At 46.1% G+C, this 66,492-nt stretch overlaps 1 protein-coding gene across 1 annotated transcript; it reads right to left on the minus strand.

Annotated features, from left to right (window-relative positions):
• Positions 1–7,596: 7,596 nt before the first annotated feature.
• On the minus strand, positions 7,597–59,978 carry INSR (insulin receptor). The gene is given in 23 exon segments (XM_082495211.1): positions 7,597–9,561; positions 11,184–11,318; positions 11,557–11,686; positions 12,515–12,674; positions 12,753–12,863; positions 13,184–13,413; positions 13,628–13,695; positions 13,958–14,057; positions 14,384–14,543; positions 15,228–15,370; positions 15,947–16,218; positions 20,857–21,058; positions 21,756–21,923; positions 22,321–22,571; positions 23,198–23,324; positions 25,677–25,891; positions 26,140–26,284; positions 26,584–26,729; positions 28,293–28,608; positions 51,765–52,316; positions 59,493–59,598; positions 59,601–59,705; positions 59,707–59,978. Coding segments are annotated over 23 exon segments (4,287 nt in total). The 5' UTR covers positions 59,797–59,978; the 3' UTR covers positions 7,597–9,206.
• Positions 59,979–66,492: the final 6,514 nt, after the last annotated feature.

Raw genomic sequence — 66,492 nt, forward strand, 5'->3', positions numbered from 1 at the left:
GGGGAGGCTGAACAGAGCCCAGAACTTGGACTTTTGCCTTCAAGACAAACTGCTTCCTCACAAGGCTTTGAGGAAGATGAGTGACAACCCCGTTGTTGTGGGATGGAGCTCGTGTGGAGAGCAACTTACCCGAGGGCTGGTGGCATCTCTCTGGCAGGTTCCCCGTGGACGCTTGCACCTGGCAGCCCCGGCTTCTTCTCCAGCCGCTGGTGCAAAGCAAGAAGCGGAGACTCACCGGGGAAGCAGCAGCAGCTGTGCAGCCGGTTTGCTCACGGGGCCCTCTGGCTCAACCATCTCACCGCTTCCCCTTTCTGATGGCACAAACAAACCCTCCTCTCCCATGCTGCAGTTCCTTCGACGGCCACCCCGGTGCTGCCCCGACACTCACTCCCACCCTCGCGGGGGTCGGGGCTCTGGAGGGGTCCAGCAGAATCAGCCGGGGAGGTCGTGCACCCCAAAGCGCCCGGTGCAGAGGCCTGGAGAGCTGCTGAACCAGCGATGGTTGCGAGGACAGCAATTGCCGCAAACTGTTTCCTGTTCCGTTCAGAGAAAAACCACTTGGTGTGTGCCGTGAGAGCCTGGCACACATGGGCTGTGCCTGCGGGCTCGTTGCACCATCGCTCGTTAGCCTCCTGCCAGGGGCAGCAAGGCCTTGCACAGGGCTCCTGTTAACGAATCCTTCATCTTTGCTGTCATGGGTTGACCTTGGGCAGCACCAGAGACCCCGAAGCCCAGCAGGTCTCAGTCTTACGATAGCAAAGCAGAGAAACGCCTGCGCTGGCCACAGTCACCTGTGCAGGTGAGAGATGGACACTTCAGCTCCCAAAGCAAGCGGGGTGAGGGCCGAGACAACGATCCCTCGCCCTCTCCGCCTGCGGTCTGGCAGGCAGACCCCCCAGCACGGCCATTTGCTCCGTCCCAAGAAGCCCCGTGGGCTGCCGAGCGCATGCTCCTCTTCCCACTGCCCCGAGCACACGCCAGCCCCAGCCAAGCCCTAATCAGAACAAGATCCGCTCACACTCCAATTACTCAGAGACCGCAGCTTTGGCAGCGCTTGGAATAGCAATTACCCCGTGCTCCAGGAAACCGCAAGAGCAAAGAGGAATTAAGGTTTAATTTCTCTGAAGTCCACAAGAGCTCGATTAGTATCAGAGATCAGGGCTGCTCCTAAATACCAGGCAGCTGCTCCAGCTGACGGGATGGTGAGTTGTCCTCAGCCTGAACGAGGATGAGTTCTTCTCCTCCTGCCCAGTTTCTGACATGGTTTGGGGGTTACTGAAGCGGAGCCGTGGAGGCAGCCTGGAAGAGCGATGAGGGATAACGGCACAAGAGCTGGCCGAGCCTCGGTGGCTTCCCTACAGCATCCCAGAGAGCCCAGCAGGCAGCAAACCTCCCATGAGAGCACCTTCAAGTTTTGTGACTTTGCTTAATTTTGTGTTGTAGGATCCCCAGAGAACAAGCCTGTACCAGAAGATGCAACTCCAAAACATCTTAAAATACCGGGTTGTTTCTCCTCTCTTCCACAGTGAGAGAGCTCCAGACGGGTTTGGCAAAGGGCTGAAGTCCCACTGAGCTCCTCAGTGTCCCCGAAAGCGGTGTGGGGCGGCGGGCAGGGCAGGGCCGGCTCTGGTTGTCTCCTCCGGTCCCACCTTCGGAGGCACTAGGTGGCATCAGCACCGCGCGGTTCGTGTCCGACCAACACCACCATCTCCCTCCCGTCCCACCGCTGCCCCGGCCCGAGGAGACGGTGAGTGGCATTTGTCGGGGAGAGGGGCGCAGGGAGGATTCGCCTCCATCCCTCCGGAAAAGCAGAACTTTCAGTAAAAAGAAAATCACGCTACTCACTTTTATACCAATTCAGTGCTTGAGTGTCAAACGACATCCCTGGGTCCTGCCGAGGGGCAGGCGGGGTGCGGTGGAGAGCAGAGCTCCACGCGTGGCCGGGGCAGCCCCAAACCCCATATCAGGTCGGGCAGGGAAAGACCTTGTCCAGGGCCGAGGCGTGAAGAGCCGGGGCGACGGCGTGGGCAGCCAGCCAGGGAGCCGGGCAAACCCTGCCGCGGCTGGACAGAGCCATGGGAAGGAAATATTAAGCCAAAACTATTAATTCCACCAGCTGTGTTGCTGCAGCAGCATCTGTCCCGGCCATCAGCCCCACGAGGAGCCTACATGGGCAGCTCCCGCTCCTGCAGAGCCGCGCGATGGTAACCCCAGGGCTGTGAGGAACAACCCAACGCTGGAGGGATCTGCCGAGGGGAAGGAAAGCAGGATATCGTAACCCAGAGGCTAAATACAGCGAGAAGAAAAATAGCACCGGTAAGTCCCCCACCTCGTTGGCGCAGCTGATGAGGAAGAAAATCTCACCTCTGCTGAAACAAACCCAGTTAGAAAGATTTGACACTTCCAGAGCGCCCTGCTGCAGAACAGGAGGGGAGACGGTTCCCGGTGCAAACCCCGGTACAGCTGCTCAGCCGCAGGACAGGAATGAAGCAGATCATCAGACTTTAAATTTTTCTTAAAAATCACCCACGGGGAGGGGAGCGCGGGTCTGTGCATGTGGGAATAACAGAATGACATTACGGAGAAGCAGCTCTCGCTGTTTCAGGCAGAAGGAATCCCTTCACCAGTGTTTACCCGATGGCATCGGGCTGCCCAGAACCCCGCGGTGAGGCCACGGCCCAGCGCCCAGCGCCTCAGCCATCGGGCGCAGGACTCAAACTGGCTTCAGACCACAAGCCTATAATTAGCAGATCGGTATTTTCTTTTTCTTAACACCATTCATTTTGCAACTGAAAGTATTGCTTATTCCAAGATACGAGTTTAGTGCTTTCTCTGTGGTAAAGCAGCATTCAGTGCTGCACAGACAGCAGACACAAAATGAACAAAGTTATTCTTGGATAATTTATTCAGAATTTTAATATAAACAGTTAATTGTTCAATATTCTGACACACAGCGAGATTTTTTTTTCTTAATACTCAAAGATATTTTCTGTACACGTCACTGCTTGGCTCTTATATAGGAAAACATTGAAAAAATAAATCAAGGGAAAAAGGTTTTGCTTTTTTTTTTTTCCTTCCTTTTAAAAAAAATCATGGCACATTTGATCCTTTATTTCAAACAAGAGGTATCTGCAATACCATTTGTATTCTGGAACCTTAGATATGCAGAGAGAAAAGTGGGAGCAGCAAGATTAAACAGGAAAAAAAAAAGCCTTCACAGAACACCACCTGACATGTAACTGAAACTCTCTGTAGTTGATTTAAGCACACGCAGAAAGCATTTGCTTTTGGCTGTGTTTGATGGAGTAGACGTCCTGTACCCCCATCCGTGCAGGTCCTCAAACACAAACCAGTTTTGATACTGCAAGAATAAAATCATTCCCCAAATTGAAGCAAAAGGAAACACTTTTCTTTTTTAAATAAAATTCTATCTTTTCACATTTAGAAGTGGCCTTTCTAAAATTCTCCAGCAGCCAGTTTTCACGGGACTCAGTTACGGGAGAAGTATTCGGGCACTGAGGTGGTGGAAGCGTTGCTGGACGCTGCTGGGAAAATCCGAATTAACAGAAGAGCTCTGGCATCCCGTCCAACCGGAGCCCGCTCCCGCCAGCACCTTCCGGGCTGAGAAAAAGAAACCGCTTAGTACCTTCAGTTGGAACACTGGAGTCAGAACAAAATGACTACCAGAAACATCATTTCTTGCCAACTGCAAATGTGTTGGCAAAAAAATAACAACGCTGTAGGAGTTAATACTAACTTTATTATACAATATTTAAAAAGTCATTTCTCTACCTGTCCCCTTATAGCTTGCATTGTGCCGCAGTTAATTTGCTGAAACTGCAAGAATAAGTGCTTACTTTCGAGAAGGACAAGCAATTTCATTTTTAAAAAGAAATACACATTTAACGACAGCACATTTGGTGAAAAGGGTAGCTTTAGAATTGCTTTTGAACAATCAGGTTCCTCCAAAAGTCAATTGTACGATTGGCTTCACCCTTGTGATGCTCGTGACAAGGTAAGCCGCGACAGAACAGGCTGAACACGTTAATGCTCTTCCACCAACAGCTGCATACAGAATCCAAGTGGAGTTAACACAGAGCCAAGCAGAAAGTAATAAAAAGGCCAAATTCAATTAAGTTCATACAAACACCAAACTCATCTTATGTTGAATTTCATGTATTTCAGAACTAACTATTTCTCGATTCCAACCCATTCAGCAGCTCCTTGCCCTGGACCACGCGCACAGGAAACTACAAGGGGCAGCGGCTGTTCCGCAGAGGGGAAGGGGCTCCTGCCGCGGCCGTGCCACCGGCTCTGCCGGGCAGTTTCGAGGGAGGCTGGGACACAGCCCGAGGATCAGAAGGTTTATCTGCAGTTTCTCGCTCACTCCAGGCTCTGGACCGATCTCACATGGATCACAGGAGCACCTAGCACAGCCTTGAGAGTAAGTTTTTTTTTTTTATGGCACAAAGATATTTTACTTTCTGGCTTGTAAAACAAGGTTCCAGTCTTGGTATCAGGAATCACTGCTCGCAGTGAAGGGCCCAGAGCGCCTCAGGGTCCGTCTTCATATCACAGTGACGTTAAGAGGGCACTCAATTGCCTCTCGCCCTCCCCTAAGGCAGAGGCTCAAGAATAACCGACACAGCACCTGTCTTGCTCCTGTCCTTTCCTATCCGCCTTCATCCCAGGCAGGTCAATACACAGAAAGCGACTTAGAGATTTTTCCAAAGAGATACCAATGTTATACGCAACGTACTAAAATGAAGCAGAGTGTCCCATCGCTATAATACAAATTGAGGAGGAAAGAGATACACTACCCATAAATTAAGAGTACCCTTTAGCAACCAAAGAGCAGCCTCTTCCACACCAACACAGCTGCTTTGCAATCAACAGCAAATATCCTCCTTGCAGCGTGATCTAGTTCCCATCACCTTTCCTGGCACAGAGTTTATGTTATCAGCTCTTCTATTTTACAACACAATAGAGTATGTACAAGCAGCCAATAAAGCCACGTTTCTAACCTAGCAGCCAAGCTCTGCAACGCTGCGCTGTACTGCAAGAGAAGTACCAGATTTGCAAGAGGTGTTCGGGAAGTGGCAATTGAATTTAACGTGCAAACGTTTCTGAGAAACCTCTCCCGTCTCACGCTTCGAACATCTGCTCAGTGAAAACACAGCAGAGCACAGAAAGCTGTTTCGTGTACCTCCTGCTTCACCAGCTTTAGAGACAGTGAAGTTCTGGCTACTTGTTGGTGCCCTCTGTCCCCCACCCGCGTGTGGGGAGGCTCCAGCGGCTCCTGGACAGGTTGATGAGCCCGTCCTGCTGCCCTGCGCTGCGAGAGGGACGCTCTCTGCCCACAACGGGCAGGATCCGACCCTTCAACAAATGCTACCTCAAGAAAAGAGCGAGCTTCCCACCTGCCAGTTACGGCCGCCCTCCTCCAGCCATTCTCCCCACTCCCCTGCGCTGTCGCTCGGGCTCCTCCTCATCACTCCGCAGCAGCGAGTGCTCCTGCTTCTGCTGCAGCTGTGGCGTTCTCGCCCTGACGGGGATCTTGCCGGAGCAAAGCGCAGCAGCTCCCCTGACGAAGGCACGGCACACCTCCCTGGTGCGCATAGAGAACACCCCGCATAGAGGTTTCGTCTTGCACGTGCGATCTCAACCTGTATGCAACCCCAGTGCCTCTGAACAGGTACTGGCCAGATCCCAGTGGGGGATTTTGGCATCCCCGGAGTGAGGATCTGCCAACAACAGGAGACCAAAGTGTCTGCGGGCTGAGAGCAGAGGATTTTCCAGAAGTGAGAGTTGGGCTTTACAAGTGATGTTCATTTATTCTTCCTAATTCCTAGTTCAGCGAGTGTAATCTTTAACAGCCACAAGCGGCAACCGCGAATGTTATTTTGTTGTTTCTAAAAAGGGGAAACCGCTATCCTCACGCTGGTACCATACGCCTTTCCTCCCCCTTGGCACAACGTCAAAAGGACGACTGGAATAATCTTTAGGCGCAGCACCGGGTAGAAACAACTGCTCTGTGTGGTGCAGAGTGAAGATGACAGTAAGAGCCACGTGCGTGGACTGCCTGTCCACAAAGCAAAGCACGTCATTCCCTTGTTCGGTGATCCGAGTGTTGCAAATCCCATGTACTCAGAGGCCAACCAATATCAACTCAGGTTCCAAGCCGGACCCAATACGAGGTTCCAATGTTTGTTTATAGAAAAGATCTTCCATTCCCACAGTTATGATCACTGCCATTTAAAATGTTATCAAAACAAGGCCATGCCGGGAACAGGTTTGTTTCAGGAGGTGACATCCCACCGGCAGGACTGGGCATCACCTGAGAGCGAGAAGGGCAGTGACCGAGACGCCCCGACCCAACTCCGGCGACGGGGGCCGCTCACAGGCGCTGCTCCGGAAGGAAGCGGTCTGCTCCCTTTAGGCATTAGTTCACTAAAGCCCCAACATTTAAATGGCTCTTTTGTTCTTTTTTTTTTCTTTCTTTCTTTTATCACAACAGAACTAAGAGGATGGTATCAAAATATCAGATCCAAATTGGTAAATGGGTTCCTTTGGTCACTACCGCTCAGGTTAGCGATAGACAGTGACGAGCCGTTCTCCTACCCATTCCCTTCGGCGAATGGTCCCCAGTATTGGAATCAGCTGATATTGATTTTCCCTGATCCACAATAGGTCCAGACCAGAATATTTTAACAGGTTTAGAGGTGCGTAGTATTAAAAATATCCTTAAGAAACACTGAGGTAGACTGCACCAGAACAGGACAAAAATAATCCCACCACATCCACCTGCCAAGATTTTTACGGATACAAATTTACATGTTCTGCGTGTTTAAGAAAACAAATTGTTTGTTGTTTTTTTTTTTACAGTGTTTTATATATTAAAATAAATTAAAAAATTCTAATAAGAAAAACTTCTCTTCCTTAGAAAAGTGTGAGAATATGTCTTCGTTCCTGCAGTGTAGTATAGAGCTGCTGAACAGTTACTACTTCGTAAAGCAGAAGAAATGTAAACGAGGCCTTTTGAAATCAGAGGTTCTTACCCATGTCTGGACTATCCATTTGCCACCTAACTCTGCGAGCAACCTGCACCCTCCACCTTTGTCCCAACACACCAGGTTCAACCAGCGCAAAGGCCCGACAGCTCCGGGGGGTGCACAGAGTCCGTCGTCCGCCCCTGCTGTCACACCGACCGCTTTACCCACGGCGTGGCTGAGCGGAGTGGGCTCGGCGAGGCGCTCCCCCGCCAGCTCCAGCCCCTCTCCTCTGGCTACAGGGAGAAATCGGCAGCACCACCTGGGCTGGAATAAAAAGCCACGCACCAGTTTGGCGTCCCCACTCTCACCGCGTTGGGAGAGACTCGTTTGCTCCTGGCAGAGAGCACAAACTGCCTCTCGGACTTCTCCAGGAGGAGAAGCGGGGGACCGAGCATCCCACTCCCCTTTCAAAACCACCTCCCGTTTGACACGGGTCTGCCACATCCATCATCTTCATTTCTTGCTTTAGCACTTCTCCCTGCCAGCACGCTCCCTCACCACCACGAGATACGTTTAGTTTCACAATTATTTGCTAACATCGTACGCTAATCGGCTCTGTCTTTTATGCAAACAGCAGCAAAATAAAGCACAGTCCAGAAGACGAAAGTTGACATCCCAAAGAGCTGAAAGCAGTGGCTAACGCATGTGTCCCGGGAAGTCCGCAGGACGCAGCGCGGGTATCTCAGGGAAAACGTAGCCATCCTGCAGGCAGCACGAGGCCAGACGCCTGAGCAGCAGCAGCAGACAGGCAGCGGGTACGAACCACAGTCACGTTCAGCTTCTGCTTCACGTGCAGAGCCAGGAGCCTCGTGCTCTGCCCCTTCCGCTCGGCTTTAGTGTCTCTTCTTTCCGTTAGAGTTCTTGCTCGTCCCCTCTCGCCGGCTGCTCCTGCGGCACAGCGCACGCAGAAGGCAAAGCAGGGGATGCAGGGGCACAGGAGCAGCAGGACCGGGGACCGGGATGTCCTTCAGCCCGTAACAACCAAGTGAAGTCCCAACTACTTTTAACTCAGGGCTTCGACCGGAGGCAGCTGACTGCATCGTATAAATCATGAAACTGTGTTAGAAAGCCTCGTCAAGTACAGACTCAACATGTGCTTCGTAGCTCCTAAAAGGGCAATCGGCTAAAATGAGTTCATTCTGAAATCTTTGGACCACTTTAAGACCAAACAATCCCCCGAATTCTCCCCTCCCCGAAAGGATCATAAACAGTCAATAATTTATATGAAGTTAAAATTTAAACTAAAGACACTTTTAAATATGTTACAACAAACAATATATATACTCAAGGCTGTAAGGACAGAAAACTCCGTATCTCAGGTCAGGGGACTCCTACTTCGTTTGGTCTTGAAAGTACCCACAAATCTCAGATTTCTGCTCCTTTGGCTCCCAGCACGTTTTCCTCATTTGTTAATGAGAGAAAACCTACTCCCAAGAGTCCTTAGTATAAAAATAATCTGTTTGGGATTCAGTCACTCCAGGGAAATGGGAAAAAAGAGAAGTACACACTTCCAAGAAGAGGAAAGCTTCGGTGAGAACATACAAAACTTATGTACAAAAAAAAAAGAAGCGTATATTTTGCTATACATATACACCCCACATATATATACTGCAGACACACATACACACACACACACACACGCACCCCTGGTGTTTAACCCATTTAAAAAGTATGAAAGCAGCAGCTATTGGTCAATCTGAGGATCTGGCGTGTCCGACCGATGTGTTGAATCCTTCAGCTGTAGTGAAGAGTATGCCCGAAAGCCTGGAATTCTACTGGAAATGCTTTTGTCCTGCAGAAGGTTTGTTCCGCACCGTTACGCTGTAGCTCAGATACCAGCAAATTTCACGTCTTTTGTTGGCAAACATGGATGCTCCTCCTCTGGTTTAACTTACACGGTCGCTTCCTGTTTTGAAACCATGGTTACAGAAGGGACAGCAGCCATGGAAACCTCTTCCATTTATGTTCACAGATAAGTCCACTGACAACCAGTCAACTTGGCAAAAAAAAAAAAAAAAGTATTAATCATAAGATGATTAAAAATCTGAAGAGTCTGTAGATCTGTGTCATACACTGTGGCAGCAATAACGAGAGTCCTGAGATTTGTGGAGGGGGGAGAAAAGCAGACGCAACCCTTGGGCCAAACAGGAAGCGTTAGGAAGGACTTGACCTGGGCATGGAGAGAATCCGCCCGTTTTTCTTGCCACCGTTCATGTGAGTGTAAGGTATGTGCTCTTCATAGTTCCCCTTGAGGGCCATGGAGGGTCCATTGTCCCGCCCCAGGACTTTGTCCCTCTGCGAGTAGGAGGAGGGATCGAGGGGAATGCTTTCCATGTTCTCAAAGTCCATCTCGTACTCCTCTGTTTCCAGAGGTTTGTTCTCCTCACTGTAGAAGAACGAGACCTCGTGGAAGCTGGGATGCAAGTCCTCCTTCAGCATCTCGATGATCTCGATGAAGGTGGGGCGCATTTTAGGGTTGTACTGCCAGCACATCTGCATCAGGCTGTGCCTACAACAGGAGAAATGAGAGTCAGGGGTAGGAAGAAAGAGTTTCACGTAGGCAGGGCTGGCGCAGACCAAGACCGTATCCATGTCAGACCACCCACCCCACGCGCAGCTCCTCTGGCACTCCGACCGAGTTGTTTGTTCTCTTTCCAGTCTCCGTATTTGCCTGTAGATCCTGACACTCCTTTTTCTCTATTTCTGTCTAGATCAAAAATTCCTTCCAATTCCTTCAATTGTTCTTAACTCCGCTTCCGAAGGAAACAGGGCTGCAGTTCACACACTCTGTGTATGTGCGCACCCACTTACAGCCAGGTCACAATTTTTTAATTCATTTGATTTTAATTTTAACTCAGCCTGAAAGATAACGAAGCTCCTACAACTTCAAGGAAAATAGGAGGCTGTGCCGAGGACAGAGATCCTGTAAACATCCCACCCAAAAGAAAGGCTGCGGCAAGAGGTCATATGTTATCAGACACCATGGAGAAAGAACTTACAAGTACAAATAAAGTTTCAAACTGGAGTTTGTAACTGGCCATGGGAGACAAACGTCCAAGAGAGCAGGCTTTTTTTTCATAAGGATACTCACAAAACATGTTTATTTTTTGACTCTGGAAGTGCTGTTTCGGCCAGATGTGGGCTGGGGTAAGAGGTTACCAGGTTGCCCCTCACCGCCGCGTGCTGCTTCAGCAGTGGCGCTGTACACCCTTCTGTCAACACGCCCTCGCTCAGGTTAAACAGTTAGTAACGGGATTTTTTTAATTACTCTGACAGGAGCAGCTCAGGGAGCACCTGGGCGTGCAGCCGTGCTGGCAGACCGGGGGACGCAGCAACCTCCAGACAGTAACGTCACAAGCAGTGCAGAGAATAACCCTTCCCCCGGCGCAGGAGACTGTCTGGCTGCAGGCTGCGGTCCCTGCGAGGTGTTTTTCACTGTCTTTACACAGTGCCCTTTTCTCCCCAACCTCGCAGCAGCCCAGCCCCGGGCTGTAAGTGGGGCAATGAGTCTGCAGCAGAAACGAAAAGGCCTCAGACATGATAAACAGCTCTCGGCTCAGCACAGCATTCTCCTGCCTCTCCCTCCTCATTAGCCATAAATTGGATTTCTGAAAATCAGCGGTAAAAAGTCACTGTAATTTTCGAGACTATTTATGTAGTACAGAGAGATGGATTGCAGAAAACCTCAGCAGCCCTGGGGTTAACAAGCTGCTCTCCAGCCCCGGTAGCCACATGGATGCACACAGTAGCCAGGCTTTGCCACTTGACATAAGCCAACTGCCATCCACTAGTCAGGAGCGGAGGAAAAAACATTCTGTTTGGGCAATTGAAACAGTGCTTATTTGTATCTTAAGCTTTCCCCATGCTTTGTCCTTCCCTCTCTTGAATCTGTACTCATGATGTAGGGACCACGTTGGTTTAATTTCCCTGCCAGGCTGGCCCATGTCTTTAATTCCTGCGTCACCGAGGATGTGTTGGTTGAATTTCTGTGAGAGGTGACTCACTAAAATCTGTTTCGTTCCGCCCCAAGAGAGAAGGGGTTAAGAGGTGCCACATGTCGGGCCACCTTTGTTAGCCACACTTTAGCCAAAGAGTGCAGCTTGGTCTACTGCCCCCTGCTTCACTACTTACAGCCTCTCCGGGCAGTTGTCCGGCTGATCCAGGTATCCTCCATCCATTACAAACTTTAGCACCTGTTCGTTGGAGAGTCCCTGGTACGGCTGCTCTGCCAAACTGCTTATTTCCCAGAGGACAACACCAAATGACCTAAGAGAGAGACAGAAGACTCCTGGTGAGAATAAAACAGCCTGGAGATCTACAAGCGAAAGCTTTATTTTAGAGAACACGTACTTTAAAAGAGCACGACTATTTTTAAGAGGGTTGCAAAAAGAAGTTTTTGTTGTCTGTACTCCGCGGAAGTCAGCAACTCACGATTTAAACCATGTGTGTTAAAATAGTGATCTCTTGAGCTAGAATCCACCTGGGACTGCAGAGTACAACTTACCACACATCGGAACAAGCAGTGAAAACACCATCCTTTAACGATTCGGGGGCCATCCACCGCACAGGCAGCAGTCCTTTGCCTCCTTTACGGTAATAATCCGTCTCGTAGATATCTCTGGTCATGCCAAAGTCTGAGAAAAGCAATTGGGATGTGTTAAATGTCTCTCCTTCCATACTACTTTTACCGTGCGACACCTCCAGACGAATGTTTCCTTCCTCTGACGCCAGGCTATTCCCATACACCCAGAAAGCCTCTCATGGCCCAACGCCCAGTCATTTGTCACCTGGTGATTAACATCCAAAACATTTTCCTTTTCCCTGCATTTTTGATACAGAGCTGTGATAGAGACTCCAGAGTTAAAATTTTTAGTGACAGCTACTATTCTAAACATGATTTTTATTTGTCCCCTTTAAATAAAAGAGCTCTCTCTGCCCTGAAACCCCACTGCTTTGGCTTTATGTCCAAAGACGTCTGAAAAAACACCACGCTGGGGAGTTTTGGTATATTTTTAAATCTTATATTTACTTATTTCTAAAAGAGTTTGGGTTAAAAACTGGTTCTTCTGGAAGATAAATGACTTTTAAAAGGCACCTGACCTAATGATAGGATTATCAAGACTTGGTTTGTTGTACCCACCACCTTCTTTGTCGTAATTCTCATGAAAGCCAAGAACAGCGAGATAACCCTGGGCACTTTAGGCTGGAAAGGCAATAAACTTTTTGGGTAGAGGTTTGAGAATGGAGAAGGTGAGAAAACTGCTCTGGCTTAAAGGGAGATGATTCTCTTACTACAGTCCGGACAATTCTTTCACAGGGAAGAAAAAAAGGAAAGTTTGCTGCATTTCCAAAGGGAGCCAGTGAAAATCACCTGTGTTTGCCACGTTGGTCTTGGGTTTCATGTCTTTGCCTCTACAACAAATATGACACCCAGAATTATCTTCTGATCACACACGACATACCTCCAATTTTTACAGTGAAGTCTTCTGCCACCATACAGTTACGCGCCGCAAGATCTCTGTGAACAAATTTTTTGGCATTCAGATAGGCCATGCCATCGGCAATCTCTGCAGCCATCTGGATCATTTCTCTCAGTGTTGGTGGCGGACGACCAGGGTTATTCTACAATAAGTAAAGAAGTATTAAAAACCAAATCCAGTTAGTCTGTTGCACAACAGACTTCCTCTCTCCTGTCTTTACCTCAGCATCAGGTCTCAAAGAGCGAAGGTAACTTTTCAAATCTCCATGTGCCATTAACTCCATGACCACCAGCGTCGGTTGCCCTTTTGAGACCACCCCGAGGAGGCGAACCTGGAAAATAAGTGAGAAATTCCCTCAAGGTTGTGCCCAAACGCTCTGGGCAGAGCCCCGCTATCAAAAGAGGGGGATATAGCAAAGCCAACACCCCCTGAACAAGAGCTCGGAACAGCACCACAAAGTCCTGTCACGACAAGACGTTTCGAAAGATGCATTTTATAAAATACGACATGGAAAGATCCCAACTCTTTTTGATCAGCCGCCTCTGCAGAAGGGCTGCTCTCGCAAGCTGAACGTCAAACTTTGAGAGCACCAAAGAACTATTCGTTATGGGATGGGATTGCTCATCATCCGAGGCACCCAGTGATGCTTACCACATGATGGCAGCTGAACCCTTTCATCACAGAAGCTTCATTTAAGAACTCGATGCGCTCGCGGAGGCTGGCTGATTCGTTAACGGTTTTCACAGCTACGCGAGTCTCCAGCTCTCCCTTCACTATGTCCTTGGCGATTCCTTCGTACACCATGCCGAAGGAGCCCTGTCCCAGCTCGCGCAGGAGAGTGATCTTGTCTCGTGGCACCTCCCATTCGTCGGGGACATAGACTGTTGAGCAGAGAGAAACGTTTCTGAATTGAGCGAGTATTTTTTAAAAGGCATTTCTGCAGCAGCCTTGTGTAGCGCTGCCGCAGGATACGACGGGTATAAATTTTAAAAGAGGAGGAAAACTCCATAAAGACAATGCCAATCCCATACTGCCGCACTGCCGGAATGAGCACACAAAGCATAAGGTACTGAAGAAAGCCCTCACTGCCCTCACCGTCACTGGCGCTGATATATTCAGGGTTAGAGGAGGCATAGAGTGGTCCAGTTGGTCCTTCGGTTTGTCTGGAAGAGAGACACAAATTCTTCAGCACATTTGCAGCCTTTGACACATTAGAACCGAAGGCAGTTTGATTAATTCCCAAAGCATGCAGCAAATACAAACTGTCCCCATTTCCAAAGGCACAAAATATTTCCTAAACTAAATTAATGTTGCAATCGTTATCTAAATTAGACAATAAACACAGAGTTACTTCCAACAAACAAACAAAATCTTTGGATGCAAGTCTTGCTCATTCTGGTGGAAACAACATAAAATTGCACTCACCTCTTTTTCACAAGCACATAAGCAGCTCCAATAATTCCAGCAATTATTATGGCAAAAATAATCGGAACAATTATAACAGCAATATTAGGCTGAGCGTTCACTAAGAGAGAAAGAGAGAGTTGGAGGTATTATACAGGTCCAAAATCCAAATCTTTTCCTCAATAAAATCTCCCCCTTGAATAAACTGGAACAAATACAGAACGAGAGGCTATTTCAGATACAGCAGGCAGGGCTGCTCAGAATGAGAACTCACGAAGAAGAGTCACGCGTTTCTAAGCAATTTCAGTTTCTTGAAAGTAGATGTATTGGTAAATATTTAATGACCCACTACAGTTCCCTGTGCACTGCTTGCTAACCCCCCATCTTCCAAAAGTAACCTGGGTTTCTATCAGAAATTAGATGTTAAAAAACCCCCAATGAACTCACAATAATCGGCCACGTAAAAGTAGGTAGGTTCTGTCCATGAGCCATTTCCAGCCAGCGACGTAGCGCGTATACGGACACTGTAGTTTCCAGGCTGGAGTCCACGGAGTTTACAGCCCTGCTCGCTGGCAAAATGCTTACGGGAAACGCAGTAGTGTGCTTCCTGCGGGAGGAGGGAAGAGGGCGGCTGCATTACGCTACCTCCGCAACAACCCAGAGCTCGGTACCAGCACGCTACGACTCCTACCTCACCTCCTTCTCTGGCAAACGTACACAAATAGGGCTTTCACATGCTCAGGTCTCTTCCAATATAGTGGTTTGTCCTGGATTTGCATTTTACAGTTTAGCAGTTCAGATTACAGAGCGCATACGCCAGTTGCTGTACGAGACCTCAGCCCTGAAACCTGACCTGGGCTGGCAAACCCTCCTGCCCACACGGCACCGGCACGCTGCACGGCCAGCAGGGCTGCCCACAACCTCGCCGGCTGCTCGACGCTTGCTTAATTTCTCTAGGCAACTTCAATTTAGATGTATGTTTTCTATCCTTCTGTGAAATAAAATTCCTAAAAAGGACCCCATGCAGAAAGTTGGCAAATTAGATACGTTGATTTGGCAAAGAGGCACCATAGAGACAGATTTTTATTTCTTGATGTCGCCACAGACAGATTTCCAGAGGATACAAATTCACTAGTAAAGTTTTATGTCATACTGGTTCATGCACAAGGAAACCAGACAAGACAGAACACCATTTGCACGAGGGCTACTAAAGATTAAACAGCGCTGGACTCCCAGTCGGAGCTACTTCTCTCCAAACATGCTGCATTAAGGCACAAGCAGAAATTCTCACCTCTGTCTCCCCAAGACGTCCATAGTTCACCTCATACAGCACAATAAGACCATTTGGCTCCTTTGGCTCCTGCCACTTCAAATGCACGGTATTTTTTTCAACCAGTTCATGGGTAACTGGACCGACGATGTCATCAGCCTTAGCTAGAAGCAAGGTCATGATTAATAATAGCTTTATTTCGTGTCCGGCAAAATTCAAAACTGCCAATACTTGGGGAAACCTTAGAGCCCCTTCCAGTGCCTAAAGGGGCTCCAGTAGAGCTGGGGAGGGACTCTGGGTCAGGGAGGGGAGCCATGGGATGAGGGGTGATGGTTTTAAACTGAAAGAGGGAGATTTAGATGAGATATGAGGAAGAAATTCTTTGCTGTGCGGGTGGTGAGCCCCCGGCGCAGGGTGCCCCGAGAAGCTTTGGCTGTCCCATCCCTGGAGGTGGTCAAGGCCAGGTTGGACGGGGCTGGGAGCACCCTGGGCTGGGGGGAGGTGTCCCTGCCTGGGGCAGGGGGTGGAAACTGGATGTTCCTTAAGGTCCCTTCCAACCCAAACCATTCGTGATTCTATGATAATACTTCATCCATCATCCTTTCCTATCAGGACACTAAGAGAGCACCAGTCCTGCACGATGTTTCTGTGATGTTTCTGTATTGCAGCTGGCTCCCACAGGAAAAGCAGGATTTTGGAAACAGCCATCAACCCAAAGCAAAGCTCAGGAAGATAATTACCTTCTGGCATGGTCCTGGCACTGACATAAGCTGCAACACTGCATCGGGATTCCTGAGCGTCATGGTTACACGCGTGGAGCTCAATGCGATACCCGGTGAAATGCCGTAGGCCTGAGATAACCAAAGACTCCTTAGACTTAACTTTTTCAAAAGGCTTCTGTTCCTCTGCATTCTCAGATGCTGCCGCAGAATTGTTTAAAGAGGATGCGATGGTGGGTATCACCACAGTGGCATTTGCCACAGAGCCAAGGTCTCTTCGTTTTCTTGATGGCCTATTAAATAATACAGATTACAATTTTATTTGTTATATTCAATGTAAACACATTCATCTGAAAAGGAAGAGTTAAAATGGGAGGGCTCAGAGTGCCACTGAAAACTCAAATTCAAGCCTCATTATTTGCAATGCAACAGAGAAATTCAGGACTTTTTTTTTTTTTAAAAAAACAAGCAATGCGTCTCACCCCCTGTAATGCACATAGCTTTTTAAAATTACGTATCCCTGAGACTCTTTCTCACAACTTCATACAGGGGGAAAAAAACACAACACAACAAACCAACAAGTCTAAAGTATTTGCTTGGGAGTTGAAGTTCTTTTAGATCCTCCCAGCTGAATACAACTTTACCCGGTTGCCTCAGGGATGCCTTGTGCAGTGTTGCGATGCTTTGGAGTTCATCTCCACGCGTTCTCGCTTCGAGCAAATGAGGTCATATCACAGCCCCCAACTCTGGTGACCTTACATGTGCCACATATTCCAAGTGTCACAAACTTGCATCTATAAGGCATAAGACCAGTTTCACAGCTCTCCGGAATACATCTGCCACTCTGAGCCCTGGGGCAGAATCTAGATAAATAGATAATTTTAACCTTTTCCTGAGAGACCAAATCTGGTATGTTCTTTTCAACAGATGCACTTAAACCTCACAGGTTCAGGTTACATATTAGCTGTGCGGTTTCGTTAACCAAATATTGCCTCTCAAATTATTGCGCTTCAGCCTGAAAATCAGTTTTGCGCAGTTGTAAGAACAGAACCGGCAGCGTGATCCCGTCAACTGCCCTGTCTGCAAGCGAGTGCTCCCAGCCAACTGCAATGTTAGGTTTTGTCAGCAAATAAACAGGATCAATTAAACGGAATTAAGAACTATTCACAAATTTAATATTCTTGAGAAAAAAAAAAAAAAAAGGATAAGTACCAAGCCCAAACTCCTCATTCTAACGCTTGTCCTGCCACACATTCGCCACGAGGAATTCCAGGTTGGGAACTAACCAACGTGGTGAATCAGTAATAGTATTTAGTTACACAAAAGGAATTAATACCATTTGAAAACCAGACCATGTATTTTAAGAGGATGATGATCTTTTTTTGTGCGTGCATGTGTGCGCAGCTATTAAAGGGTACAAAGAGTGACCTGAACTGAACCCACACTGAGACTCCTGTCTCTAAAAATGTAACAAGCTGTTGAAGCAAATCTCTGCTGCTGAAGTGAACTTTCCACTGCCAACCTCTGACTACCGGGCAAATCATTGGCCAGCCACAGCTCCGGCGGGGCCAGGGCTCTGTCTGCAGCCCCCAGCCCCGTTCCCAGGCGCTATTTCTCCTCAACCGGTGAATGCAACCAGCCAGAAAGTAGATTTTTAAGGTTTCCTCAAACTAAACCTCCGTGTTGTACACAACAACGTAAGCATATTCATCCACCTGATGAAAAAATGGAAAGCCAAACGGCAGGTTCAGCAGAGCACATTCCAGTTTTTAGTTTTTCTCTAATTACTAATTAACTCATTTTGGGGCCGCTGTTATCTCAGCTCGTGCATTGTTCTGAACAGTGTCTCCTGACAATGGGGCAGAGTTCAGAGACCCGGGTCTGGGTCACGCCACCTCCCTCCTTTGGAAGGAACCTTGATGGTCAACCAGAACCTCGCTTGGACTTAGAAGCAAAGCTCCATGCCACTGTTTATAAAGTGTGGATTCAGCTGTTCCTCATGTTTAAGAGAATTTTGTTTTTCACAAGTAAAACAGTAATTTGACCACTGATGCAACACAGACTAAAACGCAAGAATAACTTCTTATTTCTCAAGTAACAGAAAGCAAGAAAAACTTTTGAAGCTGTAAAGCCCAACCTTCCCACATTTATTATCCTGGATTTGCAGCGATTTTCTTGCCAAATTCTCTGTGTTTTCAAACATCTGATGTCTTCCCATAGCTGTTCAAGTGCAATTTTCATTACGGCCATTTCAGTAGCTCCAATGACCCTTCCTGTGAAACACTCAGATTCAGCTCCCTCTGCTCCTACTGTCGGAGACTATCAGTGGGCGATGGCTCTGGGTTCACGGAAGGATGGAAGTGACAACTTATCACATGCAATGGCCCGTGCTGGGGGATTTTAAAAATGCATTAGCTAGCTTAAGCCGAGTTTTCCTACACACCTGAAGCTCGCAGAGGACCAGCTGGCCTGTCTTCCCCCTTGTGCCAGTAAAAGCATTTATATATTTGTCTGTACAATTAAATGGATTGAACTGGGAAAGCCAGAAAAAAAAGTTACTTTTAATGTGAGCAGATCTTGTTCGCTCTGTAACCCACTAATATTTGTAATGGCACAAGTGCATGTGACACAGAGAGAGAGGATAGAGACAGAGAGAAGAGTAAGACTGCTGCTTCTGCAGTAGTGATGGTGGAGAGTATACATCAAATTACATCCTGAATAGCAGCCATTGAGTTCCCCTCTGCCTCTCAGGACTTTTATTACTTTTGAAATCTTTCCACGCTTTCCACAGAATCACGGAGTGGTTGAATTTAGAAGGCACCTCTGGAGATTGTCTAATCCACCCTCTGCTCAAAGCAGGGGCAGCCAGAGCAGGTTGCTCAGGACCACAGCCGGTCAGGTTTTGAATATCTCCAAGGATGGAGACTCCACAACCTCCCCAGGCAACCTGTTCCAGAGTGCAATCACCTATTTGCTCCAATCTGTGCAAAACTTGTTCCAATATAAGAGCAAATAACACAGGAAAGAAGAAACAAAGCATCAGCTTCTGACGGCCACTTTGTTCAGCTACAAAGGGAGGGTACAAAACACGTGGTGTAAAGACACCCGCGAGCTCGGACTGGGAAGGTGGGTATGTCAAGAAGCATCTAGAAACTTTTAGTTTGCCTTGCCAGTGCCAGAGCAAATTAACCCATGAGACTCATGATGGCATCTCCTAGAGTAATCAACCATGCAGATGGGGAAGGAACAGCTTTTGTGATTTCCAGGGGCGTTCTCAGCAAGTCAGGTGAGATCAGACCTGCACTAAGGCAGAGCACGGCAGATCTGCAGCACAGCCTCGTACGGACTGGGTACTGCACAGGGGCCGGAGAGCTGGGAACAGGACAGGAGGAGAAAAACGGAAAACAAGGAGATGTAGGAGGAATAACTTCTCAACTGCACCCCTGCCATCTCGTGTTGCCTCATATTCTCAGCTGTGAGGTTCCTCCCCGTGACTGGCAGAAGGGTTCTTATCTCGAGAGAGGTCAATAAACTATCAGGAGCTACATAAAAAGCACCTGAAGCAAAACACACTTCATGTTCAGTTGCCAGGCTCTGGACAGGCGGCCCTATGAGCAGGCAATAGGCACAGTATTCACAGGAGAATTAGTTCTAATTTACATTGCCACAGCCTGGAGCCTGTCAGGAAAGACACGCAGGAAGCACGCCAGCAGGAAGGTATCTTTACTGCTGACTTATAACAGCAAAAGCGGTTTGTATTAAAAGGATTAGTTTGCCCAGGGGAAGTGGAGATTTCTTTCTTAGCAGGCTGACAAGGTGGCACATCCTGGTGATTGGTTTCTTCCTAAAATACATACCCCAGAAACTGGCCTGAGAAGCATCCTGGGCTGGCTGCGCAACAAAATTGGGGGGAAAAAAAAAAAAAAAAGAAGAAAAAGAAAAGAAAAGAAAAGAAAAAGAAATCAGATAGTCAGAATTGTCTGCCTGCATCAAGGGGAGTTTGGCTTTTGTACATGGCTTGGTTCTCCTTTGCTTTTGAATATGCTGTGTCCTGGCATCATTTTGCACGCTGAAATTTGTCCTTCTGATCAGCACTAACAGCAAAGAAGTAGCAAAAGAAGTGACTCTGCACAAGCTTCCAGGTGACAACTGCAGCATCAAACCAGGCTCGCGAGACACTGTCTACTAACGCACTCAATAGTAAAAACGTTCAGTGCAGTTAACGCAGCTTTTGTCAAGCAGCTGAAAATAAATGTTTATTAGCTAAGAGGGGTAAGCAGAGAATAAATTTAGAGCACGAAACGCATGATGGTGAAGAGGGTAAATCACTACAGACTCTAACCTGACTCCCAGAGCTTCCTCTGTAAGTTGCATATGAAGTGTGAAGACATTCAACACCACTTAATGTGACACTGTGTGTGCCATTCAAAACAGGACATTCACCACCCACAGCAGTTGCATTCCTCATGGTATTGGAGGTATTTCCCAGACTAAGTGCAAGGAAGACCACAAATACCACGCTAAAGGACAAGGCTGTGGCATGGTAAACTTCCCTTTTTCTTTTCCTTTCTTTTCAACTGGATGAAACACTAGACCACAAAACTTGAGGGCAGAAAAAAATAGCTATTTTTGGCACCATGCAAGTTCAACTGTGCTGCAGGCGTTTAGCTGTTTGTTAGGGATTCTCACTTTATTCTCAAGCTGAGGAGAATTCAGAGACAGGAAATAAGAGCAGAATCTTCCAAATGACATCAGTCGGAGGTGCTCAGCTCTCACCAGTCTCCAACACACACACTCAGCTGGACTAGAGAGCCTCGTAGAAGCCCAGAGAGACTGGCAATATGGCCACGGCCGGCCCAATATTTTTGTTTAATAATCAATTACATTTCCCTACCCCTGACCATCTGGGCAATGTTGTTTGATATTTGTACCTGGGGACAAAAACCTCATTGTGAAGATAGTTCTCAAACGTCTTGCGGAAAGCAGACTCTTCCAGCTCCTTTTGTATCTGAGAGTCTGTTTTAGGACAGGAACAACATTCTCCACTGACATCCTCATTTTCACTTTGATTATACTTCTGAGGGTCTTCGGATTCAAAAGGAGGAGACCACGTCCTTGAGGGCAGTTTTAATCCTGCAGACAAAACAATTTCAGTATCATTCATGCTTGACATGGCAGAAGCAAAGCTTTGATCCTACAAAGATGCGAAACTAGCGTACACGAGATTCATGGCACCTTTGGGCATCCTGAGCTTTCACACCCAGGGCCGGGCAGCTTTCCCTCTCTCATGACAGGCCTTTGATTCAAAACTGTGCCATTTCTGAAATGGAGCTCAGACACTGCTGTAGTCAGAGTTCTACCCCAGTTCATCTCAGTTCAGGTAACACAGGGCAGCAGGTAAGATTCTGGGAGTCCTCAGTGAAACTCTATCTGGAAAGAATTCCAAAACAGGCACAGGATGCCTTCAAAAATTAACTTGGCCACTAATCTCCAGAAGCACTGAAATTTTTTCCCTTACTATCTCCACAGCTGTTATTAAACCTGCTACTCAGTTTAAAAGGAACAAGTGCAGAAGAGAGATCCCTAAGGAAAAAATATCTGATTACTTTGTAAAAAAAAATTTTTGGAGAGCTTTTGCACATAACTTGGCAATAGCACCTAATGTATAATGTAACTGAACAGTGGGAGAACACAGCTGCATCTCAGCCTGTTTCGTGAACAACAAACAGCAAAACGAGGCATCCAGAGCACCTCCAAAGCGTGCAAAAAATCTCCAGACAATTCTGAGAGAGCTTGAAAGAAAGGCACAGAGGGAGAAAGAGACACTCACCTTTTAGGCAGTAATCAAGTTCATAAAGCTCACTATCTTCTGCCTGCTGCTGCCAGAACACCAGGTAGTGCGTGATGTTTCCATTGGGCTCCGAGGGTGGCTTCCACTTCAGAATGATTTGGGATGAAGAGTTGGAAACGGATATCGGATCTAACGGCACTGATGGAACTGCGGGGGTGGGAAAAGAGACAGGGGTCATTTCCACTGCTCTGCGAGAGCTTGACAGAACAAGGGACAAACACAGGCAAGTTTCCATTTCCATGGGAATAAACAGCGTTCTCCATAGTAGGTCCACTGCTACCCAGGAGTCCTGTGGCGGGAGACACCAGCGTGCACAAAGCCTCTCACACGGGGCCACACCAGCCTGATGGAAGAAGTGCACGTTGGCAACATCTCCCCATGCACGGAAGCATATTTGTTTAGGAACGCCTTTCTACCACAGTAGAGCAGCAATGGCAGTGGAAAGTCTCATGGATGTGGGACTATCACGACTACCAGGCAGAAGACTATTTAGGTCTATTTTTCTTTTTCACTTGCAAGGCAACGTTAATTTAATGACACTGACCAGTAGCGTTGGTCTGGACGTAGATGATTTCACTCTTTGCACCATATGTTCTTCGTTCATCTGAGAAGGTGACCAGAGTTTTAACAAAGACGGCATACTGCGTCCATGGCTTCAAGCCCCTCAGAAGCCAGCCTGGCTGGGCCTGCGCTTTCGGCTCATTCGACCGTGGGGGTGGGTCAACATCCACAACTGTCCAGCTATTTGACCCACAAGCGTCTTGGCCATCAAACTCCGTCACATTTTGGTACGGCCTTTAGAAAAAAAAGAAAAGCCTCAAATTAACAGAATCCTAATTTGAGCTTTAAAAAACATTTCTACAGACATCACTGAAAGTTATAATCCTTTACCCTTTGGAGTATAATTCTCTCACTGTACGTATTCTGAAAATGAAGCACAGGGAGCTTTGCAACCCAGTCTCCGAACAGCATCACAGACCAGGTACTGTTCCACAGATGATCCCAACAACTAAATCCAGGCTAATTATTTTCAGCTTTACGAAAATCAGCTGGTAACCTTGATTCTAAAAGAATGTTTCCCACCTCAGAGGGAATAAATACCTCAACATTCCATGGAGATAGCGGGGAGATGATAAACGCCATGGTTAGAGTATGTATGTCTAGAATAGTTGGAACAACTAATGTTTGGATTGCTCTTAAACAAGGAATTTTGACTGTACACAACTAAGGTAAGTCAGGGATCTTAATGAACACTTTTATATAAGGGTAACATTGGAAACTGAAGTGTAGTGACTTCAGTCACTTCACAGTGACTAAACAGCTATGCCCACAGCAGGTTTAATATCTACTCTTCAATGCCAACTGCCGTTGCGGAAGCCCAGCACGGGTATTGTTTTGTAACCTAATGGTGGATCACTTACGCTTCTTTGTAAAAAAGCATAAATCCCAGGAGATCACGGAAATCAGGAGGCCAGTACGGCTCCCACTTCAACAGGATCTTGTCATGAGATGTTCTGATGGAAGAAAATTTCAGCAATTCATTTTCACCTGTAACAAAAGAGAAGCCACAATAATTCCGTTAATGCTAAAAACTAAAGGTTTCTATTTTTACTTACCTTAGGAGTTTATTTTCTTCACAGATAAATATGAGAATGTTGGCATTGAGAAGAGCTGCTCCTTAAAACCTATCTCACTTCGACACTATTCCTGCCTTAAGCCAGGGGTTGGAATAGATGACCTCCTAAGGTTCCTGCCAGCTTAAATTTTTCACTGATTTTATGAAAATGAGCCTGTAGAAGAGATGAACTAAATTCTAATAAGTGGGAAATCTAGAGGCAACATATTTTAAAATTCTTTATGACCTGTGTAGATGAACCCCAATAGTATGGTTTGCAAAGCTTTCGTAGCCTTTGCCTTCGAACTGCGTGGGCTCCCAGCCTTGCCCGGGAGTAGCACGGTCCCTTGGCAAACAGGAGGGACGGACAACAAACCGTTGCAGGAGGGTGGAGTTTTGAGGCTCAAGGGACACATTACGATATGGTATGTCCAAGCAGCCCAAGAAGGACAAACTGTAGCTCTGATTGGATTTGCCATTCCTGCAGTAGCTGCACAAGGGAGGAAGAACATTCATTTCACTGGCACAACATCCAGAACAAACAAGGACTTTTTTTTTTTTCCTTTTTTTTGTTTTTGGTAAACAGGATGCTGCCCATGTGAAAACGACTTGAAATGTAAAAACAAACAAAAAGCCAAACACACTGACTGGCAACCTGTGGTTTGAGGTGGGGGGCGGCACAGCGAACAGCTCAGCAGAGCGGAGTTAAAGCTGGCAACGAGAAATGCAACTGTCTCCTCCAGCTGCCTTTAAACAAACCAACCCGCCAGCCTGCGAGCTGCCCACAACCACACGACAGAGCTGGGTTTGAACCCCAAATCCAGTCTCATTCCCAAATGTGGGAAGAGCTTGTTAGTGTCTCCTGGGAGGAGATGACCTTTACAGGCAGCTAATTCCTTCTACCTCCTTCACTCTGCCCGAACTAGAGCTGTGATATCCCCAAGAGGACAGCTCTACGTATGTTTTTTCACTGGTACTGCCAGTTTTTAGGTAGGCAGTCATTACATTCCCTTCTCCCCACGGTGCTGGCATGGCCTCATGTGTTGACATGTGGCAAACCAGATCAGGAAACTGATTCAGCTGCAAGATCTTCACGTTTTAAGTCTGTTCACAAACAGCTACATCAGCGTAACAAGGGCAGAATTGGGGAAGGGGCGGTTTAAGCAGTGCTATCACCAAACGCAGAGAAACAGTGCAGCCACAGGATGATCTAACCTGCACTGCAAGCTGTGAAAAGAGCAAGGAACTGAAAGGCAAGGGACTGAAATCATAGTTTAATTAACGCTGAGAGTACTGGTGGCGATACCTCCTTAAGAATCTAATGTGTCAAACCTGTGTGCGCGCTCCTGTTCCTGCCTGCGCGTAAAACTGTGTGGGGCTAGAGAATAAACCAGAGCAGAGAGATGACACAACCCAAGAACAACACAGCAGAAATGGCTTGCTAATTTTTAGCCCATATTACTTCAACAGTCTGGTTCAACATGTGGCCCCCTAAGAGTTTTACTGGCACAAACAGGGAAAGACAATCGTGTGTGGCATAGAATGGGAACAAGGAGCAGGGTTGGGGGTGCAAAAGGGATGCACTTATAGCAGTACTGCTGCCTAAACAAGTGCCCGCAAAACAACATCTTCAGTAGCACAACTTCAGTTAGAGCATAAAGCAACACTGTGTGTTTGCTCCTCAGTCGTGCTGACACAGGCATTGTCTTATCATTGTTTTTGAAGAAAGCTGTTAGCTTAAAAACCTCTGAGAAGCCTAACAAAAATGTTGGAAGAATTTCTCTGACTGTTGTCATAGCAACTTGCTCACATGGCTCCAGAGATGGGTGGAAATCCTGTTTCTCTACTGTGTTTATTCTGTGTGCGTACTGTCACCTCATGACATGGGAAAAGAAGATTATGACTATTAATTGGGTACTCAGCAGTAACATGAAGTCCCAGTCTGGACTGGGGTTACGTTGTGCTAAACTCTTCAAAAAGACACAACAATACACTCAAGCCTGAAAAACTCGCAGCTGAGCACACACGGAACAAGCTTCTGAAGCCCAAAGCTGGCAAGGTAGGCTCCCGGCCAGACGGAGAACCCATAAGCACTTTTACTCATGGCATATGGACAGTGTCGCTGCAGCACACAAGCAAGTGGCAAGTGGCGCTTTACCAAAAGGACAAGGACAGTCCCTGGAAAAACATCTTGGGCTAAGCTGGGAGGGATAAGAGTGTGAGGTTAGCAAGGCAGAGGGAAAGGAAAACGACGCAAGTCTCGCTGCATTCTGAGACTTTCTTACATGAGGCTTGATCACCGTTCGTCTTCAGGGCTATGTCGTTCCTTTCCTGACGCCCCTTAGTCCCAGAGATCTCCTCCATCTTGTGGATTTCCGACAAACACAGTTTTGGATTATAATGGAAGAAGAGTTTGCCTCGAGCAATAGTGAGGTTGTGTTTACTCCAGTCCCAGAGTTGGCGAAGATTCTGGTTATCCAAAGCATAAAATGAATAATTCCTGAAAGCAGAGAATGAAAATGTGGATTAGGGGGCAATCCACTGAAAACTCTTTTTTTTTTCTCATGCACTAATCCAGACACCAAAGAAAAATGAATGCAAACGATCTTCCCTGGTAGGCCACAAGCCATAGGCAGTGGAACATTTAAAAATATCTTAGGAATTGTTTACCAATACAAATCACCCTGATAGCACTGGCACTCCTTATACTTCAAAGCATTAAAATAAATATCTTTTGAAAGAACTCACCCAGCTTCTAGTGTTTCTCCTCTAATCAGATGTAGTTTACGAAAAAAAGAAAGAGAAACCAAGGCATAAGACCGGCGAATTTTTAGGTAACCTGAGATTTCTTCTATCAAGCCAAGATTCGCTTCTAGTTCAGCTGCTATGTTATCTACGGAGAGGAAAACATCGGTTTTAGTTTTCTGATATCACAGAGAAAAACACTGATATCGGAGCCCAAACATATTAAATAGAACTGCTTTACATTAATTCCCAAGACCTTACAAAAATCAGTTAGCAAAAAGCCCCAAAAGACCATCACAAGAGCCTTTGCCTTGCGGTTATTTTTCTGAATGACTCTTAAGATTCAGAGTGGTCAAAGCAAAAGAGAAGAGCCCCGGCTCCTGCACAGTGTCGTATGCGCTGATCTGACATCAGCGCTCCCTACCCCCTTACTCATGTAGAACTTACTTCCTCCACGGATATTTATAACTAAGCTTCCATTAACAACTGTGCAGCCACGGAGCTCCTGTGCCGATGTCACCGAGTCGATCGTCTTCTCTTTCCCGTAGTCGCAAACCTTTGGGCAGGGCCCGGCGCAGGGTGTACAGTGCAAGCTGAAAAACAGGAGAGTTGGGAATGTAGAGGCGATGCTTTTGCAGAACGTCATCTGGGGCGTCCCCAGCAGTTCTCAAAAGCAGAGTCATCAACTCAAAGCGACAGTGTGCTGACAATACGGCAGGGGATTCGCTTGCAGTGCACAGTACATGGCTCTTAGGAACCCCAAATAACTGCTGATAATTCTGTAAATTGTCATTTCCACCTTTTGAACACTAATCACTCTGTCCCTTCCAACATAACAGAAACCAGAACAAAGTGATTTTGACTATTTTGAATGCCCCCTCCGCCAGGATGCTGCTCAGTGCTATACATACCAGGGGTTCCAAGACAGAGAAAACCCAGGCCCAGTCTCCATCCCAAAATCATTAACCAAACATGTAATTGATGAGCGGAGAGCTGGCCGTTCATCTGGGAACCCTCTGATTAAGACTGTACATCAAGTTGCTTTAAAAAAAAGGCAAGCAAGCATGTGCTTTGTGCTCTGGGGAAATAATTCTTAAAGGCAGCAAGATGATTGCTCGCCCTGGTCGTAACACCACAAGAATGTGTTACCAACTAGTTCAGAGAAATAAACGCTCCAGGAAAAGCACGGAGAAGCGTTGTGAGCTACTACTGACAGCAGCCTGTCTGGAACAGGCAGAGGAGAGAGGCGACGGCTGCTGTTACACAAGCAGCGTATCTACTTTGGAGGCTGCTAGTTCATTCTTTTGAAAAGCAAAACAGGAAACAGAATAAAAAGTCCTGTTAAGAGTGAATTCCCTGAAATTATTACGGCAGGAGCAAATACATGCGAGCACAAAGCTACCAATATTCATAGGAAATCTGACTCATCACAATATATAATGTTATTGTGGGACAAACAACAAAGTTTTCAGTGATAAACAACTCAGCAAAATAAATTATTTAACTCCTTTGTCGAAAAACCCTGGGAATAGACAGAATGGCCGTTCCCTGCTTTGATTCATGCTTGGCTTGTTTGTTACATTGTCCATTTGTGCCTGGCACAGCTTGAACCTGCTCAATGAAAGTAATTACAGGGACGAGGGACGGATATTCTGAGAATGAGCCACTCAAAATATGCTACGCTCTTTTCATTAGATATGACTTTTCCCTGTTCTGCTTAATAGCAAGGCTTTCTAGGCTGAGGTCTGCTTCGGAGGAGAAGGGAAGCAGGGCTACTAAAGCCTCTCCAGTGCCCGTCTCCCTCGTCCCACTTGATTGCAGAAAGACCCTTCCAACTTGACGATGCTCCTCTTCCTTGTCTTCTCCCTCGATCTCCCTTTCCCACTTTTTCCAAACTTGAGAGGAAACAAGGGAAGCCAAGGGAAGAATAAACTACCGGCACATGGTAGGTAGACCTGTCCGCTTTTAATAGCTTGAATTAGCAAGGTATTAGTTTGCAAATCATATTAAAGTAGACCAGGTAATTGTCACAGACACTCCGACGCCAGAAATTTTCTTGGTCCTGACACAGAACACAAAGCCGCTGCCCAAGCGAGAGAAAAGCGCAGTACAAAACCTACAGCATGGTTTCTCTACCTGCAGACGCTTGTACTTACTTGCTGGAATTCATGATGTACCCTGACGGGCATTCGTGAACGCATTCGTTATTGTGGATAACGTGACAGCCCGACTCCCTGGCATTTTTGCATTTGTTGTGCAGTTCCTGGCAGAAGCTGAAGGTCACACAACGCCACCCCTCGAAGCGATAGTAACCGGGTGGGCAGGTGTCCACACATTTGCCTTCAAGGTAGAAGTTGCGGCAAGCCACGCATTTTTCAGGGTTGTTTGGCTCCGTGCAGTCCCCAAGACATTCGCTGTGACAGCACTGACCGTCGGAGGTGCAGCCCTGGGACTTGCAGGCGGCTGGACAAACTGTGAAGAGAAAAAATTAAAGGCAACTGAGTACCACAGGACAACCCCACGATGTGTGACTGTGAGAGACTTACGAGCAACACCACTTCATCTTGCTTGAACTTTCTTTGAAACGAGGCACCCACGAAGAGCAGGTGTCCGCCTCATCTCCACTTTTCAGTGTAAATGCCAAATTTTAATAACATTTTTGAAGAGTGTTATCATTCACCCTCACAATTCATTAATGCTCATCTTCAAAAAGAGAAAACTGAGTTTTTTCTCTTCTCTTGGTCCAGTACTACAAGACTCACAGGAGAGCTTTGGTGACTCCAACATGATTTCTGAAGCTTGGGAGTGATGAGACTCTACAGCGAGAGTTTCCCAGCCTGGGATAGCCAGTTTCAGCCAGAAGATTCTCATTTTTTAGTTTGAGAAACTAAGTATCCCACAGTAATGCTGCAAATAACACATATCTAATAAAACTTTTACATAACCCTTCAGCTTTATCAGGATTTGCCTCCTATCTGTCTACCAACCTGGCACCGGCCTCCCTGGAGGGGAGTCCTACCTGTCTACCTCCCTGGCAGCCGACACAAGCTCTTCGGTGACTCTCTCGGCAAGTCCAAAAAGAAGGGCACCCACAAGTATTATTCCTTGAGGTTTTTATGGTTTACTTTTTAATTACCCATTACTTAGCGCCTCACAATACTTTTAATGAGCGGTTGGGGCTTTGAAATAGAAACCAAGCGGCGTAGCTCCGAGCAAACACCATGACTAACGCTGAGCGAGGAGCTGGAGGGGAGGCTGCGCACACCCCGGGGAGCTCCCGAGGGAAGGGCAGTCCTGCCCCTCAGCACCTTCCCGCTCAGTCTTCGCGATTCAAACGAGGATGAACCAATTAAATCCAACTGCTTAATCCAGAACACGCCGCAGAACTTCACGTCAGAAAAGATATAATAAAGCCGAAATCACCACTACAGGAGCAAGGACCGAAGCCAAGCTCGGCTTTGACGCAGCCATTTAAACAGCAGGAGGAAGAGCTTTAGATGAGGGATGGGGGACGTGGGATTGGATTTATCTGCACAGTGACACGCAGCCTTTGGGCTACAGCTGTGAACTGCCAAGACGCAGATCAAGACATCACCTTCTTCTCAGCAAAGAGGAGGGTTTTGTCTGTGGGCACATCCGAATGGCTTCCGATGTCCTGCCCAAGCGCCCTCGGTGAAGGAAGACAGAAAAGTCCTCCTGTGACCTGCGCTGGCCACACCAAGTAACCTCACGCTGAATTAACACCATCTGCCTCAAAATTTCCCAAGCTGTGTCCAATATTCAGTGTTGAAGCAGAGGGGCTTCATTTGGGGAGGTCCCAGACACACCAATGTTCAGGGGCTAAAATATCATTTTTAATTTCCGGCTAACGTGCGTGAGCAGACCAATAGCGGGACGTGGTCTCGTTTTATTCAGCTAAATGAGCAGCACGTAGGATCCATAGCACAGTGTCCGATGATCTAATCCCCAGCTGTGGTTAGGAAGAAAATCCCCCTCCGCCGCACTCTGCCCCACGTTAAAGGATTGCAGAACTAAGTGTGTTAAAGCGGTTAATGCCATTCTTGGAATAAGTAGCTGCAGTGGGCGGGATAGTAAAGATGAGCAACCTCTGGTTTGTTCCAGCCTGATAAATTCTTTAAGAAACATGAAATGGATGAGGCTGAAATTCTATCACAAGGTCAATTTAATCTCAAATATCTGACCATGTCAGTCATTCCCTGCAGGTATTTTCTCTGTGCATCCCCTAAGATTCACCCATCAGCAAGAAACACAGGAGTGTATTTCAAATTCATTTGCTTTTATACTGACTAATTTTTTGCCCTTTTCTAGCAATAGGTCTTATTTTGTGAACCTGTCACAAATAGTAACTGATTGAAATGCAACAGCCAAAGAGAACCAACTTGCAGATGATACCTTCTATTAGACTGATCATATCTTCTATTAGACTAAATATAAAATGAGAAGCTTGTTTTAAAAGCATGGTTATACATTCTTTACCAGGCCACAGATGGAGCACAGTCTGGCAACAGATGTCATGGCTGCAGTTTATTAGAAATTTTGGCAACAGAAAAACACAAGACAGAAAATTCCAGAATTTAGTCCAAAACATTATCAAACCTACTAATTGCAGTCTAAAATATCAAGGTTTATGGCGGGGGTGGGGAAGTGTCTGGGCTATTTCCCACACACCTCCCCATGTTCCTAAGTGAGCACTGACACACCGCTGTCTCGCAAGGACTTCTACGCTCGCTGGTAGCAGCGCTCGCTGCGGCTCACGCCTGCCTGAAGCGGGGTTAGACCCAGCTGGGCGGTAAACTGCGACGGCGAAGGCACACAGCGACGGTCTGCGCGAGCTGGAGGGTGAGTGCTGGCAGTGCAAATCACAGCCTTCATCTTACACCCTTCCTGCACAAGGGTATTTTCCCGGGTCTGTTTCATACTTAGGAACTACAAAGTTTAAAATATTCAAAAGACAACATTTGTTTCTCAAGGAGTCAGTGGGAGCAGACGGGTAATTTGGAAAAGTTCGCCCTCATGCAAAACACCCGGTGACACACGGCACCTATTTAACATTATGCCACACAATTATTTTTTTTTTTAATTTGTTATGGAAACTAATCTTCAAAGTCCTATGCTTATTTACACATTTTGAACTCAGCTGCAAATATTCACAGGGCGGAAACTGTTTAAATTCTCAACTCTAAAGGTTTTTAGAAGATATGATTCAACTATTTTTAAACGTTCTTAACGTTTCTCTTTTTCCTGTTCTACGAGCTTTTGATGTCTAAAAGACAGCTTGAAGAAAGCAAAGCAGCCAAGGCAACATTTTTTTTTCCATCAAGCTACTCAAGACTAGAAATTGTCAATCACTATTTTGTGCAAATCCTCATTACAGCAGATCCTGAAGAGACGTTGTCTTGACATTATCCAAGCCTGCATGCTAGGAAGCACCCGAAAGTTGTGTAGAAACCTCTCCAGCATATCTTCGCCACTGCTTCTTATAACTATTACTACAGCATCCGGGTTATGTGACTCTGGATGGCTCACATGGGGTTTGGGGGGTTGGGGTTTTTTGTGCTGCCATGTTATGCTTTCACTGCAGGACAACACCAAATAGGTTTGCGGTGACCAATGCACTTCATTACCCCTTCCTCATCAAGGTTTGCAGACTCCAATAATTGCCACTTCGCAATGAGATCGCGCTTTCGGGAGCTGCGGCAGGGTCCGGTACAAGCCGAGGAGGCACAGGGTACGCTTAGACACGGCACCTGCGCAGCACCGGCCTCTGGTTAATGCTGCACGACTTCTGGACAACGCGGTGCCCCCCTCTCGGCATAGGGATAAAAGTTATTTCTCTTCATTCCTCACAGGAGAGGAGAAAGTCAAAAGGGAACTTCATAAATCCTAGCTAAAGACAGGGGAGCTGTTATTTTGGGGCAGGGGCAGAAGCCGCCACACTGTACTGTAAAAGCCGCTGCAGGAAAAAGTGCTTCAGCACCAGAAAAAGCTGTTCACCGCAGCCTGAAAGCTCTTCATCAGAGCTTTAAGAACAGGACTTTTAAAATCCCTGTCCCAAAGATGACAAAAAACATAACGCTTAACTAACCCGCCCTGGATGGGGGAGAAACGGAGCCGACACAGAAGTTCAAACCTGTTGTTCCAGGGGTGAATAAATATTTAACTAGCTAGGTAGAGTGGCTCCAAAGACTGAGGAAACAATGCATTTTACAAACCTTTCCGATTACAGATTCAAACTGACATTTCTTCATGCTGCGGAGGCCCAGCTGGGGGGGACAAAAGGCAGCAGAGTCAGCGCAAAGGAATTTCTACCTCTGTGGATCGCTCCCGTCGTTTCGCCACTTCCCTGTGCTTCAGGTGGAAACAAAACACACTGATACTGTAAACACACTCCTGAGCCAACCCAGGTAACCAGGAGATCCACATTTAACAGGCACGTCAATTAAGCATTAAGCTGTTCAGCTAATAAACACAGTTTGCCTGAATATTGAAGTATGTTTAAAAACGTTTGCATTAGGTCTTGTTTCTTTCTTTCTGCTAACAAAACAGTAGCAGTGAATTGTCAGAAAAAGAGGGGAAAAAACAAGATAAAAATCACTCAGGGTATGTTTTGCTGTTTCTTTGGGATCCTCTGCCACTGGGTGGGTTTAAATAGCAAAGTCCTGGGCGAGCTGAACCGAGTCTTCAAACGGACGGTGGTTTGGGTATGATGAGAGATACACAGTTCATTAAGAAGAAATTCTAAACCACATGTATGAACGGCAAAACGCTGCATATATCCTGTACAGGGACAGATGTTCCCACATGGTTTTGGGATGGATCTGCTGTGAATCGACTCGATCTTTCTACCGTGCAATAGCAAGCCCTGTCCATGTGAACGTGGGTCAGCAGAGGCAGCCGGGGCCACCACGGCCCTCTCGGCCAGCCGGGGCCACCAGCCGTGTCCCGTGCAAGCCACTCCTCTTGGCCACCGGACGAGCCAGCGGCAAGGAGCAAACTCGCCTTGCACCGTCGGGTCCTTTTCCATGAATTACACAAGCTGTGTTTTGATTAGAGACAAGGCAATTAGGGAGGCTCCAGATCCAACGAAGTCCAGGACAGAAAACAACTGCGGCAGGAGAACCGCCCTCAACCTCAGCCAATGCATGTGCTGCCTGCGCAGGGAGGCATCCAACGCTCCGCTATCTGCACAAGGCAAACACGCCTTAACCCCTTGCCAGCCGCCCCAAACAGGGCTCCCCAAAAAAGCCCTCGCCTCCCGCCGCCGGCACGGCAGCCCACGCCACCCTCCGCGCCGCAAAACTCGTTAGGCTAATGCAATTTAACCGGCTATCGCAGGGTTTTTGCCCCGCGGTGAGCGTTTTGCTCCAGAGGCGTATTTACAACCAGGAGAAAAACGCAGGAGGAAGCCAGTACGAACCCGGCATCGACACCGCTTAAAATGGCTTGTTTTGGCCGCGATACGTATCGCTCGGTGCCAGAGCTTAGGTTAGTGTAATGTTATATGACGTACACACGCGTCTAATTCAAAGCCAGAGTCCCACAGAAACAGTATCAGAGGGCTCTGCATTTCCCCCTGGGGTTTTTTTCTGTTGCTGTAAATGGCTGCAATATCTGTCATATAAATTTACCCGTGAGTACTCTTGCACACACACACACACACACACACACACACGCACACACACACATAATCATCCTTGAGTTACAGTTGCAGTGGGAACTGTAATTTAATTTCCTAACTGTATAGTCGCAATAATGACCTCTGTAGAAATGGGTTCTTGTGGTTCTAAACTAAAACAAAACCAACAAGGAAAAAAAATAATAAAGGAAACCCAAAGACTAATCGCCCAGGGCAGTAACTCCTCTGAGTATGTGTTGCAAGCATGTGATCTTAATTTAGCACTACAGAGTTTGTGCTTCTTTCCTGAACTTCTGCAAGTGCTGAGCTGCACCGCTGCTACTGAAATCCGTATCAATCTTACCTCCTTATAAAATTACCTACTAAAGCATGTTATATGTACCTAGCATTTTTTGCTAGGTACGCTATTTGATCGCTTTTCCTCAGGATTAAATCATTATCTCCATTAACTCCAAATTCAGTAAGTCATTATGTAGTGTTTGTTACAGAGTTCTATAACATAATTTTTATCTGTAAAACAATCTTTAATATTTTTTTTACTTATGGATCACCTATTTTCTTGTGAGCATTTATTTGATCTGAATACATCAAGACTACACCTAATCCCAGTGCACTAATGTATCATGAGGTTGAAAAGAGCTCTTCAAATTTATATAAAACTGTGTCCAGCGAAGACTAGGTATAAACCTGAAATTCCATAGCGGAGTGGGTTGGCAGGGGGTTGCTGCAAGAAAAACAGTGTGCTGCCAACCCCTCTGCACTGGGGCTTATGGCCTTCCATTATTTCTTCATGTCACCGAGATGAGTGAGGCAGAAATCTAAACCCAAACCCCACCAGCGGCAGCTCTCGTGCTGTGCATGGCAAACTGCTCCCGGGGCGTTACGACAGCAGTAACCGGCCTGGGAAGAACACGGTTATAGAGGTCCACCGGACTGTAAAGAGCACAAAGACTCGCGATTACCTCGGTGACTTAACAACAGCAACTCCCCCAGACCTTCCTAAATCTACAAAATAAATGGGGAAACTAGAATGGAATAAAAAAAAAAAAAAATAAGATAAGAGCTTAACACGCTTCTACAAAAAACTACCAGCAATGCCTGACACTGGCCGTAGCTATCAAGCAAAATTCAGGAAATACCACAAGACATTCAAGCAAACTTTATGTCACTTATTCACAGTGCTCAACTGCTCTAACAACATTTATCCCTCCCTTTTCCCCAATGCCAGAGACGTCCAAGGAACAACCCTCCCAAAACACATCGACTCAAACGCTGTTATCCACACGCAGGACTTCAGTTCTTAGCACCAACTCGGGAAGGAGAAAGCGCCAAACGAATTCAAGGTTTATACAATCAGCACTAAAATTAAAGTGTTATTTATAAAATAAGATATTGCAGTACATAATGCCACGACCCCACTGAATTGCAAGTTGGGAACGTTAGGAGGTCCGTATTTACACAGGAACAGATAAAATTAACTGCAGGTGCCTCCCTTCCCATAGACAGTGAATTCCAAAAACAACACACTGTTACTAAAACGTCAAGGAAGCTCTTCCCATTGACATTTCTCAGGACAACGTTTCAACTCTTATCTCATCTATCAGCAAGGATAAGAAAAGACTTGTTTCGCCTCCCAACCCTTTCACAAGTTACGTGCTTATTTGGAGCTACGGGGAATGTTTCAAATATTCCAAAACGGGACCGGTGCCATTTGCAAACCCCATGTATTCGGCTGCTTCCCGCAAGGCATCCTCCCAGCCAAGAACAGCCGGCACGGCTAAAACCAACGGAGATGCTGGTACTGTTGCCTGGACCTGTTAGGATCAGCAAACGTGAGTTTAGAAAAGATAAAAGGGTTTGGAGTTGTGTGCCACCTTGTCCAGTCGCGATAATGGAGGATACGGAGGTCTGTGAAAGGAGTTGTTGAATGGAGATAAGGGGGAAAGGTTTGGCCCTGTTGTTGATAGAGGAAAAGAATGGATAACGGGAGATCTCTCCAGAAACGCAGTCTCTTCCATGCCAACCTTCTGCTGTTTAGACTGCGGAGTAATCAATTATCTTCTGCTCTACAACTGCTGGTGGAGTATTTCTCCAGAAATAGAGACATTTACTCATATCCCAATTATGCCAAGGAATACAGAAAACACTGAGATGAACTCATACACATATGCACACATATGTATACACACCCATACTTTTATTTATGTGATCTATTAAAATATATTTATATAGAAATCTTCTTAATACGATGAAGCCCGGAGGGAGTCATCAACTGCAATGGGTCCACAATGCCTTTGGTCACCCGCTCTTTATCTTCTTCGGAAGTTATAACCTTTGCAAACGAGCTTCTCCAGCTGCCCCCCACCAAGGACACAACGCAGCACTTGCGCCCAGGCCTGCAAAGCCCCGCGTAACTTCAGATTCCATGGCTCGCCTCCGAGGCTGGAGTTAGTAAGACAGTACAACGATCATCTCTTATTTTCGAGGACAGGATCTTCTTGGGCTGCAAACCTCAGCCATGAACATCCCTCACCTCTTCCCAATAAACCTTCAGGATCTGCTCTCATTTCACAGACCTTTCCGTTTCTCTCCCTTGACGTTTTTCACTCCTCTGTCACCCCAACTATTTACACGGAGAAGTGGACGCCTCCTACTCAGGTATGCCTAAAAGTGCCCAGACAGAACAGAGAGTAAAGAAGCATTTTCCTTTCGTGCATTTTAAGCGGTGCACGTGGTGTTCACACCGTGGCAGCAAGCCCCTTATGAACTGAACTTACAGCACAAAGCATCCCTCTCTGATGAGCGCTAGGGGACAAAACTGGAAGCAAAAAAAAAAAAAAGATTAAAACTCAGAACTAGGTCTGTTTTCATTCTCCTAGTACCCTTCAGTCAATCTGATTCCCCAAGCAGGTAAAAACCACTCTCGGAAATCTGGCTGAACTGTTGGTAATCAAGCTCAGAATATCAAAACAGGGAGTATGATTTGAAAACACAGCAGCACTGTTAAAGGCGGAACAAGTGTCACAAAGTGCACACAAGGATAGCGACGAGGAGTTGTAAATACTTCACCTAGTGCCTACAACACTGCTGTTGTGCCCTTCTCTGGCAAGCAGATCAAGCCTGCTCCTTGTACTTTGTGTTCAAAATTACATGGGAGCTTAGCGCAGCATAAGGGATCAGAAAAAAACACCAACCTTGTTTTTCTTTAACATGCAAACCCCAAAACCGACACTACATCTTCAGGCAAAACCCGGAGTCCCCAGCCAGTCATCACTAAATACGATGTCCCCATGCAAATCGATACCAACTCCGGGCTTTGCTACTGTCAGTGCCTTCGATGGCTTATAAATGAAGAAGAATAAGGAGCCACTACATCCCCCCCTACCCCTCAGGTACCGGAGCACTGGGAGGCCAGAAGGTTCCGAGCTTCAGTCCTGCTGACAGCAATTTGCTAAAGAGGCACTAAGTGAAATCTGTTTCTCCCTATAAAAAGGGGGAGAAACATTCAGCGTACCAAACCTCTGGTGAACACAGAGATTTGTAGGGAGTAGATAATTTTAAAGTAGTTTGGGCATCAGCCACCTCACATTGTACTTGATTCTGTATATCAGAACAGAGGATTTGTAATTTAGAGCGAGAACAGAATCTTTGAAGTTTGTTTGGGGATTTTTCCATAAAGCTTTCCTCATTGTTTTACTCACAGCTACGGGGGTGGTTTTTTTGTTGTTATGGTTTGTTGAATTTCAATCCTTATTACAATCTAAGGATTTGTTTTTATCATTCAACGGCTGACACGCCACCTGGGAGCCATATGAAAGCTTCACGTTAATATTTAACTATATATTACTCTTTCCGATGTACAGCATCTTGCAAACATCCCTGTTCACTTTAACCTCCTCCCATCAAACCTGCTCGCTCACATTGGGATCCTAGAAGACCCAAGAGAATCACAGTGGAGTGATCCAGGCAGCCACATATGTCCTAAAAATAAGTGTAATTAGGTGTAAGTCTCTATCCGTACCGTATTTTGAATACAAATCTCCCCTCTTTAAACTAGCAGGACCTGAACCGCCTCCCTCTCAAGCCTGGTGACCGTATCAGCGCAGCGCTGGGGGCGAGCTCCTCAGCAGGACAATTTATTTCTTAGGGATCGGCAGCACGGGCTGACCAGAATAAGAAGTCAGCAGCTCAGTGCTGAATGAGAGACGGTGCTGCATCAGGACAAGCCATAAAAGAGAATTACGGAAGTTTGTATCTGCTCTATGGAGGAACAGAGACAGAGGTACGCAGAAGTGCCCCAATGCGCAGTGATGGTCTAAAGCAAGGTCTCATCTCATTTTTCCAAACGTAGGTCTGACACAAGCTGCTACTTTTACCTGCAAACCCTGTCCCGAAAATGAGGAGCCATACGATCAGAGCAGGAGGCGAAATATATAACCTTTGCTTTGTGCGAAGATAAGAGAGGGATAAGATTGCTTTTCTCAAGGCCACAGAGATGGATGTTGTAGTAAACAAGGCATGAAAGAACGACAGCTAAGCCGACCCGTTCAGCTCTGCGGGGATAAGGAAGATTGTGTTTTAGATATGTTATGTGAAAAGATGTGCAAAATGTAACCTGGACACACACCGAAAAGGACATAGAGTTTACAGTAAATAGGAAAGCAGAGCTGTCCATAACCGAGAAAGGTAATGAAACAGGCGGAAGTATAAGATTAACCACAAGGAGATTAAGCTGATAACTAATGATCTACACAGAAATGTCAGACAGAGGTTAAGATTTTAATCTGGACAGATTTCACGGCATAGCCATGAATTGTAAACATAGATATTAACGTTCAATTTGTGTTTGTGGATGAAGATCCCGAAAAGAAGCCGGAGAGAAAGAAGGAACAAAACTTATCACCTCCCAGAGAGCCACAGAGGATGAGGAGAGAGAAAGGTAAATATCACCTGAAGGCCAACGGTGCAAAGAAATATCTGGAGGACGAATTTTCCCCGTGAAGCGCAGCTAACCAGCTCTGCCAACCAGATTTTGTTTTCTTAAGTTACCAGGATGCACAAACTGTTTTAGCGCGCGGTCATTTAGCACGCTGCCCAAATCCGTGCTAGACAGGGAACGGCTGCGGTGGGAATCCGATCACAATGCCGGTCTCTGTCCCACTGCAGCCACTCCGAGGGCAAAGGGTTTCGCTCTGTGCCAAGAGAGGCTGACTACCGGAGACGGCAGCAGAGGGGAAGGCGACTCCGGGTCTCCAGCAGCCTCTCGAAGCAGGCAGCGCCCTTGGAAGAAGCTGCCTGCTCCCCAAGATGACCCGCGGCTGGCAGCAGGCAACCTGGCAGGGATCAAAACAGAGCAGTTATACCCCGTGCGAGCAGCCAACGCACGAAGGGATTCGCCGAAGGGCCAACGCACGCATCCCTCTGCTACCAGATCTATTTCCCACGTAGATACATCCAAAACAAAATATTGTAAAGCACGTCTGCCAGTAATTTAATAGCCGTCATGGTTTTCCCCGAACACACAATAAATTTTTTCAAAATCATATTTGAACTGTGGAAAGGAGAAATGTATGCTGTATCTCATTACTTGGCATACCGGTATCAAATGCATAGAGTATATGCACCCATATAATATTTTCTCAACTACTCTAGTCATTTTGGCTTCACCAGCTCGTGCCCGCTAATTTATACACCCTCCTCTTTGCCCTAAAGCAGTTAAGTATGCTCTCCACAGGTTATTTCTAGGTATAAGAATTTACTTAGCAGTACTGAAACAGATACTCTTTGCTTGCAGCCCCAGAGCCGAGCAGTTGAGACCTCTCTACAAAATGTATTTTTATTTACTACTTGCCCTTGTCATCTTCAGCATACCGGCAAGGCCCATTTTCAAATAATTCAGTGTATAATAATAAGTGGCCCCACACAAACTATGCAACGCAGCTCTACCCAGCTATGTATCTGTTTAACGGCTCCTCGTTCCAAACATACTGATCCCTATAGTTGTGATCTATAGGATGTGTGCTGGGCCACATCGCTCTGCTGCCCTAATCAAAGCGCCAAATGAGGAAGGATAAAAATGACCAAAAGCCACGCAAATACAACCCTAAGGAAAAACAAATGGCTATAGATTAGTACAAAAACATTAACTTAATTGCACAAGCCACCCTTAGCAGCTATTAATCTACTTCTCCTTGTAAATTATGCAAGAGAAAATTTTCATCTGAAGGAATTTAATCCCAAACTAGTTTTGCCATCCCAACAAGGAGAGGCCAGCAACGAGGGAACTGAATTTTCTGAAGTTACACTAAACTCAGGGGAGATCTTGGATTCTCAATCTTTATCCCACAATAGTTAATGGCTCCAACTGTGAATTGTCAGAATAGTGAAAAATCTGTTTTGTTTCATGCCTCTGTCATGGTCAACTCTTAAAGTAAAACTGGCCGTCACTGAAGTCACTTTGTTCAATAATAAGGAAGTGCGGCAGCAGCAAAAGTCTCATTATCCACCCATTAAACTATGCTCGGCCATAGAGAGAAACAGGATCTGCTTACCTAACACCAACCGCGCAGGCGTGTGCCACTGTTGCTAAAAAGCTTCGGCTTCGTGGATGTTTATCAGCACGGGAGTCAAGATAGGGTCTAATCACCGGTTACCATCAGCATTGTCCATTTCAGAGCAATTAAGACTATTCAGAGCTGGTCTAACTGATACCATAGCGTGAGCCGGACACCTGCCAATCCCCAGATCGGGTAATTACCGCGACGGGGGGAAACTTACGGAAATGATCTTACACAAACTAGCACTACCTAGCAAGAAAAGGAGACAGGACTCTTGTCTACAAGAAGCCTAAAGTTTTCCCAGAGTTTCTTCAGTTTCTCCAGGGACAAAGAGTCTTTTTCTTAAGCAAACTGTGGAGGTTTCGAATCTCAACACGGAGCTGCTGTTACCGAAAGCAATCTTCAACTGGAAAGGAGCCGAAGAAGTTTTCGAGATGCCGCCCAGTCTATCCACCTGTCCAAGGCCAGATCAAATACTTTTCCTAAGACATTTCTGACAGTTGTTTGTCTAAACCCATCTCAAAATGAAATTCTGCCTTGAGGCACTTCCCGCCTTCGCCGCCTGAAGCTTGTTGAAGTCTCGCTCGTCAGCAAGTCGCTCTGAGCAGCTCTGCGTGACAGCCAGCCACCGAGGCACAGAGGGGCACGGAGCCACCCGAGAGGCCGGCGGCAGTGCCGAGAAGAGATGGGAGGTATCAGCCCACATCCAGCGCGCGATCCTCTGCAAAATACTTAGTACGAAGTGAAACACTTGACGGTTTATTGCCGAGTCCTGCTCAGCCTCCTTCAGCGCCAAAGCCAGGCTCGGGTTTGAAACCGCGCCGCTTCACATCAGGCTTTGGGTGGATGGATGTATCACCGCAGCGGACAGTCGCTGGCAAATCTGAGCACCGAGAGACGTAAAGCCTGTTTGAAAAACACAATCTGGAGTTCTTTTTGTTATCACAGATTAGAGCACGTGGAAAACCAAGACGCTCTTCCCCAGTGCTGATCAACAAGAACCCTCATGCAGCAGCTCCTCCTTTCGCCAACGGAGCCATGCAAAACACGAGGACGTTTTTCTTATCACACCCACCAAACTCATGCACTGCACAGGCTCAAAGGAGAACATTTTATATTCCCCAGAACAAAACCCGATGCTTGATGCAGATACCTAGTTCTAACAGGCTTGTAGACTAGTTTTGTGGAACAGAAACTTGATATTTAAGCACCGAAAGAACAGCCAATCGCTGTACAAATTATTTAAGCAGCCCTGGAGATAAGGTTATTGGAGTAGGGAAGAGAAGCCTAAGGAACAGGTTACCAAAAAAACCATGATGTATAGGTTATTTAATAATTGTAGAAACCCAATGATGAGGTGAGAAGTCATTTCAGACAAAGCACCAGTTTCCACATACCTGGAGAATTCAGGAAAAAGCAGTTAAGACAGCTCCCGCACGTCAGGCTTTCCCTTCTGCCAGAAACACAGAGCGTGCAGAGACTCCCTGAGCCCAAAACCCACAGAATTGAATGCCCAGAGAAAGAGTTTATTGAGCTTTAAAGGCTTCGCTTCAAATGCAGTTTTAAAACAAAAGCCTTATTCCTTTAAGCTGCATTAAGGCTCCGCTGGGCGAGACTGAGCTCCATTTCCTCTCCGGCTTTTGGGAGCTTTCAAGGGGTACTTGCAAGGGAACTCTTGGACTCATTCGTCCCGAACTGAAGCTGTGTAAACACATCCAGCGCGATCAGCCTTACTTCAGAAAGATGACATTCAGAAAAGACCGAAGACCAGAAAAAAACAAGTCGTATTTCTTTTATTAAATCATTGCTGTTGTGTTTTCACCACCCATAGAATATAATTGCTTTGTCTTTGCAGAGAAGACAAGAAAAATATTTGGCTGATACTCAAATTGTAATGAATATTGCCCATGAAGTATTAAAGTCCTCGCAGTGTCGTAATGCAACATGGATGCCTAATGAAGTTTAAAATGGTAATAGAAAAACGCTTAGTTATCCCGTGATGTCTGCTGACTCGCACGTGCCTTATCCCCGGGAAACTCGATGCACTGGGAGAGCTTCCCACATCGTTCCTAAGATTTACTAATCGTGTCTGTAACACTGCAGCAGGGTTCAAGCCCACCTTCAAGTGCAAGTAGTCCTTACACATTGTCTCAATCATCGAATATGTCGGAGTTTTAGCGCGGTATCTGCAGTTTCTGCGCAAGAGACTTCTGTGTGCTCGGTTCAGTGCAATAGCTGTAACTTGATTTTCTTGCCGCAGGTTGCTTAGTAAAAATCTCAGTTACTATTTTCAGATACTTCAGAACAAACAACTGGGAAGTTAACGGCATCTCCTTCGCATTACCGAAAGCAAACCTGCCGCGTCCAGCAGCTCTCCCACAGACATCAAATAATCCCGCCCTCGAACGCACTGTGCCGGACTTGGCCCTCTTCACATCAATAGGGGAGAAACCAGCCAGTGTACGGGCAACCCTGTTTCGTGTCATGCAGACTGCTTTGCAGTTTTGCCACGCGAGAACGCTTCATCTCAGCACCGAACCCTCTCCCCCCGGCAGGAAAGGCCCCGCTGCTCCCGCCTCTCCGAAACGCTGCCTGGAGCCCAAGCTCTCCCGCACCGCAGGCACAGCTCCTTTGCCGTCACTGCTGCCCCCGCGCACGGTGTCACAGCCTCACGCTGCAATAACCCCATGTGCTGGTAACAAAGTTGAACCCTCACAGCTACATAACCAGAGAAGATATCAAAAAATAAGTTGGAAATTATGGCTACACAACTCCAAGCCATGCCTGTTCTCTTGCCCTATAAACTTCCCCTTGCTTACAGTCCTGCAGCCCAACAGCCTTTATTTTAGAGAACAAATTGAGACCAATCTCCTCCCTCCCTGCCCCAGACAATCCACTTTTTTAAAAACCATTAAATGAGGAATCACGCTTAGGGGTCAGGATAAAGTGAACCGAGAGGAGCACGAGGAACCAGAAAGCAACCTCAGACCTTACTGCTGCTCAGGCTGCAGATACCTTCTCTGAGCTCTGCACATTTGCTACCCAAGTTTCCTTAAATCTGTGCATTGATTTAAAAACCATCCGTCTCTCAGCTCATCACGTCAGGGCCCTTAAATTCCAGTGTGGCCACACACCAGCAGCAATTCTGTAGGAGTCCCAAGTGACCAGCAAGTACGATGTGCACAACTCCAGAAGCCTTCAAATTCCATAGAAAACGAAAGACTGGAATAGTTCTATGAACAGATCAATGAAATTCCCCTTCCCCACCGAAAAAGCCCTTGCAAATTTTACAATCTTCATCAGACCAATCTTGCTAAATACCTGTCACCCTGACTATCCTTTATATGAACAAGGGTTACAATACTTAACAGCTCAACTGTCCGGCACCTGCCAGTGCTTCAGCGACTGCAGTGTGGGAGCTGATGCCTGCAAAAGCTGAAACTGCCTGATTTACAATTAAAATGGAGCAGTATTTCTTGACATCCTTGAAAAAGGGCACCTCTAACCTGATACACAAGATTAAAATCGCATTTATTTTTCTGGAGTGCACTGAAGCGATGCTGGCAAAACCACACACCTCCCCGAGTTCTTTAAAAATACGTAGAAGAAAATTAATCCCAGCGTCCTGCTAAATGCTATTTTAACCGGACTTTCTTTCCAACTGTTTTGGGGGATTTTCTTCAAAACATCTTCTTCCTCAGCACCTGCAGCCTCTCGAGGTGCCCAGGAGACAGCCTCTGGTCAGGTAAGTAAGAAAGCACACTCTCAAATGAAGGAATTCACACGGAGTACTGAGCTAGAAGCTCCTTGTTCATACAGAGCATCCTCATGCCCTGCCAGCATCCCTCCTCAATAGCAATTCTGACCCTATTTTGAAGGAGGAAGAAGGAAGTTCCACATTAGAAAACTTTTTGGACGTGAGCAGGTGCCGAGCATCCTGCCCTGTTTTTTCAGTTCATTTAAATATAGATTTCACAAGGAAGCCAGACTCAAACCAAGACGTTATACTCACTTAGCCAACGTTTACGCGCCACACAGAGACTAAGTTAATTCTCTGTTTGTCTGAAATGTCACAAGCCAAAATAAAAGCAAGACTTTCAAACAATGTCCGCCCAGCCAGCACAGCGCTCAGTACCCTCAGCTGAAAAAAAAAAAAAAAAAAAAAAAAAAAAAAATCTAGATAAAGGCGATGAACGCACACAGTTGTAATCTACAGTATTTCAGGGACCGAGCAGCAGCGCTGGTTTGGAGACTTACGCAATGCCAGCCGCAAACTTTGGATCAAAGCAGCGACTGAAATAACTGCAGGCACGTACCGAGCGGCTCAGCCCGCTGCCAGCCGATCCCCGCCGCTGCCCCCACAACTTCCCGCTACCCAACTCCCTGTTTTTTCAGCTAACCAACAGCTCTAATTAAGAAGCATAAACAGCCCAGCAAGTTCATTCACGTCCCTCCAATAGGAACTCGCACACAATTATAGGATATAATTGGGAAGCATGATCATTGAACTTTTAACCAGCTATTGTTGCAACCTGAGAGAAGGGTTAGTGCTGCTTCCTCCAGGACACGGCTGGGTATTCACCAGCTCTGTAATTAATCAAAAGGTCCTGAAATCCTCAACCTTTCAGCCAGAAACAATCTTTGCACTGGGCACACCTGGGGGTTTTGTGACCTTTTTTGTGTTTTGTATGGGGGGGGAGGGTGGGTTGAAACACAAAATTTATTTACAGAGGCAAACCCTGTCAAATACAATTCCTGATAGAGAAAGATCTTCCAGAGAGCTTTGCCAAGTGACATACTTTGGTTGGTCTTATGCGCACTGAATATAGTTCTTTGTATGGACTCAACGGTTCACAATCCTTTCAAAGCCTTTTGCAGGAAGGGTTTCCTTCCTTCATCACAAAATTAAGGAATGCTATACCATCATATGCACCTTGAATTTATTTTGCTCTCTCTGCCAAAATCTGAGGAGCATCAGAATTGCATTTTATTTAGAATACCTTTATAGTCAATTACGATTTTTAAGATTTAAAATACAGAATCCTTGTTCTGCCTTCATTAAGGGGGGTGAAGGGAGGAAAACATACAGGATATATAAACTAGCCAGCTCCTTATCTCCACTTACGGCACCAAAGCACTCCCAACATTCAGCAGGATTCGCTCTGAATGAAACAAGTCCCCTCCTCCCCGAGCAAACACATTGCATCAGGCGAACCATTTGCAGCTCTCCCATTCATGCATTACTAACAAAGGTTAACTCTGTTGCTCAGTATTATTATATTTTTTTTTTTTTACATTCTGTGACTTCCTGCTTCTACATCCATGCCCAGACAACAGGGCTTTCCAACAAATGTGTCTGCCAAGCGTAGTCAGTCTTCTATATTTTGTCTGACAAGGAGTAGTGCAGGTTCCCTCGTTTAAGCAAACAAGGTAACCTGGAACTGTTCTTGAAGTGGGAAAAATAAGTATTCTACCTTGGCACGCCACCCTTGGAAATCATAAGCAGTCGACGTCACCACTGAAGATCGAACAGAGATCTTAAAACATCTTCCAGTAATGTTAGTGCTGAACCCCTGCGTGTGAAATGTGAAACTCCTCCTGGTCTCCTCAACGGCCCTGACACTGACTTCAATAACAAGTGTTTCGGGGAAGGGGCTAAGGATAAAAGAATTAAAATTCTCAGCCCAAAAAAACCTTCAGACCAAACAAGATGAAAGCTTCCAATTTTCACTGTATCAGCAGCAAAATACCTCATTCTCCTTTTTAACTAATCAAAACCCTTTGCCTTGGCAAGACCTTTGTACAGAAATTAAGGTATCTTAACTTTGGGGTGAATTCTCTTTGTTTACTGCTGATTAACTGTCGGATGAGCTCCTGTTCAAATGCTCTAGAGACGGAACGGATCAGACAGTGGCTTCTGCCTAAAGCGCTGGTTGGGAATTGGGGTGGGGAAAGAAAATCTTCAACTCCTCTGTGTTTCAGTAAAGGTGTAGCAGTGAAGAAGCTGAAGAAACATGAACATGGTGAGAACATGGGAGCTGCACACGCGGGGACTTCTCAGCAAGTTGAAACTCTAAGTATTGAAATCCTGCAGCCTTGTGTCACCCCAGGTCAGCGGAGAGAAGCCGAACAAGATGCTTCTTCACAGCCCCAAGTTTTGTTTGGCGTTTCTAAGGTAAGTTGTATATTCTTAAATAGCCATTTGTGTGGACTGATCCCTTCCACCCCTTTTCCCCCAATTCTGGGCTGTATCACACCACCAAGCACCATAAATCTTTAGCTACTCTTAATAAGCTAAAGTGAATTAGTTTAGGATGTCTAGCCGCTTGCAAGCATCACAATAGCCCCAACCACAAGCACTACATGCACTCAATAAAGCTGTCACTTGGCAAGGTTGAGAACAGACGCCCCAGTGAGATTATCGGGTGTCAACTTCCATCTGGCATTTGTCAGAGCTAAGGGGAAAAAAAAAAAAAAAAAAAGGCAGTTCTTATCAGATCTCCAAATAAAAGGAGCATTTCCACTTCATGTGGTAGCAACTGGAAAAAATTCTTTTGTGTTTGAAGCTTTAAAAATATCCTGCCCTTGAGGTTGGCTAGGTCTGCTCAGTGCTTCGAGACCCCTTTCCCATACAAAGGTAATAAAACTCAGCTTATGGTTACAGAAATTCCCAGCACATAAAAATTACAGGAAGCTGTTGCTAAGTAATATTTCTACCTAAGTAAACATCACAAAACGTTTCCCACACACACCTCTGAACTTTGTTATTCAAACCTGCCTTGAAGATGTTCATAGTTGCAGAATTTCTTCTGGCACCGGTCTCTTTAAAAGCTCTCGGTGCTGTTTCACAGCAGCTGAAAAACATTTCAGGCTGAGCAATGTTTTTACGAGTGCTTTGTTGTGTTGCTTGTACTAGGAAACAAAGCAAGCTACTAAAGCTACTCTTCACTTCCTGACCTGTCCCAGAATTTTTCCTGGGTAGATCACAGGAAAATTAAAGGGGGATCCTGTTGTATCCCTGTATCCAGACCTGCTTCCCCAACATCAGAAAAAAATCTGGACAAACATTATTATTTTCAGACGGTACTTTTCTTTAGCAGCTCCTTCGCAGGGCAGTTAATCCAGATTGTCATCCCCTCTATCAGCTCTGTTCCACCATCTTCTTCAATTGGCCCAAATGGTTTCATACACCTTCCACTTTCTTTTCATGAGGTTAATATTTTACAACAAATTCGAGATTGCACTCATGGAGAGACACAACTTTTTGGTTTTATCCCATATAAAGCAAGAGAACAGTTTGAAGAAAGCGTCTAGCTACAAACCTGAAATGGCCCACACTCGTAATAACTCGAATTTCCTGGTAGCGTGAATTCCCAAGATCAAGAAGATAACAGACTCCTACAAAGGTTTCATTCAGGATGAACAGGAGAACTTGAATTTCATCATATCCTCTAAAGAATGACGCTCATAATTCAGGTATTCATCCTCATATTCCAGAAACGCGGCTCTCCAATATTCACCAAGGGACTGTCTGATATTGCAGATCATTTTCCTGTTCGTTTTTATTTGGCCATTCCAATTTTCCTTCCTATTACCTTATTCCACTTCCAAATGACCCAATATGCAAGTAAAAGGCTGAACTCGCCTTTGTAATTAAGACTGTCAAAAACATCAGGCTGCTTCAAATTATGCACGGACAGAGACGACTCACTGCAAAGAGAACTGGCAGGAAATCCTATTTCAGAGGGAATTGTTCCTTCCGCAAGTGGAGTGACAGACATATAGCATTTTTATTACATAAAAAAACATGCGGGAAAAAAATGCAAAATATGAAAATCACGTTTGGCAGATTTAGACTGAGGTCTAGGACATGGCATTTCCAGCATTTTTGTTGTCTGCATTCTTCAGCAAAGACGCTCTCTGCATGAACATGCTGCACCGAACTAAGAACTATGTTTTTACGGCAATAAAAATAAGTATGTATGTAAAAAAAAGCCTTATGAAAATACGGGCTGAAAAGGTACAAAACCTCCAGAACAGGAACAGCATTTGGCTGCCATAAACAGCACAAGGCTAGACCCAAATTCCAAACAGGCTACATATTTCCCTCCCTTCCTACCCAAAATATAACATGAGTTGGCCTTAATTGAACCAACTTGCTTTTCACACCACCACGAGTAATTTAGAAAAAAAGAGAAGAAAACTTTCAGGAAACACATGCCGACCAATCTCAATCTATGGTCTATCCACCTACACATCTTTGCACTCAGACACAGATTCCTCAATATTGCAACTGTTTTTTCAAAGCCGGCAGCTGCCCACAAATCATTTCAGTTCCTCCCAACCGGTTTCATCCACAACCTTCGCTCTAACGTCTGTAAGAAGATCCTTTACTTTGTTGTCTCGAACATGTTATCACCAACTGAAAAAATTTCTGGGCTGGAGTTATAGCTGCAAGGATGATTCAGGGACTTGGACGTGTGCCTCAGAGATAATGACGTGCTCTAACTGAAAGTTAGTTTCGGAGTTAACTGGGATATCTGTGCTGATTAAAATAAAGAACTACCAAAGATGCACGATCGGTATGAGATGCGGCAGGGATAACGTGAAGGAAGCGACCACAGAGAGCAGGCAGGGGAAGGTCAGGGACTGGTGTGGAAGCGACGGGGGATAGCCCGGACCCCGCTCTGACCCAACCGCTGCCATCTCCCTTCCCACTCACACAAGACCTTTCTGTGACATCTTTCAGCTTTGTGCTCTCTCAAACTTCTCACCCATCTCCTAATTCTCTCCAGCAAGAGTCAAGGCTTAGCAGGCTGGAAAAGCTTGCCGGCTTGGGACTTGTCTCTGTCAATTGACACGTACTCTGCAACATCAAAACAATCAATATTTACATATTCTGTCAGGATTTTTTCCAGTAGACAAAACAGCAAACAAAATATCCTGACCCGCAGTCCCAGGGCAGCAGCGCTATCCAACAGCGCCATCAGATTACACAGCAACAACTTCCCCTGCAGAGAGGCACAAGGAGAAACAGCAAACAGAAGATTCTACACCAAGTTTTCTAAAACAAACTAGAGATACAAATAACCTGCGTTAAAACAAACACCACACAAACCCAAACTTCCCCCGAGAAAGTTATGCTGAAATTGCTACATTTCATTCCAGCATTGGCTATGAGACAAACAGCAAAAATAAAAGAGGGGAATACACTTAAAACCAGAGAGACGGGAGACTTCAGCGCAGTGTTAGCTGCTGACGATTCCCAGATAAGCTGCAAAAATGCAGAGGGAGAGATTTCCTGACATTAATACCCTCTGTACTGGGAGTTGCTATGAGGGTCTTCAGGCTGAGGAAAGCCAACGTACAATTCACCCAAGCTCTTAATAATCTTGACAAAACGGTTACACACGCTAAGGGTACGTTACGGCTGGCGCGAGAACAGAGAACACAGCGATTCCACCAACAGGCTCACCAAATAAACGGCACTTAATCTCTACTATAGTTACTAGCGTGCATGTGTGCTGAAAGTCTAAAGGCTACTCAAAAAAGTCTAAAAGGCTCCTCAAGCTGTTAAAAGAACTTCAGAAGCACAGAGGCAGGTGCCACAAGGCACGATATAATAATACAGACGCCAGCTCGTTGAGAGCACCAGCTGCCAATAAGTAAGAGTACAAACCTTAGCATTCAAAACAAAGATAAGCGTGGCTGGTTAAGTGGTTTTGAAAACGCATACCAGTTACAGGCAAAATACAGAGGAGCATCACTCCTCTAAGTCTACAAGGAACACAGAAAACCAGATGGGAGCATCTGTATATAATTACTTTTGAAACCATTTTAAAATTCAAGTTTCAACTTCAAATTCAAGACAAATGGACTTCCTAGCTCGGCTTCCTTCGGTAACCGAGCTAAGGCAGTGTGTGATGCTGTACGGGTAACCTCTAATAAATTTAGCTGAATTTGTGTGAGAGGCTCCGGAGCAGATATTTCTGCCCCAATGGTAAAATACAACATTCCTACAGGTTTCATGGAAATAGGCAGCCGTATAAAGGAGAGAAACCATACATTCCAGTCCACTGTAGCACAGCCCCGGAAAATTCACAGGAATGAGGGACATCATGAATGGTCTAGCCACCGAGAAAGTTTCAGCTGGATCTTTAACCTTATGAAACAGCAGAGAACATAAAAACACGAATGCACAAGAAACCAGGTTTCAGCGCTGATGATGACCGTATACCAAAAGAGTTTATAAACTAAAATGCTTTATGGCCTTATTTTTCATTTTAAAAAAGGAACGCACATACATGCTTGCATCTTCTTGCTCATACCCTGTTATTCTGGCGACAAAAAATAACCACTTTCTTTAAAAGGAAGCTAGACGATTTTGGGGTGAGGAGTAGCAGAGGGGAAACCACATTAATTTCATTAGTTTATGCATACTGGTAGGAATTCCTTCTCAAATTTGGCACTTAGCACTCAGAGTTGCCCTTTAAAGCTTGGCAAGAAATTCTCTCCAGCCCACAAGTTTCCCAATTTCGTCTTAGGCCACACTGCTTCATTTGGATGCACTACCTCCAGAAAGACAGACAACTCTCAACCGTCTGAGTTTTACCTCAATTCACTTTGCTCCCCGTCAGTCAGATTTAACATAAATCAAAGCAAATATATAATTAAAACTAAACTTAAGCTCAGTTGCAAGTTTGGAAAACACAAATCTGTATGAAATTAAAAGCAACCCTAATACAGTTTAAGAACTGGAGTTCAGGGGTTGCAACAGCAGCTAACTTTCTGAACACACCTCCCCCGAACCAAAACCCCGGGCTCCAAGCCCAGATGTTTCCCCCTCCCCAGGGCTCCTGCTACGGGCAACCCCCGTCCAGGTCCTCTCTCCTCCTCCTCCTTTTCCCTTCAGCCCTGCCTTGGCTTCCAGCTTCTTACTCTGGGCAGACGTTGCTCACTCACCCAACATATCTTACACCTTTCTCATGGCAGGAAGGTTTCAGTAAAAATGTAATTGCACCGTTCTAGAGTTGAGTTTATTCCATAAAGACTTTTCCCCGCTGTTCCTTTTCTGCTTGCTGCAGCCTCTCAGTCAACCTGGGCTTCTAATCCCCTACCCAAGCCGACAGAGACACTAATACCACAAACTACTATACAAGATACCAGTTACACACACAGCCCGTTAAACTCGTGAGCTCTAGGCAGTCCCTAACTTTCCAGAGAAACCAAACACAACATTTTTGGATACACACAGGTGGAAGAACTGCTAAAACAGCCCCATCCCAAAGGTCTTGCTTTTAGGAACCTGTGCTTAAAGGAAGCACTAACGGGTCCCTATTAGCCCTCCAATAGATCTGACAGGTTAAAAACCGACAGCAAAACCATCATCGACAAACATCGCTCCGCAGACTCACCTCTCTGACAGCGATCGTGGGTCCAGCAGCGCTCAATGAAAATGCCGTTTATCACAGTAGGCGGACAGTTGCTCTTCCCTTTCACAGTTCCCGGACACACATCTCCACACTCCTCTTTGTCATCCTTGTTGGCCACGATGTAATTATCTTCTACAGAATCCAAAATCCTTGACCAGTCGATGGTGGACAAGTAACATAATTCGTTGTTCTTCTCGATCCGCACAGCGCCTCGAGTAATGTTCATCAGGTTATAGAGGCCGATCTCTTTCAGGTGAACCATCTCAAAAATGACTAGTGCGTAGTTAAAAAACAGATGAGTTCCTCGAATCACAGTGAGGTTAGGGAAAAGTCCCTTTAAACTCTCCAGGCCATACACGCGGAAAAGAAGCAAGTAGTCTGTAATCATCGTCAGCTTAGGAAAGCTGAGCTCGCGGAAATCTTCAGGCTTGGTTTTAAACATCAGCAATATTTGCAAGTGGCCCTCAATCACAGTGCAGTTCTCGAGCATGTTCAGCCGGGTCAGATTGTTGCGAATGTCCATGCTTTTGCAAACTGGAAGGCAAAGAACAACGTTGTTTATTTATTTAAGAAAAGGTAATAGTTTTAGTTTTCTAAACACGCAGTGAGGTACAGCTACACTGGGAACACGCAGCTAGGTCATTTTCAATAAAGCACACTTCAAGTGTTAAGAAATATACTGTGGGGAACGATCCCTGGTATACGATTACAAAATAAGACTGAAAGAGTATTTCATCATTTTTTCTGCCATCTTGAGTTTCTGGGTATTACCTCTATCACAACTGCAGTTGTAACACCAGTCCTGAGACGACACTTGGCGTTTACAAAAGTAAGAGATGTCTCTGCAGCAGAGTCTGTTTTCTTTAGAGAGTTGCCAGCGACACACCTACCTCATCTCAGATTGTGCAATTAATGCCAGTGGATTAGAGGGAGTAATTTAGAATGGCTGCAGGGAGGGGAAGATAGGAAAAGAATAATGGCTAGGAAACGGCAGCGCTTCAGAAGAGAGCAGAAAATCCTGGAAATACACACATGCAAGAGTACAGCCTATCCTCTCGCCCAGACTTTGCTGACAGGAGTAATTTACTACACTAGTAATTTTTGCCCTGAGCATTCTTTTCGGATTAGGTGCTTGGGCTTTTTTGTTATTATTTTCTCAAGGCTGCAAATCTCCCTGCCTTGGCTATCTGGACAGTTCATTTAGCAGAACCAGTAACCCAAAGAACTGGCAAAGCGAACAATTAGACGAAGCATAAATTAGAAGGTAAACAGAATAACAGCAATCCAGGCGCCAGCAAAAGGAAAAGACGGAAAGAAAAAAGTTTGAATAGGGAAATCTTTTTTTTTTTTTTAACTCAAAGCACAGGTAAGAATTCAAGATGGAAATTTAGAGCCCCATGCCTGTGGAGCACAACAAAAGTCCCAGTAATAACCCTTTTAAAACCAAACTTCATAGAAATATACAGCCAGAACTTGACGTTCAAGGGAGAAGGCTGCGGAAAGGCACGCAGCTTGGCAATCCACGGGTACAAACCAACCGTTTCACTGGCCTGCCCAGGTGGATTTATTTTGTTTTATTTTTTGAGACTGCATTCACTTTAGGGATCCTGTCCTTTGTCTACAGCTGAGACAGCCCGCCCCAACCTTGAGAGTTAAAAGCACAGGGTCTGTACTCTTTTTGTCACTGCACATAAAGCTCACCGACTACAAAATTACCACGTCACAGCTTCAAGAAACCACCCAGCAATAATCTCGCTTTACAAAACTGACGTAGAGACAGACGCTTAATAGTTACGATTGTCTGACTCCTCGTGGTTTTACACAGACCACTGCTGTGTGGGTTAAAAATAAATTCTATGCAAACGTCTTAATGATTATTCAAAAATTTGCTCCACTGCAATAAAAAAAAGAATAAATCTGGCAACACTAATAGAGGATTTGGAGCAATGTTATTGCCCAATGGGATTTTTTGGCACTATATCCAAGTCGTTTCATAAATCGCTTTCTGGAAGAAAAAGCTAACGCACACAGTGCCACAAAGATCAAGGATGTACTTTTAAAAAGTGAGAAAGGAAACTGGATGACCAACTAGCAGCAACCTCTTTGCCCCAAGAAAAACTGCAGCCAAACTAGAAGGAAGCCAGAGAGCTGTCCTCCTGCACATCCCAACCGTGAGCTAAAAGAACTGGGAGAGCAACAGATTCAGTTTAAGTACTCTAAATATTTATTTCAAATAATTAAGATGGGTATTCCCAAGGAAGCAAGCGTGTGCCAGGCCAGTGGTTTCTTCATGAAAGGAGAAACAACAGAAGGACAAATAAAACTCAAACACTGAAATTCAACGTACAAGTCACCGGTGCAGCTAAAACTATACAATAAATGCAAAATCCAGTGTTTTGGTTCTTATTTAGGGCTTGCTGAGCACACAGGCAAAACACAGCAACCTAAGGCGGTACCCACGACCAACTGCTGTGTCCCAGTATGAAGTACACCTGGAGTAACTGGAACGTATACAGCTGACCGTAAGGAAAGGTGAAAAAATACAGCTCAACTCTACAGACTAAGAGTTACTTTCAAGTAAAGCTCTAGACTTTTATTGTGGCTCAAGGCCACAAAATGCATATATACACTACGCGTAATTACCTGAGTCTTTCATCATTTCGACTATAATTAGGTAAGTCAGTAGGAATCGGCCACAAGCTGGCCCCCAGACAATCCCTTAATCCATACAGCTATCCCTGCTCCCACGGCACGGCAGAAGAGAGGCAGGGAGTAAACAGCAACGCCTTCCCAAGTGTTAAATAATCATCTAAATCTACCAGAGCTGGAAGTACACATCCACAATCCATCGATTGTTTGCATTTTAGAAATATTTTTTGTACTTTTCACCAGCTCTCACGCAGAACGCGTTATACGTCACCAGTGCTGCCAGCGCGGAGCAGGCAGGAGGTCCCACGCATCCTGGCAAACCAGGATGTGACCCGAGTTATTCAAACTTCACCGCTCTCAACACGGAGCAATAGCACTGCAATAAACTGGCAGGTTGTCTGCTCTGCCCGAGGGGTTCCAGCCCTGGGAGCTTCTGCACAGGGCCTTTTAACCAAGGGAACGTCAAACGCCGCTGTTAGCCTGGTATAGAAACTTAGGAGGAATTTTAAACAAATTAAGAGATTTGTTTCTGGAATAAACAATTGAATAAAAGGTCAATAGAATTGTAAATCTACACAGATTAAAAGGCTTTATCCAGACTTTTCCACATTTAGAGAAAATTACGCTTAAGAAATATTTTTCATGTTTTACTTCAGTTTAGCTTTTAGGTGATAAATACCACCACGGTATCTGAGCTCCCTGTTTTTTACCACCTCAAGGATCAAGGAGAATAATGAGTTAAGAATGTCTGAAACAAAATATGCTGTTTTGTTGGAGGGTTCTCGATCTTTTCATGCTTTTGAATTCTGTTCAGCAGTTTGCATCTTCTGTTCATGCAGTAGCTGCTTAAGTCACCCCATAAATTTATTGTTACCAAGACAACAAGGAGCAGTTTTAAGCAAAGTAATAAGTGTTTTTCCACAGCTTCTCTCGATAGTATTTCCTCTGCAGGGACAAGGGAATTAATCAACAATTCAGGATGAAGGCCAGGCAGGTTTGATCCCAGGAGGAGGAGAGCAAAGTTGAGCAGTCAATTATAAGACGGACAACCTGGTTTCAAAAAAACCCCACATAAATCAGCCTTCAGGAAAATAAAAATCTCAAATTGATTCTCCAGTAGTAGGCCCAAAGCTATTCCTGGTCAAACTACTGGCAAAACCTCTACTAACATAAATTCCTAAATTTCAGCAGAAACAGGCTCTGTGTCCAGCAGCACAGCATTACAATGCCAGAGAGGAAACACTCCTCCAACCCCGGTTACCACGCTATTCGAAGTAACTTAAAAAAAAAATAATAAAATCATTATAGATGTGTTTCATCAGACCCCCAAGAAAATAAATTGCACGGCATGCTTTGTAAAACAAACACAGAAATGCCAAGATGCCAGGCCTCTGGAACAAGCGAGTTTGGTGACAACCTTGAGTACTGAATGAAGAAACGAGATCTGATGTCAGAGGTGAGTTTTCACGAGAGCGTCTAAGAGGGGAAGGGCTGGAACTGAAGCCTTGTTTACAGTGAACTCTGCGGATACCAAACCTTAATGATTCACTGCTCCAGAGCGCTGGCTCTTCAGCAGTCAGGACCAGGATAATGTAGCATCGCACAGAAAGATCGCAAGCCATTTAAGATAACTATTAGTTAATTCTGCGTTTTTGTAGTGTTTGCTGCCTACTTGAATAAACAAATTACTTAAGAAAAATTACACTTGCTTTGGTCAAGTCAATTGCGATTCTATGTAAGTTTGACTTTTAAAAGTGGTATTAGGGAACTGGAAAAAGGACTTTAGGGTGCTTCCTGGGATAACTGCTGAGACAAGGAAACATCCTATTAAGCAACAGGTTACTAGAAGGGACCGACCGTAAGACAGCTTCCAGCCTGCTGTAGCAATAGTTTAATAAACATTAAAATATCTAATCGTGAAATATTAATTTTTAAACTTCAGTTTTCCACCTCGGCCATTCAGATCTGAGCAATGAAGCAAGTTCAGATAGGGACTCAAAAACGAGCCTGTCTACAAACCTCCAGCCCCTCAGGTAACATCTCAGATGCCCATTATCCCTCCTACCCACGAGAGCGCTGCTGCACTGTGGGCAAACCTCTCACGGAGGCCACTTTCTTTGACATCAAAAGCTCACAGAACCTCACAGCCCGGCCTATAAAGCCTGGTTTGCTGTATCATTATGCTCTCCTCATCCAAATCAGAACAAAACCCACGACTTGTACTGCTTTGCTTCTCACACAAAGATAAAAGGCAGCAAAGCGACAGCATCCCAGGACCACAGGAGATCACGCAGGGTAACGGACAGAAGTCGATGCTGACGGACCTTAAGATCTTTATTACTTCAAAGGGACCAGGAACAGGTTTTACACATCGCCAATATCAACATAACTTATATTCCGCAAGACAGTCACCCCAAAACTGACCTCCAGAAAGCCTGTGGGTTTGACAGACTATTCAGAGACAGTTAGCGTACCACCTCTCTTTAAAATAGCAAGAGGGCACACCGGGATCGCCAACAGGCGCAGTTGTTGCCCAGTTTTGATACAGCCCTGCCCCGCTGCACTCACTCTTTCTACTTTAAACTTCTGGGAGCAGAACTTCATTCTAGACTGAGTCTCAACACGAAAAATTAACACAGGGTTGAGGTGGGACAAGGGACCGGTTTCTTAATGAGTTTATGAACACAAAAAAAATATATCTGTATAAACCAGAAATCATAACTAAGAAGCAAATTACTTTAAAAGGCTATTACTAGAGAAACACAAAGTTAAATTTGTCCCACCTGATTTAGGTAGAGAGCCCTCAGCTAGATTGCTAACTCCCACCATCTGCAGTAAGCAGCCGAGTGCCCATACAGTGCCCAAATTTAAGTGAAGAGTTTAGAAGGGCAGGACGTGTACTCTAAACTCTACTGACTGTATTGATTAGTTCTCTACTAATTACAAAAGGAGCCCAAAGTAAGTTGCTCAGTTGGTAGATGCCTAAAACTAGGTGAGTTAAATCCCACCCCTAAATACCACAGCTAATGAATTGACGTGGGTGAGTCATGTGTGAGATTTATTACAAGAATTTTACGCAGTGATAAAAAAACCCCACATGCTAACCTGTTTTTCTTCACAAAATAAGATATATCTGTATCTTCACTTTATGCACAGGTCAGGTCTCCCTTCCTTAACCCTCACTTCTGTTCCTCTCAGTAACTTCTGAACTCACCAACTAACTTCAGTCACATGTAGAAGAGGAAGAGAGTTCTTGTTCCTAAAAGACTCGTGAAAACTGCGGATGGGATAAGGAGGAAAAATTCAGCATCTCCATCCAAAGGATGCTTTAAGCGTGAACTCAACCCATCCACCCAGTTTGCCTACCGAACCACCTACACACAGACTAGACGCGGCTTTCCCCCAGCCTCTCACCTGGCATTGTCCAAAAGAAGTAAAGGGAAGAGAAAGATATGGGGCACACAAAAAACTACGTACGGTTGGGCTCAGGGACATGGGGAACATTGTCACTGGAAAGCAGCGTTATCACGGGGCATGTTTGTAGAGAACACAGGACACAAATCTCCAAGAAAGCAGACTTCATTAGTTCCGTTGCTCAGGGAACAACTTGTTTGCTTATGCAACTATTGTACATGCATTTACCCTTCCAGCCACGCTGATGCAGGCCTTCGCCTCAGCGTGTTGTTTTCCACCCGCGCTGTAGCGCTGCGTGACCTAACCATTCTCAGAAAACAGAGTCAAACGTCAAAGCGGCTGAAAACCTTTTGAATTAGGGACCTTATCGTCCAAATTGTCTGTAAGAGACTTTGAAAAGTATTTACGCTACGCAAGAGACAAAAAATATGCCACCCCAGACTTTGCTTTGACGGCCTGTGGATCGCCGCTGTTTCTCCATCCACGAACTGTAGAGCGCATTTTCCTACCGCGTAGTAATAGAGCAAAGATTCTGGAGTTAAGATCACTTGCCACTCAAAAAGCAGAAGATGATTTAAATAAATTAATAAATAAGAAGCTGCAGTGTAGTAGGAATAATAATGCTTTCAAATTAGGAACTGCTGGACTAAAGTTGTATACATATTTATTATTAGTGCTATATGTCAACTACCTTCCCCATTTCTCTCTTGGTAACGGGCAGGTCTGTACACGCTTGCCAGCTGGAGCTCACCCTCCCGAGCTAAAACCGTACCACTGCTCTGGTTTGAGGCTTCTAATGTAAAAACACGTATGAGGAAGAAACTGAGATATATTTGAAATATATAACTTATGTGATCGCTGGGGAGAAGAGGCTGACTGAAGGGTACGTCCTGCTTTAGTCCCCGAATTTCACACACATCTCAAAAACGCCCATCGTTGCCTCGTCTGCATGGGAACCGATTCTTTTGCTATTGCCTTTTCTGATGGCAAAGCTAACAGGTAGACTATGGGATTTTCTACAAGACAGATGATTTATCTGTCCAGGTAGCCCTCTTAAAATAAATACTTTCGTTCTAAAAAAAACATCTGTAAACACAATCCGAAATTATAACCTCTAACTAGAAGCATTTCCTAAGCAGGTTTACTCAACATAACCCATCAAAAGAGCTTGTAAGGCTTAAACTCGCCTCAGCCGTGGATTTAACAAGTTTGCCACCTCCGACACAGCACCTTTATACCCCGAAATTGCATTTTACAGGACCCTGTTTAAACACCGGCTCCCGGCTCCCCCCCTTCAGCACCCGTGGATTTGAAAGACCACCTAAAAGTATTCCTGCGGTTACGGACAAAACCTTCGCCCCCGCTAAACCCCTCCTGGAACGGACCGGGGGTCGCCCCAGACACCCCCCCACCCCCACCCCCCGGCAGCGGGAGCGACGCCTCAGGCGAAGCGGGGGGAGCTGCCGCCCTCCCCGGTACCGTCCCGGCTCCAATCTCGGCCGCCTCCGAGCCCTCCCTCACCCTCCCCTCTGCCCCACGGCGGTTTGGGGCCGAAAACATCGAACCCGGGGGGTGAAGGTGACCCGAACCGCTGCCCGCGGGGAGGGCTGCGGGGCCCCGCTCCCCAGGCCCCGGCCGAACCGCCACAGCCGCCGGCCCCGCGGCGCGGCCTGGCGCGGCGGCCGCTCCGCTCCCCCCCGGCCCCCGGCCCCGGCCCCGCTCCCGCTCCCCGCGCAGGTACAAAGGGTAAAGCGCGGCGGGGCCGGGCCCGCCTCGTCCCCTCACGGCGCGGGGCCGCCGCCGCTCACCACCGCCGCCGCCGCCCGGGCCCCGCCGCCCGCCTAGGCCGCGCCCCCGGCCCCGACTCACTCTCCCCGCGGCTCCGGCCGCACCAGGCCGCCAGCACCACGGCCACGGCCAGCGCCGCCGCCGCCGCCGCTCTCGGTCCCATGCCCGCGTCGTCGGAGGAACCGCCGCCACCGCCGCCACCGACTCGGCGCGTCCCGGCAGGGGCGAATCAGAGGCGGCGGGGCGGGCGCGGGGGCCGGGCCCGGCTTCGCATCGTCGGTAAGAGACCCGCAGAGGTACCGCCGACCCCTTTTTATCACGCCCGGCCGCCGGCACCAGGAAACGGGGCGCCCGGCTCTCCCTCCCCCGCCTCCCCTCCGCCCCGCCTCGCCTCGCCGTCGGCCCCGCGGCCCCTTCCAGCGCAGGCCGGGCTGGCGGCTGCCTCCCCGGCCAGTAAACAAGGGGCTGCCCCCGTCAGCTGGGAGCGGAGCGGAGCGGGGCGGCGGCAAGAGGCGGCGCGGAGCCCGGCAGGGGACGGGACAGCCCGGGGGAGGAGCGGCGGCGGCCCCATCCACCTGCCGGGGAGGGAGGCGGCCGGGGTGGCCCCTGCGAGCCTCGGCCCGCTGCGAAAGGCGCTGTTTTGGGGAGAGCTGCCCCAAAGGAGGGGGGTTTTGGCCTCGGTAGCTGTGGGGGAGTAAAAGGGGGGAGCTGAGGAGTGCTGTACCGGCGGCTGCAGGGTGGGGGGACGGGGAACACGCTGTCCCCCACCGCCCCAAGGCCCGGGTGAGAGCGGGGCTTTCGCCCGAACCGCGACCACCGCGCTCCCCATCCTCCCGGTGAAACGTTTGGAAGCATAGAACCTTCAGGATGGTGGAGCCCGACCATCATCCCAACACTGCCGAAGCCACCACTAAACCACGTCCCGCAGCCCCGCGGCTGCCCGGCCCTTGAACAGCTCCAGGGGTGGCGATTCCCCCCCCTGCCCCCGGCAGCCTGGTCCAGGGCACAACAACCCTTTGGGTGAAGAGTGTGGAGGAGGAGGAGTTGCCCCAGAGAGTCCCTTTGTGGGTATCTCCTGCTAAATGGTACCATTTTCAGTACCAGAGAGCCCAGTCCAAACAGCCACTTCAAATTTCCAGTTGCCTTTTTCCAATGGGATTTGGTGCCTTTTTCTCCTTTTTTTAATCATCTCTGTGTTGTATTCATGCTAAGCCATGACAGTACGTTTCCTGGCAACTTCCAGTAATTTTATCTGGCACTTGCTTTCACCCATTTCTGCAAGATACTGACTTATAAACTGCTGCAATAAAGCTTATTTAATTCAAAACCGCTTGGTAAATAGACATTCTTCTTTCAAATCTTTCCCCCACCATCTTCAGCTTACATCAGATCTCACTTTTATATTCCATCTCCTGCCCAATGGGCCAGTGGCTCCCAGCATGGGCTCCCTTTTCTAGACACTGCATTGCATTATAAGAGTTTGCACTATTTTAAATACTTTGTGTTAGTTTTCCATTTAAATAATTGCTGCAGTTGCCACAGGGATATTACATAGTTGTGAATGGGAGGAGGGCCAGTCTATGAAATAATCTATTTTGGTACAGTCCAATCTTTGAGGTTTCCTACTTGGATGGGGTCAGGTCGGTGGCCTGATTCTACTAAATCACTTGAGCATAAGCGGTATTAGCTGTGAGGGTACCTGCAAAGTGATAACTTTGCATTTGCAAACTATTTAAATGCTTAGATGAAAGGCCCTACTGAAGCTGGGACGCTTTCTCTGTCATCATTACAGCAAAAGAAGATGTGTCTGCACGGCTCATGAGCTGTTGATTGAGCCTGTTCATGGGAACAAATTTCCCCCACGTTTCTGTTCTTGCTGCCGTTTTCTCAAACATACTACTTCTGACAACTCACAAGTGCAGAAGAGACTCAGAACCTCATTCATTTCTCTTCAGAATACTCCAGGAAGTAAGGGCAGTTTAAGGAATGGAAATAAACAACAAAACTATGTGCTCTCTGCTTGCAAATTAACCAGCTTTATGACTACAGACTTTGCATAAAACAGATAGAGCCAGACATCACCTGGACCGCTTGGGCTATGTGCAATTCATAATGTGACTGTAATAGCAACCTACTTTTGCTTACTCACTTATGTTCTTATTGCCTTTCATGTAATAATGGTATCAGCTTACAGGTTGGCACGGGAGGATTAAAGGCTACAGATTTATTATCTTTCCCTAAAATACTATTTTTAGTTTCTAATTACCGATTTAAGAACATCAGGGTGCAATCTTTCCAGCATCTTTCACATACACTCATACACATACACTCATCACGCTACAGTACACTGGCTTTGCCATCAGATAAACCAGCAGTACCAATGTGGGCACAAAGAAACTAAGCCAGCACCTTACTCTTTTTTTTTTTTTTTTTTTTTCCCCTAATAGCTGCACTGCAGGCTTTTCTCTAATTTCTGATTCAAGAAACTACTAAAAAACACTGGTTTGATCTATTAAATATGACTCCTTTCTTCAACAACATCCACATTTCTTTCTGCCCTCCACAGATGTTTCATGTTTTAGTTAAAATCACTTATAACTAAGCAGTGATAAGCGTCTGCTATGAACCGTCACACTTGCAAACTACTGGGGTTCATTCCTGAATCCTCCTAAGAAAATAAATGCAGAGAGACTTGAAATAGAGGGTATCTACCTATTTGACCCCACAGAGACTTAATTTTTTTGTTTTGTTCTGGTCCATTCCTTACTTGAATAACTCCGGTAAGTATCAACTGCCAGGGAAGACAAGGAAAATGTGTACGGAACTTTGAAATACTATTCTGTTTTTTAACCTTTAACATTTTTTCCTCTTCGATGCAGAAAGTTATCTATAACTACATACCCGAACAGTGTACACTTGCTGAAGGATGTTCTCCATAGTACAAAATTTATAAAAATGTACAAACAGTATCAGCTAGGTAACTGTTTGTGTCTAGAGAATCCTCAGTGCGTTTGGAAGGCAGACATCTTTTCCTTTTGAAACTCTTTAGAAAATTAGTGACAGAATTTTTATTGTACTTTCAGAGCTGGCCCCCCACTGTGGTGTTTTCTTGAAAACACAATTCAGTTTTTGTCATCTTTGGCATTTCAGCTGAGGTAATAGAGAGTAAAAGCGCTATATACTACACAGTATGAAAGCAGTACGTCACAAGATAATGCAGTGAATTTACAGGCCCTATCAAAAGCCTTGTTCTTTTTGAAATCCCAAAAAAGAGCTGTCCCATGGATTCATCTTTGCTCTACAGCCACTTCACAGCTGCCAAGAATCACAGGACAGACTAAAAGGGTACAAAAACCCCAGAGAAATGGCAATTTAAAGCTGTATGTCTAGTGCTCTCCAAACAACAGCATTCACTTTAAAAAAAAAAAGAATACAAACGCAGACCCTTATTCTTTGCCAAACATAAATATACAGAAACATAAGGGTTAAAATGGCATAGGGCTATGGGCATGTTGTTACCATCCCCAAAACTGTTTCAGATTATGTTCAGATTATGTTCCTTTTACATGGCACACCTGGCATGGCTTCGAGTCCTGAAGGAGGACTTTGACACATACTGTCACCAAAAAAATATTTTGGGGCTCAAACCTCACGTTAGGTTTTTTTGCATTCTGTGCGCACTGGTCTATTCTGGCCTGCAAGGGCTGGGGAAAAAAAAAAAAAAAAAAATCAAAAAAATCTTTCTGGAGCTTTGTCCCAGGCTTCCTTTTCTGTGGGGCTGGAAACACAGAGTCGTACTGCTCTGCCCTACAAGCGCCTCCACACGAAATCAACCAAAGCGTACCCACTTCCTCATCAGATCCCAGCTCCTCCTGATCGATGCCGCTAGGAGTTGAAGACCTTGGAAGCACCATCCCTAGAGGAGGAACCACCTTTGCACACTCGAGTGCGGAAGATTACTTTGTAACCCAGCTTGTCCTTAGTCCCTTCTGAGAGGGTTGAAACCGCCCCCTTTATCATCATTTTCATTTAGCTTTCCTGTGCTCAAGTTAACAAAGCTACAACAGACTAAGCTGGTTTAGGCACCAAGAATACAGTTCTTCAAAGTCTTATCGCCGGGGCCCAGTGTCTGCAGCAGCGGGGGGACGTGAAATGCATCAGTGTTTGAATGCTACCCTGGGAGTGCAGTCCCATCCTTCTACTGACACAACAGCGTGTGGAGAGGAACACAGCTTGGCTTCCCCATCACCGAGATGCTGTACTTGCCGAAAGCTTCGTTTCTTGAAAATTAATTGTATCTTTCTCTCATGCAATATACACTGGAACCAAACACGCATGTGAGTGGGTGGGTTTGGGGTTGTTTTTTAATTTTAGCCATAAAAAAAGTAAAGTTCCACACTAATTAATCAGTCCAGGAATATTCAAGGAACACAAAGCTTTGCGCCCAAAAGGAGCTTTAGAGCAGTTGACTTGCCAAGAAGATACATCAGTAGTAGTTCTAAGAACAAAACAGCTGAAAACCAGATCAGTGAGCCAAAGCCAGACAGCAAGCCAGAAGGCCGAGCCGAGAGTCAGAATTCTCATTTTCTGCTTCACCCATCGTTCAATATGGCCTTTTCTTAACAACAGGTTGCAGCCGCCTGGGTGAACAGTTACCCCATTGCTGAGGTTGCTCTATTTTTATTGATTTGCCAAACATACTTTCCTGCTCACAAGTTTCTCACCACGTAGTACACGTTATTCACCCTCCTGCCCTTTGAAGATGCAGAAGAGTTGTTGTTGAAGCCAACAATAGCCAAGTCTCTGCATCATTGGCAGGATGTCGCTGTGAAGGTTACAGAATTGACTTCTCAGTGACTAAACCTAAAGCTGAGAGTACAGAAGAGCTGACCTTGGAAAATTTATCTCATCCTGTTTGGAGTCACATAGAACCATTTGCCAAATCTCTTAATATAAAATATTTCACGTCACGGATTGACAGAGTTCCTTTCTTACCCTTCCTTCCGTCCACACCAAATCCGATAAGTGACTGTTCTCTTCTTGACGGGAGAAGGCTCAGAGGATGAAGATCCGGTCACTTTACGTGCTAAGGGCAGAAATCCCAGGGTTTTTTTACTGTTGAAACAGGAAACACTGTCAGATCCTTCTGGAGAATTCTATTGTTACATTAGCAAATACAACCTCTGCCCAAGGCGAAAATGACAGAGGGCATCTCTGGCACATGTAGTTCAAAGAAACTGGAGATGAAGGATGCAAAGGAAATCACAGCTCTCCATGGCCTACTGCAGTGCTGCCTCATCTTTTTTTTTTGGTCCAGTTTCTGGGTTTGTTCAGTTTGATTTTTGGGTGCCACAGAGGCAGATGCAATATTGGACTTTCCATTCCTCGTATTCCTTGTCAGAACATATTTTGTTCTAATTCAGCATCATACTTTTCAACTCACAAGAACCTAGATTTTTCTTCATTGCTACGAGAACGGCACGGCAGTCAGCATTCCCAACCTGCGTCTGGCAAGCAGGGCCCAGCTGCAAAACCGCCAGACAGATCTGTATCTGGCCTTCAAACCCCTCCAGCCTTCTCAGCCGCCATTCCGTCCTACAGCTTCTCACAGTACACCTAAGCCAACCCCACATCTTGTTTGCACAACTCGCTCCGCCGCTGCCAGGCATGCTGTTCTCTATCAGCAGCCACGTGCGATTTAGCGGCTGCAGCAGCGTCACTCTAATACATGGTATGGGCACGCCGTGCTGCCGGCGAGCAACTGGCTACACCAGTTCTAATCCACAGCTCACCACCCCTACTCCCCCCTTCCAGTTCTTTACACGTTTTTGCTGATCCAGAGTCAAATGTGGAGGGACAGCCCTCTGGGCAGCACAGGGGAGCTCAGCAAACCGCCACTGTACACTCCACGCTGCTTTATCTCACATTTCGCATTTTGGACGACACAGAACTACTAGTTCCCGTTTTGATAACCAATTTGTTCTGTAGCTAGGAGACACACCCTTTCTTTGTAAATGTTACAAATCAGGCATAACTGATCCATTATTCACTAACTGCTGCTGCTTCCCACTTCCATCTCCCATTAGGAGGTAGTGCTCATGCCAGAAATGTCACGGCGGTGTCATGTGACAGGTGGTATTGATTTAGCTAAGTCGGGTTTTAATGTCACTCTTGTTCAGTGGGAACACACAGCGAGCACACATCAAGCCTCAGCAATGCGGCAGATCAGGACAAGAGCTACCAGCCAGCCCCGTGCTGGGCTGTAGGATTCTGGAATGGCATCAGCACCAAGAAATCTGATTATTATTTTCTGCTCCCATCTGCTATATTATCAAGGTTAACTTTTTTTTTTTTTATGCTCATAACTATTAATTATAAGACTTTGATTCTGAGGTATCTCCATCAGGTTTACAGCAGAGACAATGAGAACCGAGGCACCTTGCCCAGTATCAGATGGGGAACAGCCAGGAGCAGAACCCTGGTCTGTCCACTCCATCATTTTCACCCTCTTACGAGATACTCCCTTTTGGCAAAATAGCTGCCAGTTTTGGAAAGCTGCTCCCAGCCTATAAAGTCTGATAGACAGAGGCTTTGCAAAGTAAAGCCCGGGGAACATACACCCCAAACAAGCTGAGATTATCCAGCCACAGGAGCCACTGTACAGAGCATTCTGCTCCTGCCATTCATGCGTCCCTACTGACAGCCCATCTACTGTAAAAATCCTTCCAAAACATCAAATCTAGCTGTGATTGAGGACACGGCTTAAACATTAAGTATTATAATACAAGGAGTCTCTGTCACCAAGGATGTTTGCCAGAAAAGCTCAGACTGACCCATAGTTACTGCTGCTGCCAGGCTC

This window comes from Vanellus vanellus (genome assembly GCF_965231255.1).
Source record: "Vanellus vanellus genome assembly, chromosome: 25".
Taxonomy (NCBI): Eukaryota; Metazoa; Chordata; class Aves; order Charadriiformes; family Charadriidae; genus Vanellus; species Vanellus vanellus.